The 60,948-nt window shown below is 39.1% G+C and overlaps 1 protein-coding gene and 1 long non-coding RNA gene across 3 annotated transcripts; one reads left to right on the top strand and one right to left on the bottom strand.

The window, feature by feature from the left end:
* Window positions 1-4,097: 4,097 nt before the first annotated feature.
* On the top strand, window positions 4,098-31,923 carry LOC135425838 (uncharacterized). Its single transcript, XR_010435778.1, has 5 exons — window positions 4,098-6,085; window positions 10,728-10,886; window positions 12,062-20,527; window positions 20,594-23,524; window positions 27,965-31,923. It is a non-coding gene; the product is annotated as an uncharacterized LOC135425838 (long non-coding RNA).
* Window positions 6,185-36,124, bottom strand: STEAP4 (STEAP4 metalloreductase). Of its 2 annotated transcripts, none has more exons than XM_064678371.1 (5): window positions 25,274-25,601; window positions 10,791-11,246; window positions 9,234-9,761; window positions 8,470-8,634; window positions 6,185-7,493 (listed from the first exon to the last, which is right to left on the bottom strand). In XM_064678371.1, the coding sequence occupies exons 2-5, from the start codon at window positions 11,244-11,246 to the stop codon at window positions 7,224-7,226; spliced, it is 1,419 nt and encodes a 472-aa protein (XP_064534441.1). In that variant the 5' UTR covers window positions 25,274-25,601; the 3' UTR covers window positions 6,185-7,223. The 2 variants fall into 2 exon arrangements, with proteins under 2 accessions (XP_064534441.1, XP_064534432.1); XM_064678362.1 differs by lacking the exon at window positions 25,274-25,601 and adding an exon at window positions 35,985-36,124 and having other exon boundaries at window positions 6,187-7,493.
* Between the last annotated feature and the right edge of the window lie 24,824 nt (window positions 36,125-60,948).

The raw sequence follows: 60,948 nt of genomic DNA, 5'->3' as shown, positions 1-60,948 counted from the left end.
AGACTTTTTATGTGTAATACTAGGTCTGCCACTAATTCCTGAGAAACTCCCTAGAAACTGACTTATGTGGTAGTTGTTCTCCATAAGAATTTACCTGAGTATGTTACAAAAACTGTAATCCTGCAGGTAACATCATTGTTTTCACAGTGTTATTAACAAACATTTATTAGCATTTGTTTGGGGGATGGGGTTGGTGAAATTATGGTCAAGTTTGAGATTGTTCATGGTGACTGTTAATATTTTTAGTTTTTTACTTTATTAGGTTTTTTTTAATTTTAAAATAAAAAAGTTGTAGTTGAAAATACCTCAAATTTTTCATTGTGATCACCAAGAAGTTTCAGTGTGTGGTTGAATTTCCACATATGTAGTAGGACCAGTTGAATTTATATTCCTCTATATCTATATTTGTATCTATATATTACACTTTTTCTTCTTTTACCTGGGCTTCTTCTCTGGAGTAATCTATATGTTCCATATTTTGCCACCATTCTGGACACTTCAGATAAGTCATGGAAATCATAAGTTATGTTGGCTGAATACTACAGTGAAAAAAATCCAGGCTACATATTGAAGTGAGGGTAATCAGCTGTCAAAATAATTTGCGAAAAGTTGTGGTGAGCTCTCTAACGTTTAAATCAAGTTCAGCAGTTCTTTCAGAATATCTCTAATGCAGCCTGTTTTAATGGATTACCTGCCAGCAATAACAAATGGTAGCTAGGATAAAACTACATGTTGTCAGGAAGCTTAAACTTTACAGCAATCTGTATTACTGTTGGAAAATTTGTAGCAGGTCTGTGAACCGAAAAATATGACAACTCCTGATAATTCAGAAAGGAATTAATTTAGGCAGTGTCTGCAGCTCATGTTCTGCAGGAAGAGAGAATAGCTAATCACAAGGTTGCCTTCTGGCTTTCTAATCTGTAAAGCTCCTCGTAATTAGAGAACTATCCTTAGCTCCAGGAAACCTGCATCCAATTCCTCTCCTTGCCTCTGACTTCCTGTGTGATGTTTTATGAGTTACTGACACAGGGATCATTAAAGAAACTTGGGATATGTCTGTGATGACAGTTAAGTGTGAATCTAAGTGTCAGCTTCTTTGTAAAAGACAGGGAAGACAGCTTTGCTGGGAAACATGGGTTTGTGTTTGAAGAAGAGATGTTAGAAGTTATTCAGTGATGTTTGTGTATGTGATATTGTTCCAAGTCAGCCTCTTCACCCTTCTCAGACTTTTGTAACTGGACAGGGGATATCCTTCAGGCCCTGTCAAGATTGGGTATCCTAAGGGTTTATTTATCTCAACAATGCCCAGGTAGGCTTAGTAGTAAAACGAGACTGGAGTTTCTATCATGTGATTTGAGACTTGACCTTTAGACCAATCCAATTAAAGATGGGATTTGATTTTCAATCTTTGCTTATGAGATTGGAAACCAGAAGCTACGAGCAAAACAAACAAACTGTAATCCTGTATGTATTTAACATATTTCCCTACGATTGCTTCTGCACCCATCTCCTGTGATTGCCTGGGTTGGTTCTCAGGGACAGGGACACTACATCTGTCCTGTTCCTGGGCTCCCAAAGCTCTGTTTCATCTCTGGACAAGTGGGAAGGGGGAAGGACTACACTTTCAGCCACCTCTTCAGGTTCTGCTCAGCCTGTCCAGCTCTCACTTGTCTTCTTCATTGAGTACTGTAGTCTTTCCTTTAGTTCAGATTTTCATGCTGCCTTAATGATTTACCCTTTCTTCAGTGATATCCTGAAGATTTTACTTCTTTAATTGTAAAATGAAGATGATGGTGTCCCACTTTGAAATAGAGCGGTCCATTAAGCAGTCTCCTTCCTGACTAGGGATAGTTGGACAATGGCATCTCTCCTAATTCTTTTACCCCAAGGAAACAATTTTTCCAACTATATTCAATTCTAAGACATGCAAATCCTGTGCCTGATGCACAACTGGGTTTGCTACTGCTGCTGCTCAACAGTGAGTGGTGTGGAGTGGAGTGGCAACTGTCTTTGGAAAGGTTGTTGTAAAGGATGAGAAGCAGATTTGTACGCATTTGACTGGGTAAAGAAGCTTATGGAGGGATCCTAAAGGGTAATTTGGACTCCAGGACTGCCAAGATCAAACGTGTTGTTTAATTCTTTATAAGGTGCTGAAATAATTGGTACCATGCAATCAAAAATATATGACATTTTCTGTCATGGAGCCAGCAGAAAAAAAGAAAACCAGCTTTGTCTTCCTCCTTTTTCTTTCCTTCTCTCTCACTTCCTCATTCTAATAAATTTTTTACTTTTGTTCCATATACTTTTCTCCAGAATATTTCATTAAAAATACCTTCCTGCTTTGATGCCAACACTCTATCATAGATAATATGTCCCAAAAATGCCTTTTTTGGGACATTCTCATTTGGTCTGGTGATGTTCAACCACTTGTGCCCTATAATGATTAGCGTATTACAATAACTTAAGTTTTTTCACTTTTCATTTATTTCTTTCTGAAATCTCTAAAGAAAGGATTATAAAGACTACTCTTTACCATCTTCCATAAAACTGGGGACCAAAAAATTAATGGGTAATAAAGTAGGAAAGGCCTATGCACTGATGTTTAATAGCTTGAGACTACTGACTGCAGTTAAGCTTTTCCTAGTTTAAATCTGAGCAAGTGTGAAGAAAAGCAAGCACAAGGAAGGGGCTGCATCTCAAATAATAAGCAAATCTGGATGTGGAAGCAAAACCAAAGACAGGAATAAAGGGTGCTGTGAAGCCACATGGACAAAATATTACCCCTTCTGGTTTGCAGCATTTGGAGGCATTAGCTAAGTTTTATGCAGTTCTCTGAGGTCTGTGAATGTTCTCTCAAGGTTCTGCAGTGTATTTTTCTTGTAGCACTGAGGTTCCTTATAAGAAAATAATATGTAGGGGTCCAGTCTTGTCAGAGCTACTATTTATGTCTCTTCTGTATTCGTAGATTCAAGAACATTCAATTAAAGCAATGTGCAAGAATAAGAGATGTGCAGTTTTTTGTGGTGATAGATAAAAAAATTATGTCTTGATGAATGTCAACTTCTTTGAGGGAGCGAACCTTTTATGTTAAGGTCAGGAATTCGTGATAGAAATGGAGATCCACACCAAAATGTATAATGCAGAGAAAAGAAAAGAATCTCTGTAGGAGAGAAAAGCTTCCATAGTGTGTGGAAGAAGCCATATTTAGACTATTATGGGAAAACTGGATGCTTATTAAATATATTAATTGCAGTATGAAAGAGCAGCTGAACATAAGTTACATAGCTACTACAAGAGTTCATACTATACACTAGTTCTTTATTTGGACTAGTGACTCCAACATGCTCACCAGTGTTTGAAATAAAAGATGCTCTTGTAAAATCTTGTGTCTGAGGAGGTTATAAGAGCAAAGCTACAAAAACCTGACATACGGCAAAAAAGGAGCTTCGTAGGCTGGATCATGAAGCCTCATGTCTTGGAGTGAGAGGTGACTGTTAGATAAGTTAGAGAAGCCTGACAGAAGGTCATGCTGCAGAACAAAACAAGCTGCAGATCTCAGGACTTGCAGTGCAGTGTGGTGGAACTAAAGGGAATTGCTCAGATCTCAGTGATTCAGGATCCAGCAGTGTCAGCTGTGCCAGTCAGATGGTGTCAGCTCCATCCCCTGAGGCCAGCGTGTGTCTGACATCCCATTCTGTTTCAAGCAAATCTAATTAATTCACTAATAAGTGAACATTTTGGTTGAAATAGATATTCCCTGGGTATAATAAAAAGGCAAAGAAAGTGAAGTTAGCTGTATCATGAAGGATGTAGAGGTCTACACACACTATGTTGTCTATCCCACTATGCTGTGTTGCATCAGAATAAAACTTTCTTATGCAATGAAATCCAAACTTAGTTTTTATCATGACAATACCCATGTGACCACTTATTTAAAAAGCTGTAATTTCTATTTTCCAAGTGTTGACTCTGATTTAGAAGTAGATCTGATAATCAATGCTGTATTCCTGCAGGAATTCTTAGAATGGCATTATATATATATATATATATATGCACATAAAAGCTCTTCATGGCTTCTGGGAACCATAGGTAAAAAACCTTTTCCAAAATTCCTTTCATGATCCTTCTGATCTTCTTTTTGACCAGGCTTTATCAGTACATGAATGAAAAAAAAATACCAAGAACTCAGCCACGAGAAGTGTATACAAGCTACCAACAGTTTTCGAGGCACTGGTTATATTTTTCAAAATACTGCCATTGAATACTTTAATTGTCATGTATGATTACTGAAGAAATTGATTTTCTCTACCATGTTCAAGAAGTAAATATGTAAATTTGTAAAGCAAATACTCCCCAGCTGCCCAAGAATAACAGGACATGAAATCCTTCACTCCATCTGGAAAAACAAGTGCTGATGAGCATCTGACCTATTATCTATGTAAGTCAACAAAGCACCTACTTCTGAGTTCAGATGCAAGGGCTCTGGATCTTCTCCTGAGAGCTGCTGCACACCCCCCATGTAAGCAAACAGTATTGCCTCCTTGGTTTGTACACAGCAGATATTGGCACTTTATCCTTGGAGCAAACAGCAAATTGCAAATTGTACCCAGCCACTTAGCATTTCCAGTACATCTTGGCCTATGTTTTCACTTAGCAAAACAATGAGATATCCATCTCCAAAGAAGTTCTCTTGTCTTTCCTGCAGGAGTGACAATCCTGTGGGTGTTTGAGACTGTGGTTTAGATGGCAGTGAGTGTACAAGGCAGTGTTCAGTCAGGCCACTGTTACTTTGCACTGGTTCTTGGTGAGGGTAAAGAAGACCTGGTTGGGCCTGTGATTCTCCTTAACACAAGGCAGTCAGAAACACGCAAGAGCCTGTTTGCTGGACATAAAGGATGCAGAGCATAGCTTGTAAATGAGTGGGACTTGCCATGGCTGTTGTAGTTTAAACTCCAACCCACTGACTGAGCTCTGAGAGAGGAAGGGTAGGTTTTAGATCAGGTTTAGATAGGCAGAACCCCCAAAAATATGTCCTTTAAAAACTGATATAAAACCCCAATATGTGTCAGTGCCTTGGAACTGATGTTACTTGTGATAATATAAATCTCAAGTAACTGTGTTACTGAGACTAGAATTTGCCCCCAAAATGGCAAATCTAGAGAATATTAACTGAAGCTGCTGCTACTTATTTTCTGCTCTGTCTGTCCCTTTCTCTTTTACCCATATACACACACAAACTCTCTCTTATTCTATCTTGTTTTCCTTCTCTCTTTCTGCTGCTTCCGCCCCTCTCTTCTCTGGGGAGCTGTAAAGGTGTTACAGGCATCCTCACAACAGTGTTGTCATTAGGACCTTCTGCAGGAAATGATTCTGTAAGATTGATGTGGAAAATCACTGAAGAAAACTTGAAATGTGGTACTACTCCATCATGGCACAGGTCAAGGAAGACTTCTGTAAAGACTTGTATCAATATATGCATATCAGTTTAGGACAAGTATAACATATGCACCAGTGGTGATTAGTGAGAGTACTTGGTGTCAGAATTATTTCTAAGAAATCTGGCTCCATCAATTGCTGATATCCTTTACCATTCTTTTGGGTATTAAGAACAGATTCTTTCTGGGCCAGAGGATCACATGAGAAGGGGATGTGTGTCTGGAATTAAAAAAGACTCCATCGTTGAGAAATGTTAGGAAAAGTATCATTCAGATAGGTTGGTTTGTTTGTTTGTGGTTTTTTTTTTATTATTAATTTTTTGAGCTGCTTGATAATGCTTGTTTTAAAGCGCAGTTATCTATACTAGTTAGCATGCTCATACTTTCACGTGTGAGTATTCTTTGTATGGACAGGGAGGAGGACAAAAGAAAATAAAAAACAGTAAACAATTCTCTTCCTATAAAAACAATCACATTTTGCATTTTCTTTATTCTCCAGTCCAAAGGACACTGTTGGATCCTCTGTTTGCAGTTTAAGAGGAGGTCACCATCCCAGCTGAATCCTGTTTTTCCACAACATCCTCAGCCAACTTGGTTGACTAAGCTAAGATCTGCTTATGTGAGCATCCGAGAAACAACGATCGGGGAAGGTGAGTCCAGGCAGCTGGCTGAAGGCAGGATCCCATTTTATTATGTGTCCTGAAGCTTTCCAAAATCTTTGTGCAACTGAGCACACCAGCAGCTGCATCATAGCAAAAGAGGTTCCGGAAGTGATAACAGAGCTCAACAGTGTAAAAAAAAAAAAATTTATTGTCTTTAAAATATGTGTATTTTCATAGAATATTTGTAATATAAAATCCAAAGATTTGTTTTTTTAAATACCAACAATATTATCTTCATGAGATACAACTATGACATATAATACAACCGCCTCATACAGAAAGGATTTTCCTTCAGTTTCTTTCCTTACAACTCACTGTTTACATAAAAGATCACAGATCATTTTTTGCCTATACTTGAGAAGCATGGGCTTGTGAGCACTTCTCACATCTCTCTGCCATTTTGATCTTTCCTCCTTCCCCTTGCCCCCAAATTTCTGGTAGAGCAGTACAAGCAAAGATTCAGCAGTCCTTGACCCATACCCTTTGAATATCATTGTACATAAACTAAACAAATCTTACTAAACTATCTCTAAGGTATGAACATAGATGTCTTTGGATCAGATGTTAATGGAGGATAAACTAATGCTAGGAGGAGGAGATAGCATCCATTGTGCATCTGTTCTTTTGGTGCTGGTGGATTCTGGGGGTGGAAACAGGGAAATGTGTGGAAATACCTGCAGGTGTGTATATGGATCTCTGTGGATGCGTGTAGGTGCATGTAGACCTGAGTCCCAAAGGGCAGGATAGGGAAGAGGAGCGGACGTTGTCTAACAGCAAAGGTTACGGTGGATCTGCCCAGCTCTGGAGGAGGTTTGAAACTACAGAGGAGGGACGTGGATCACCACTTACTTCTCACATACTCTTCTTAGAAATGGAGGGTAAACAGGCAAGGGGGAATATATAGAGCAGAAGAGAGGGCCTGCACCTGTGTGAAAGACTGCCTGGGGTGTAGAAAATCAATGGCCTCATTTGATTTTTATTTTAAGCTTGTCATTGGGATAACTTTGTTTCTCACAGGGTCTGGCCAAATTTTTCACTTTTTCTCTCCCTCTCCAGATGGAGCAGGCTCAAGATTTCATTTTTATGTGTCTTCACAATATTTTTTTGATGATACAGTTTAGTCTAATTATACAGCAGACTTGTTTATAATGTAATTTGATTGTTCCGAGGATTTGGGATTCCTCTCCCAGCCCTGTCGAATTCGTGTGAGAGGTTTGTCCACACAAGGAAATATCAGCACAAATTTGACTACCAGTACAGCACATGGCACAACGAGGGAGAGCATATAGATGTTTGGAAGATACCATTTGTATGCTGATGGGCTCAGGAACCATTTTCCACCGTAAACCAGTGTGTGCGCAGTACACAAAATCAGTGTCAGATATCCCAGTTTGGACTAGGAGAAAATGAAGGAAAGAAACAAAGAAAGAAAGAAAAAAGTGGAGGTTAAAACAGAATAAATGCAATTTTAAAAACACAGTAAGATTTGTGGCATGTGCCAATTTGGGGACTGGTGAAATGAAACTGTTTTATATAAAGGCTCTTATTGTTTTTAATAAAGATTAATTCAAATGGATATTGGGGAAACACAGTTGGTTTTTCTTCTCTGTCAATATCCATGATAATTTTTCCTGGCTCACGCATATTCCCTAGTAGCTGTCATATTTGTGAAAAAGCAGAGAAAGTGCTGACATTCAGGGGAGAGATCCAAGATTTTTTATGCTCTAGTGCTGTCCATCCAGAAGTACCATACTGTGCAAGTTTTTCGCCTTGGTAAAACATTCATTGACAGTAATTTCCTCTTCTCTTGCCCCCCTTCCCATCCAGCTCAGCTCCTGCAGAGGCATGGCAGCTTGCACCAAACTTCCTCTTAAAAGAGGGCTGAGATTATAGTGAGGGCAGCCTGTTTACAGGCACATCAGTTTTTACACTCTGCAGAAATTGCGGATTCTCTTTAGATGCTTGGCATTGAGAAGATTCGAGTTACAAAGTAACTTTTCAAATCCATTTTAACTGAATTATCTTATGAACCAACAAAATTATCCCAATAAATGGCTAAATTATTTTGCAACTTAGTGTAATTGTGGAATTTGACATCAAAGTCAGCTTCCTGTTTGTCATTTAGGAGCTCACATCTTCCCAACTTTCTCTTGTTTACGTAGTAATCCCAGTTGCACCATAAGCAGCCATCAGAACAGTTGTGGGTTTCTACAGTTAAGCTCTATTGCCATGTAGATTTTTTTTTCACTATCTAATCATGGAGAGTACACACATCACATTTGGAGATATTAATAGAGACATAAGTCTCTAGTAACCTGCCTGTGGCCATAGTTTATAAGGGAAGAAGTTTTTTCTAGAAGTCATTTTCTTACCTGTACAAATCGAAATTCTCGCCAGTTGACACTGTTGCTGACTGAAGGCAAGGAGGTTATTCCCACAAGAACAAAGAAAAAAAACCCTATAATTCCCAAAGCCAAGTAAGAGTCACTAAGCCAGGCATTAGTCGTGTCGAGTGGTTCTGTTTGATTGTTCAGTGCCTGAAGAAAAGAAGACCAGGTATATTTTCATGATAGCAGTTTTAGGATCAATAAGTAGAAAAAACCCATCCTTTAAGGTAACTAGGAGATAAATGTTATACATAAACTCTGAAAATCACTGGAGATTTACTTTGAATGCCTGCTCAAGAAGGAGGCATTATATTACGTGTGGTTTCCATGTACCTGTAATTGTGGTACCTGTTTTACATATCTGTTTACCTACCATTGAGGACAGATATGTGATCCTTTCTTGTTAAGTAGAATCAGAAAGTAAAAATATATTCTATTCTTAAAGGTATATGAAGAAATAGGGAAATATGCTTCTTTTAAGTACTCTTTATGTTTACATTTTCCCTGATTATTTTATTAATATGTCAACTATCTAGAAGGAAGACTGGGGCCAGAAATCCCCTCAGCTCAGCATAATGCCAACAAACTTTAGATATACCAATGATTAAAAGGAGAACAGAAATTAGGAATATGGCCCTATTGTAAAGATCATTAGGCTGTCCACATGGATTTCTGAAGCTCAAGATAGATGGTAGTATTTATAACAAGGCCAGAAGAAAGGGAGACCTAGCGCGGGGAACAAAACTCACCTGGGAGATGATTGGTTTGGCGTTTCTCCATTTTACGAAGGAGCGAAGTGGACTAGCAAGAGTGAACACAGCATGCAAAGAGGCAAATGCCAAGGCTATTAGTCCAAGTTGTTTCCTACACAGCATCCATTTGTCCAGCCAGTCTGGAAAACGGCGGTATTTGGTGCCTCTGTATAACTGAATAATTGCAGCAAGTACACCAGGAAGATAAACCAAGCCAAGAAGGATGAGTGCCACTACAGGGCAGATCCGATTTGGAATGGTCATTGCAATAAAAAATGAAAAGTTATTGTGTTCGTATATGTAAGTGTAAATTACATCAAGAGCCAAACAGTAGAAGAAGAAGAATACCGTTAGGCCAAGGGACAAAAAGATGGGAAACTTCCACATTGGAAAGAGCTGCAGAGGGTAATTTTCTATTTCCTGAGCAGCCAAGAGGGATCCCTGATCAAGTGGAGTGAGACCCAGTGCACGAACAATATTCATCACCATTTCTTTAGCTTCTGTGTCATCTCCACAGACAAACACCTGCAGCCAAAAACAAATAGAAGTTTTATTTTGACAGATTTTTGTGACATTCTCTGCTGCCATGCTGGTCCTGGATATAGACAATGAGCACAAGCTTCCTAGGCTGCTTGCTGACTTCCCTGCTGACCTTAATTAAAACAGGCAAAAAGTAGCCTATAGGTACATTTGGCCAACCGGTCCATGAACTTAGAATATGATTTTTTTCTTTGGGGAAGGAGATTGTTTCAAGTGGCAAAATTTTATATCTGGAAAGAATAATGTATAACATGCTTAGTATAAGCCTTTGCATAGAAGATTTGACCTTTGGTTTAGCCAAAACCATTTATCTGGCAGCAGAAAACAAAGCTAGTAATGGTTTGAGTAGCTGGGTGATTTCATGCATTGTACAAGAGCACTGTCCCTCAAAGTGGCAGAAAATAGGGTAATAATAAATGATTTTTCTTCAAATAAGCTGCCATGTTGCTTCCTATGCCCAGCTCTGTGCTTGCTGGTCTGTGGTTAAGGAGCAGGTTAAAATGGTTTGCACACTGATGTTGTGTTAAACTTAGGTGGTGATAGATTCTAATTTAGAAAATTTTAGTAATTTATTCATCTTCTAGCTCATTTCTATTGCTGGCCTATCATATCCCTTGCCTCCCTGGTTTTTCTTTCTTCATTTTGTTCTTGCTCCATTATATTCCTCCTATCTCCTTTCTGTTTAACTTTACAACCCCTATGAACAACTGATGCAACCCTCATGTCCTCCTGATTTGCTGTCTCTCTCTTTGTAGCTCTGCCATCTTTCTTTCCTTGCTTCTCTACCGTCTCTAAACACTGAGTTCAGAGGCAAGCTATTGATATTCCTTGTCATGCCATATTACAAACCCAAAGGAAATTTTAGCTCAAATTATTTTGAAATGAGGGATTATAGAGAAAATACCATTTCAACCCTATCTGATTTGTATGTCCCATGTGTGTTTTGTCTAGCTAATAAGAAGCCATACGATGAATAACTCCATGACAAAGGAAATCCCTGTAGCTCAGACTTACCTGCCGGCTTGCATCCAACGCTCCCGACTGCAAGGCCCAGGCTGACACGGTGTTAAAGGCTTTCACAACCCTGGCGCCTGGCAGCAGCTGAGCAAGGTACTCTGCATTGGATTCAGGATACTGGTTTAATTTTAAGTTGTTGCTTATGTCCACCACAACTTTTCCACGGAGAATTTCTGCTAGTGGTGTAAGGAAGTTGTAATGTTGCCTCTGGATTGCTATAATGATGATGGCAGCTTTCTGTGCTGCCTCTGCGTGGCTCAACACCTCTGCATCCTTGGGAATCAGGTTTGATATCTGGGTGCTCCGACTTCCATACACCACGTGGTAGCCACACTGAATCATTTTATGCCCCAGAGCTCGTCCAAAATCTCCAGTTCCAAATATGCACACTGTCTCTCTTTTCTTAGAAGTGTTAGGAGCCAAGGCCATCATGTTGGAAGAATTTGTATTCATCTGTTAAAAAAAAAAAAGTAATAGGAACAAACTAAGCAAAACATGAATCTCTTGAAAATGAAAGGCTAGTATCCACTCTGGAAGTACAGCTCTCAGGAATCTGAGAGTTTTCTTGCTGCTTAATATGGTTCCTGCACACTCTTCTGAATACACGCTCTCAGAAGATTTCTGTACAATTTTTAAAAGAACAGTCTGAATACTCACTTCTCCATCTCTCATATGGCACCCTCTTTTCCATTCATTTTATGGATTTTAACATTCAGCTGAACTGTTGCTGTGTTTCTCTCTCAAAGGGAAAACAGGAGGAAAAGACATTGGAGCACAGAGAGTAAGGGTAGCCCATATTTCAGAGTAATTTCTGCTTACTTATGCTATAGAAAAGCATTGAGGAGGAGTGCGTTTCTAATCAGATTAGAACCTGGAAGGTGTTTTTCAGAATACTTGAAGAAGAGATATTATGAAATGTAGCTACAAAACTGTCTGTTGTCCTCAATATTTCCTTAATTCAACTAGTCAGTACCAGTTTGTTTTATTGTTGTTCTGTGGTTTTCTGAAGAACGTTCCATGAAGCATTTAGACAGTGGACTTGGAATATTTCATGTTGAACATAGATTTATATATTACTCATAATAAAATTCTCTTGGAAATTTTTATATATCACAGTACCTGGTAGATTCCAAGTCTTTAATGTATCATCCATTCAATAGCAGTATGTATGTTCTGTACTTGCAGAGTGAGACCCATGATACAAACACACAATCAAAAATGTCGAAGGTCTTGCAGTAGATCCACATGCTGTTTTCCCTTTACAAAAGGTAAACTCAAACCAGACAACCTAAGACCTCCAAGAGGAGACCCTGAGAGACCCCTCTCTTGAACTGGCCATCAATCTGGTACTTAGAGCAGCAATTTAATTAGCAGGAGCCCTGATGGTAAGTCTTACACTGCATCACAGGTAACTGTCCTTATTAGAGCTGTGGGAATAACAGATCTTCTAATTTGCAGGAAAGAAATGTGTGAAATGATTAGCTAAACACAAAACAACTGCTTTGCTTCTGCTGTTTATGAACCTTTTGCATACATTATTCTGTGAAGCACCATTCAGAATGCTGAAATTTAAACATACTGCCATTTAAAAACACTGAGATTATGTTCTTCACTTTCTTTTGTAATTTTCTCTAGTCAGAACCGTTTTTGCTTTTTAAAAATCTGGCATGATTTTAAACTGTTTGACCCAAACCTTGCATATGTTTGGTGAATAAAAAATCAAGCCTGAACTTTCCCCTACCCTGCCATGACCTAGAGATAAGGGCCATAAGTCAAGGATTCAAACATCCATGGCCTATGCTGTAGGTTGTAAGCCTTGCTAGTGAGATGGACATATAAATGCTTACTCTGAGAATTGTATATGAAGATTTTGGCTTGGACTACCTCTGTGTGTAGCTATGTAGCCCTCAGTTGGCATCAGCGCCTGCTCAGCACCATTCTTGCAGTGAGCTGTGGGAATCCTGTAATTTAGAGAGCTGCCAACACAGTTGTTTTTGATCATTAGGGGAAGGTGTGGATTCAGGCAGAAAAGGGCCTGAGTGTCTGCATGCTGGAGGATCTGTGTGGCTTGAACAGGTCCTGTTGGAGGCTTTGCAGCGCAGCAAGGTGTTCACCCCGGCTCTGCTGAGCTGCAGTCCCAGCTGTGCATGTACATCATCAAGTAGCACACTGAAAATGAAAATAAATCCTCATAGATTCCCATCTGAATGTGTCTTGAATATCTGGGGACTCTGGCACATGCATAAAATTGCAAGTCCTTCGACATATTTAAAAATCATTCTCTGAGGACTTTATTAGTCCCATGAGGCTCTAATGTGACTAACACTATGAATTTCCTTTTTAGGGATGGTCTGTATTTCAAAAAATAGAGAAGAGTTGCATATGTAATATTAATAAATGGTCCAACTCAATACCTAATAAGGCTCAACTTTCCTTTCTTAATTTTTCTTTTTAACAAAGTAGGCTCCTATCTAAAATCAAAAGTAAAACTTATTTGTAACACACATCCTACTTTTCCTTTCTTTCAACATGTCTTTGTACCAGCTGGCTGTTATTGAACTAAAAGAAGGTTGTGGGCTTGGCAGTGAACTTCTGGAGGTTAACTCAGGCAGTAGGTTGCAAGCATATAGAGAGTGCATAGAAAAATTCTGGATTTGCTGTGTGTATTTGAAGAAAATGCAGCATCTAATGGCAACTGTGTGGTTGTAAAGTCAAAAGAATGGACTCCCAGATTCATGACAGCAATAGCTGCAATGCAAAAGGATAGTAATTTTCTATAGAACGTGTTTTATTGTCTCATGTCAGTGTGAAAGATGGGAAGCAGAAGTATATCACAAGGGACACAAGGCTTGTTTAGTAACTTGAAGTTCAGCCCAAAGGCTGGCACTGGGCTATCAATCAGCAGCTGGTGGCAGTGGGGCTCTGCTCCATGCCCATGGATTATGCTGGGCTCTCTCAAAGCACCAGAGGAAAGCAGAAATACCAGCAAAGAAACATGCAGTAACCATTGTCTGTTCTTTTACATAAGTAGCCAAAGATTAACTGAGAAAAAGCCATAGAGCTTTGTATCCACACATAATGTTTTTGCTTATATCCATTCCCTTAACATGAGAGCACTAGTGATGCCTTTTGTTATTTAAAAGGTAATCCACGTAAGCTTCTCCTCTGCATTGTTGCTGTATTCTTGTACACTGAATTATCCAGTTTTAAGGAAAATGGTGGCAATCTCTGAGTTTGTTTGGTCAGTAATAATAAAAGGAGGTGCTGAAAGAAAAAAAGAACCTAATTGCAACACTGTCATTTTTACCCATTGCATAAACACTTAGGGGAGGTGAATGAAGATACAATGGTTAGTTAAGCAGTTATAGGCAAATGCTTTGATTATGTAGGGAATTGAATTAAGACAGGCACATTGCTTTGCACTTGGGCAAAAGGAGGGATCCTAGCAGAAGCAACACCACAAATAAAGTACAGTGCCAAAATCAGAAAGGCAGAGATGGGATCAAGACATAGACTGGGATAGATAATGGAAAGATCAGAAAGATGTGACATGAAATGCAGATGGAAGATCAGTGGAATGATTCAAAAGTTAGAAAGACAAGATGAAAGGAGCAGGAAAGAGTAATTTTACTATTTACATTTAAAACAGAAGCAAAACAAGTGGCTCTGGTAGTGATCTCAAGGGATTGTCTAGTCCACCTCCCCTCCTAAGGCAGAATGAACTGTGTTAAAATCAAGTCTGACAGATGCTTGTCTAGCCTGTTTGTAAAGCCTTCCTGCATTGTGGATGCCGAAGTCTTCCTGGCTTACTGCTTTCTCAGCCCTTCTATTAGGCAGATTTTCCTATTAGCAATCTGTATTGCCTCCCCCACAGTAGACACAGCTGTCAATTTATCCCCCTTCTCTTTGCAGCAGCCTTTGTTGGACATGAAAGCTGTTACCATTTCACCCTTTTCTTCTCTAGATAAAACAGTCCCAAATCTTTCCCTGCAACTTGTGCTTCTGAGAGTGGCGATCTTTCTCATGGCTTTCTTCTGATCTTTCTAGGCTAAACTGCTCCAATTGTTAACTAAAAGTATGTTGCTGAAACTGAATGCAGTACTCTTGCAGACATCTTACCAGATACTAGAAGGATTGCTTCATTTGTGTCACAAATCACACGTAATCCTGCTGTCACATTTGTCTTATTCACAACACAGCTGATTCATAGTCAGCCTGTGATGCATTAAGATGATGAGTACTTTAACAAGTAGTGTGTGTGGCAACAGGAACCATGATGTGGAGTGCAACAGCTGATGCTGAGCTCATGATTTTCACACTATCCATGTGTCAGAGATTGCCACCTTGGACTAATTCTACTTAGCTAGCTAGCAGCTGCAGTGCATTTGAGTCCACCTAAAACATGTCTTCTGGCTGAGATTTTGTGGAAAGGAATCTAGTTTCATATGTTCCAAGAGCTCTCTGTGTATAAAGCAAAGCTAGAAAAGTGACGGTCTGCTTCTACATCTCATCAGAACAGAAATACTAATGCAATGGCATCCTGTTACACCCAATCCTTTAATTGGACTGCTCCCACGCCACTTATTCCATCCTTGATTTCTGCAGTGTTTTCCAACTCAGAGCTGCATTGTGCAGTCCCTGTTGCATAGCACCATATTTTTTCAAACTGTAGCTTCGATTTGCCAAGATCATTTTGATTTCCAAGCCTGTCCTCTAACGTGCTTGCAGCCCTTTTCAACTTTGTCAGATTGTCAGCTTTCATGAGTATAGTGTCTATTCCAGCATCTATTCCAGCCTTTTAATTAAATTCTGGAACAGGACTTTTGCCACGAGAGACTCCCTGTATATCTGCAGTAAATGCAGTCTTCTACTTTGATAATATTTAGTGGAGAGACTGAAAAATGTTTCTTTTGTTATTTCCACAAAACTTTACCTTATGTAAGGTTAATCTGAACTGCATTTTCCTAGTTTGCTTTTGAATTTTTTTCCTGACATGTATCATACTAAAAACTTTGCTCATGCCAAGTTGTATTCCCAGGACCTATTGTCCTTTTATGAGAGGAAACAAGGTTTATTTGAAATGATTTACTCTTGATTAATCCTTATGCCTATAACCCGTTTCTTTCTTATGTTCTTTTTGCTTCCTCTACTTGTTTGAGAATTGTATTTAAATTGATTGGGCCGTAATTCCGCACCTCCTCTTTCTTGGTACATTTAAAGATAGCTGTTATTCTTGCCTTTTCAGTCTTTTAAAACTTTACTTCTTCCACACAATTCTTAAAGATAGTTATTTACAACTGTGGAGATGCTTCAGTTTTCTCTTGAATAGTGTGAGGTGAATTCCATCAGCCTTGTTGATCTCAGGTCATTTAACTCACCTAAGCAAGGCCTAATCTCTTTCTTATGTCATTTAGCAACAATTTCCAGCTCTTTGCTACTGATATAAACCCTTTTATCATGGTTGACCCTTCTAGTGAACAAAGAGCAAAATAGACATTACAAAGTTGGCTTTCTTGGAGTTGTTAGTCAATAGCTTTCTCTCAGTTGAGTGGTGGATCAATTCTCTCCTTGATTTTTCTTCCACAGTTCATGTTTTTATAGGAAACTTCTTGTTATTCTGTATGTACCTTACTAATTATGTTCCTTTTTGTGCTGTGTCTTTTCAAATCTTACCAATATATCAGCACAATTCTGTGCTTGTCCATAGATTTTGGTTTCTGTATGCTATTAGATTTTGAAGTTTTGGAAGAACTGACAGCTCCAGCTGCCTGGCTTACTTCAACCCTTGCTCTGCGTTGCAATCTTTATGTCTCTACTTTTAACAGTCTCTATAAGCAGCTGCCAAATCTCCTGACCTTATTTTCTCATCAAATTATACTTCTCATGGAATATCACCTTCCCACCTTCAGAGTCTAGTATACTCTGCTTATTATTCTGCTAGGTGGACAAATCCATTTTTGAGCACTTGATGTTGCCTGGTGGCCTGTGCTGGCTCCCAGCTGTGACAGACCCTCTATATTTTTCCCTCTATCATTTTCCAAAATCTTCTACTGGGATTATATTCTTTTATCTTTTGACTCAGGGCAAAAATTTAGAAGACAAAGCAGGATATAAGGACTGTGAGAAGAGAAGTGGCCGAAGTATTGCCAGGAATTTGATCCGCTGCCACGTAAAAGAAAGGTTTATAAGTAGGTTATGGTATTGCCTACTGTAGGAACTAGTCCAAAGATTTACAATGCTGATCTGTTTATCTTTTTTTTTTCCCCTCCCTTTTTAAACTCATTGTCAGAATCATAATCCCAAAGGTGGACATAAGGATTAAAAGCAGAACAAATATTATGGGAGCATAACTTTAAAAAATGAAATTTCAAAGGCCTTCTTTCTAAGTAAACAAAATATTTTTACTGCTATTTCCTTGAAAATAACAGCAAGGATTCTGTTAAACTATGCAAATAATAAACAGTGAGAATGGCCCCTCTCTCGGGTAGCTTGCCATTGCTCTAGTACAGCATTCTGGAGGCAAATAAAGGTTCTGCCATAATTCATCTTGCTCATTATATAGAATTCTTGGGGTAGATTCAGCTGTGTGAATTCATACATAGTTATACAGAAGCCATGACATGTAGACTGCATATTCCAGCAATTCTGTGTAGCAGAATACGTGTATGAAGTCTGTTTTCTGGGTTCACCTTTCTAGATAAACCTTGTTTCTCCAGATTTCAAAAGGGTTATTTTTCTATAATGATGGAGACACACTTGGATTGACTTTGGAGCTTATTAAATTTAGTCCATTGCACAGATGAATTCTAATAGTGTCGTGCTGCATGAAGAAACTAGTTCTTCCCTCAGGTTTGCTTACCTTTGGTGTTTAACTCTGCTGGTACGACAGTGAAACAGGGACATCTGGAATAAGCAGTTTGGATTCAGACTATACCTTCATTTTAAACTGCTGACATGACTTCTTACATCTTACTGTAACTCTGCTGGTCTTTTAACACAAAAGATTTAGCTGTTTCTGATTATTTTTTTTGATCTTCTGTATCTCTTGTCACTACAGCAAGGATCAGCTGAACTTTCTCACCCACCATCCACATATATTAGTCCTCAAGTCTCTGCTGGAGGTTTCTTCCAGTCAAAGCTCTGTATCTCTCTGATCAGGAAAGCATGCAGTTCCTCGCATGGATTCAAGAACTTGCTTACGTATTTTGAAACACACAGGCAGGGCACATGGCAACTCATTTCAGTAAGAGGTTTACAGCATGTCTTTTACAAAGCACTTTTAAAACAGATTCTCACCACCACTACAGACAGAAAGCCCTGCATGCTGTTGGACTTAACATGATTACTCATCCTGAACTTGCTGGGCAACTGTGAGCTGATCTTGAGTTTGCATTTAAGGCTGAACTGGTGAAAATAAACTCTTGCCCCAAGTCCTGTAGACCTTCCTCATACCTCTTTGAACAGACCAAGCAGGTTTAATCAGGTTTGCTTCCCTGATGCCTCTGTGCACACCTAATCCCTCCCTACCAGATAAACATACATCCTTTTCAATCATGGCTGGGCTGCACTGCTGGTGACTATGGTGCTTTGACACCAGCCTATAGACACGTACATAAGCTGGTGGCAATGAAGAACAGTGCCTATGATTGAGAGTGACAAAGGCAGTGGAAACAGCCAGGGTCTGTATTTATGTATGTATGTATGTATGTATGTATTTATTCATTTATATCAACCCTCTTTTTTTCATTACTTCCTTTAAGTTCTATGTACCTGTGGATGGGCATGGTGAACTTGAACCAAAGGAGTAAATGCGTACATATTTTTGTTTGGATTTATAGTTTTTGCACTGATGATTTTTAGTTTCCCATGCTGTTGAGTTCTCCAAAGTTAAACGGTTTCTTTCAGGAATAGAGTTAATTGTCATTATTGTTTTAAATATTTTTTGCATGTACTGGCAAGTAGAAGTCATCCACAACTGCTGGTTTTTTTTTTCTAAATGAAACTTCTGCTTTGTCTTGTAATCTATGATCAAAAGGTGTATATTAGACAAAAATACCCTAATACACTAAAATTACATATAGTAATTCATTAAAATATATATTCTTATATTTTACAATAGAAAAAGAGAGAGACTGATGCTTAGTTTCTTACATATGTAATACTGCAGCTTTGGAATACTTTATGAAGTATTTCACACATGCATAATATACAGTAATTCTGGTGTAGCTTGGAAAACAGGTGAAATGCAATTTAAAATTTCTCCTTGGAAAGACATGTGCACTACTTGGAGGCAATCTCATATACTTAAAATTTCATTTTACTATTCCCACAGAAAGAGAAAGAACACACTCTATAACAAATACTGTTTCTCATAAGTTGACAGCTGCGGAACCAAATCTGCTCTAAATTATAAATTGCATTTTCTGTTTCTTGATACACCTAAAACTGAAAGGCACATGGCTAAACTACTCTCCCATGATTAATCCAGTACTTAAACACGTAAAGAAAACAGCAGAATAGCTCCAAACAAATGTATTACAACAAATTATTCATGAATTTTCTTTCAAGCAAATGAATATCTGCTGCTCTTCTCAGTAGAAAATCCTGGGCTCCAAGTTTTGACAAAGCTGATAAAAAATAATTGTTTGAGACAATAAATCCTCCTACGGAGGACATTGCATTTACCACATCTTCACTTTTTATCGGGAGTACACTAAAGCTGCCTGGAGGCTCTTCAAACAGATGAAGTATCGTCCTAAATAGATGTGCTTAATGTTGTCTAAATCATAGCAAAGTACTGAGAGGGCTGGAAATCTCACCACCTCCAGCTGCTCCCATAAACCAGCTATAACTTGAGTAATTTCCTCAGTCTCTTCAGGGTTGTTGTACTGTTCTGAGGTGTGTAGGTACTAAGCTTTAATCCAGCCTAGTCAACTGCAAGAGGAATGAAAATATTTCTTAAAACAGCTCAAGGTGAGCAAGTGTGAGAAGGAGAGACAGACCTGTCTACAGTGCAGGGTGCACTGGGTTTACCCCAATTGGTCCAAAAGATGTGCTGAGACCTTGAAAGACATGCTTGCAGATACACCATGCATGGAGAAGCACCCTTTGCTCTCCTGCCGAGTCCTCCCCTCCCCGTGAAGCTATTCTTTCGAGCATCTGCCATTTAGAGACATTAACAAATAGCTCTATCTCAGAGAGAAATAACACTAGAAATAATGAAGCCTGACCTCCTAGGGGTTTGTGTTTCTTGGCTGATTACAAACGCTGTTTGAGACTGTTTCCAATCACAGGAGATGACTCCTAGAACACTTCTTCTGGTGGATTTTAGGTATTTCAAATGTATATAGTCACAGTCTTTAATTTTTCAGAACTTTTCTATGGGGTCTTCAGCTGCCCTTTTTCATGCAACATATGGAAGGGAGAGCACTCTGCCCTCCTGGTACATTTAAAATCATCACTAAAAAAGTTATTGAGAAACACACAAACATGAGACACTCACATACCCCTGCATGAGCAGAGAAATCTCACTTCCTGCAGAAATGAAGCTAAAATAATGGACACCTTAAAAAATTTGTGATGTACGTAAACCCAAATGCATGTCTGTATCACCAAAAGAGAAGGAAGCGAGTGAGAAATGGCTTTCAACTGTGACCCTCTGTTGTTGTGGTCAAAAGTCATGGAGAACAAGTCAGGAGATGTTTTGCAGGAAACTTTTACTGACAGACCATCCAGTAGCATACACTGAGACTGGAATTAGCTGGCATTACACCAGCAACTCGCTAAAACAAGACCTTCAGAAAACTAAAAATGCAAGAGTTCATGCCACATATTTATTATGAGCTCTAGGAGTATATGACAAGCCTGACTCTCTTCCTGTTTACACTAATGAATTGTTGGTTTTCAGTTAGCTCATGTTTGGATGGAGTTGCACAAGTGAGAAAAAAAAATGAAGCCCAGTTGCTTCATAACACCTGTGATAAAAACAGAGGCAAGGTGGCTGCTGTGGTGCAGTGACAGTGTTCTTGGCTGTCCTATGCCCTTAGAAATCTGAGGAGTGAGAGTATGATGAAAGATTTAAGGAAATGGTGCATGAATATGAAGTTTTCATGCCAAAACAAATTAATGTGTGTTCACAACATGTCTTGAATGGGGCCAATCAGATTTTACAGAAAGTTCATTAACCTGTGTTCTTGCTTACACTAGCTTATATACTAAAATGCATTTAAAGACATACGATTGTACGACAATCCAAGACAGTAGATAACTTTGTCAGCTCCCTTACTCACTTAATGTGAAGTATATTAAATGTGTTTACTTGCTCCTTTTGGTTTCCTTTATGTGGGCTTGAACATTTTCCTCTCCCACTTGAGTAAAGGCAAGTGACATCTGCAAAGACATGCCTGCCTTCAGGGCAAAATGAATACTGATATTTTCAGATGAAATTATGTTCCTCACCAAAAAAAAAAAAAACCCAAGAAAAAAAAACCACAAGAGAAAAAACCAGTTTTAAGTGCTGTTGCATTTTTCAACAAGGTAAAATTCTTATCAGGCAATCTTTTACAAACTAATTTTTAACAAGATGGGAGAAGTTCTCCTTACTGAGCCAATGATTTCAAGATGCTTCAAGCAATAACCTTAACCTATAGGCTTTGAAAATTAATTGCTGAGAAGCCTGAAATTAGAAACATGTTTTTAAAATAGAAAACCCCCCAAAATAAAACAGTAATGGCATTAGTAAAAAAATTACAGAGCTGTTCAGGGCAGCATGAAAGATCTACTTTGGTTTTTTTATTCTAATCAAAGCTCCCTGTGAATTCAGCCCGGGTTTTGCAGATTCCTGAGCTGCTGCTGCTGATTTCCTCACCTGGTAAGCAGGGATGGATGTGCACAGCAGTGGGACATTACCTTGGCTCCCAGCCAAGATGGTGGTGATATAAATGACACCTGTCTGCCAGGGCACTGCCTGTGAGGCACTGCTCTTGGGGCACAGTTGCCACCGAATTGCTTGCAGTACAGCCCAGGGCAGCCAGTGTTATCCTGTGCCATGGCTCACTGCACAGGGGCACAGGAAACCTTACACAAGATCTCTTACAGATCCCTGCTACCTGCATGCTCTTATGCAGAGGGTGCCGTCTTCGGAGGGAAATCACCCTAGTTTTTGTCTTCTGCTTTCTCCTGGGTCTCAGTCACTGCCTCTCTCTTGTTCCTACCTCTGTGAAATACATGAGATCAAGGCAGAAGTCACCCTCTTGGTTCTGCACATTGAGACCATACAATAAGCAAGAAAGGAGTGAAGTAAAACGTGGGTATTTGGGACATGATGTAGAGCAGAGGCAAATGAAAACTAAACTTAGCTGAAGAGCAAAGAAGAGGGTGCCAGGAGGTACAAAACACAGTGTCATGCTGCTTTTGTAATTGCCTAATTGGACAAAATAATTCCCTCCTGCTGGGTGACCCTCTCTTGCATTTCTAGCAAGGAAATGCAATACAAGTGAGGAACTGAGTTTTCTGAATAAACCCATTGTCTTTTATTTGATTACCATTTTATGCTATTACTATTATTGCATAATTATCCACTTGTTCTGAGTGCTCGTGTTCTTTTTACACATTTCCTGCTCTCACAGTCATCATAGCATGGGACCACCCAGAGCAATCCTTTGTCAAACATTCCTGTGCTCTAATGATGCCAGAAAGTGTTTTGCTCTTTGGCAATCAACCTCTCCACTACATTTCTTAGTTCTTAAGGCTTGTTTATTTAGATGCCTCCAGAAAATTGCTCACATGGTGCTAACACTAAAGGATTGGTGACAGGCAGCAGTAAAACACTTTGATCCCAATCACCAGGTGCTCAGGTGTAACTCCTCAGGTGTAACTTCTCTGAATTGGGTGGTTGAGCCATTCCAGTATTGATCAAGTAGTTTGTAGGAGATTGTTATAATTAAACACCTTTGAACTGCCAAATTATATGAGGCTCTGGTGCAGTTTGAGTTGTAGGATTCAAATGAAATTTAGTAATGTTCTTATTTTTTAGGGATATCATGCCATTTATGAGAATGTTTTTTCTGCACATTCTGATTGGTCCTGATGAGGCTGTTCCACTTGAGAAAAGCACATGGAGGGAAATCATCCAGAACTAAGAACCTGTCCTCACTCCTGATTTAATCTTAACTTCATGTTTTCCTAAGCAAGTCATGGGAACTGCATCTCCCAGTGCAAGGTTAGACCTAGCCTTTCTCCTGACCCATGGTGATCTGCGTCGCTCTGCCAGCGCAACACGTGAGACAGCTCAGCCAAGCATGAGAAGAGCAGTTCCAAGCTGGGTGGCCTGAACCTGTGTCTCAGTATACTGCCACCACCAAAGTTAGAGCATTTCTCCTGTAACCCCACCAAAAGTCACCTCAGCAATTTAGTAAAGTTAAAAAACCCAAAAAGTCACCGTTGCAATTGTGTGTCCAGGGCTGTATTCAGTAGTCACTATGAAATTGGGAAGCAGCTTTGTCAGTCCTCTAATTAAAGTCTTTGCCAGCAACTGTTCCTACTCCTCCTCTCTCCAAGAAGCACCAATATAACCAGTGCTTACCTGACCTGCCACCCACTGCCCACCACATACTGAGCACCCTGCCCAAACTGCTGCAGCAGGTAGGAGAGCTGTCAGCAGCAGCCCGGGAAGAGCTCACAAGGACGTTCGAGAGTGCACCCCTTTGTCACAGCCCTGCCTACAACACCAAGTAAGTGAATTTACTGACTCTTACATTGTTCAGTGTTCTCATTAAAGGGAGTACATGTTGGAGAAATCTTGAAAAAGAAGAGAGTATGTGGTTCTAAACAGTGATGTCAAAAGAGGGAAAAAAACTCCGGGGTTTTTGCTTTAGAGCGTGCAGAGACAAAAAGACCCTACACGTTTGGATTGGAATAGGCATGTAAATGTGACATTTAAATATGTGTACCTACCTTTTCTTCACCAAAAAAACCCCAAGCTTTCAAACACCGAAGTCAATATACATTAAAATCTAAATAGAATAAAAATGAAGTCAAAATGCCAACATCTCTAAAATGTGCCACAGAAAATAAAATGTTGAAAAAGTTGCAGTTCCAGCAACTAAGATCAGAATGGGAGAAATGGTTAGCTTAAATATTGAAGTTGCCAAATAAACAGCTTTTAATAAAAATAGATGGGAAAGCAGTGAAAGAGGCTTTAAAATATGTAGATTTTAATTGCCCTCCCTGAAAGCCTTAGTTGCTGTCTGTGTTTTTGAGGGTCTGCGTTTATATGGAGGAACCTGAGCACTCAACACCCACGCTGATGGGGTTTTTACTTTGGACTAGCTCTTATGTGGTCATCATTTCTGCCTGTAACTAAAAGAAGTAAATTAAAAACATGTCATCTGCCTAAAAATGCACAAATATGAAAAGTGCCTAATATATTTGTATAAGAAAATTCCAATATGGAGGAAGAAAGTACAGGGATGCTTGATTTCTCAATGGCTGTTGCAATGTTTTGGTATGAAGTTCAGTGCTACTTCATGCTAGTCTAAATCATTGCTATTAACAAATCCGGGAGCTTCAGAAAGGCCACATCTAAAAAAAGATTTACATCTTCCACTAATTGCGTTATTTTATGAAGTCTCAACAGACTTGAAAAAATTGGCCTTTTGTCTGAGTGACAGTTTGTGTTGCAGATTTAGAGGGGATATGAAATTTTCCTATATCAAAGTTGAAGAACAGTTCTGACAGCTGCAAATGTTCTCTGAATTAATAATGTGGAGCTGATATAAGACAATATTTAAGAAAAATCCATTTCCTTCTGCAGCATTGAAGCCCCTTACTTATAAAATATTAAACAGGATTAAAATTGGTATGCTGCTTGAATGGGATGAGAAAACTTGAAATCCACATATAAATCCAGAAGTGAAAAGAATCATTAGTTCCAACTTTTATTAGTTATAACTTATAATTTGGGGAAAATCAACACCCTGCGATTCCTACTAAAATTCAAACCAATATTTTGGCTCTGGCTTAGGAAAAGAAATCCGCTTTCTAGATCCATCATTTAAAGCCCACTGACCAACCCTTATTTGCAGAAGCTTTCTTGACTTCTTTAACTATATAGCAAATGCCTCTGGAAGATTAAATAAACTTGTTATCTGATATGTAAGCTCTCTGAATACTAATTGAAAAATATGAAGCTCTGGTTTGTCCTAAATTTACAGATAAAAATACTTTCCTATGTCTCAGTGCTCCCATATATCAGCTCTTAGTTACAAATAGGTTGTATAATGTCAATAAAATACCAGCAGACATGGCCTAGATCTGTGGGGTTTTTGTCTACTAGGGAGAAACACTAGGGTAAAATTTCATCAGAAGACTTAAAAATTTAAGCCCACCTAAGCTTCCCAGGTCAACAGTATAGCTGTTTTGTTCCCAGTTCCCACCTGCAGAAATGAGAGAAACTTGTGTCTCATTTATGTAAAACTCACCTGTGCACTCAACCTGATGCAGTCCCCCTAAGCAAGCCAGTGCTTTCCGAGCTGCTGAGATGCTGTATGTGCTGGACCGAGAGAGACCTCAGGAGCTGCAGAGAAGAGTGCAGAAACCCTGGCAGCCCGTCTAGTGTTTATCTAGTGGAAGCCGGGGTGAGTGCACAGGGGAGAAACAGATGAGGGGATGTCGCAAGCCTTTTCTGTCTGCGCAACTTGAAAGAACTTCCCGTCAAAATCTCAGGGAAAGTCCCAGACCTTGTATTTACAGCTGAGGTGAAGCTGTGGTTGCTTTTGCCATGCTGGCACTGACTTGCCCCTTGGCTACTGGCCAAACCTAAGGTTTGGCTGCCTTTCTCAATTCTTGGAAGCCTAACCCGAGAATTGCAGAAGCCAAGAATGTTGTAGAAGCACAACTGCAAATGCTTGCCTGGAAGGAGAGCTGCTTTTTTGTGTCACGGCTCTCCTGTGCCATTTCACCTGTGAGTAGGGACAATAGGAATGTCACATTGGAATGAATGGAATTTGGCATGGGGATGCTTGAAAGTACCTGATCTCTGAGATTCTCTAGATATTCTTGGTAGGTACAGTCATCCTGTGGAGCCAGAGTCTACGATGGATATGCATTGAGAAATGAGTCTTTAAGGGATAAGCTGCTGTGAGGATGCAAATTTTTTGACATTACATATCTGTTCGGAATGGGACATAACTCCAAACAGATGACTTGAGCATCAAGAGATCATTGGATCATAGTCCAGATAAGAGAAAGGGTCTAATACAGTCCCACTAGCACTGATATTTTATAAGTTTGAAAAATGAATTGGAAGGGATTTAAATAATATAGGACTCTAGACTTGCAATCAATGTCTGCCATTAAAGAGGAAAACAAATTAAAAAAATGTTGTTACACAATCTTGCCTTTGGGAGACTTACTGGAAACTAATTAGGAAAACACACTAAGAAGGAAAAGTCATAGAAAACATAAAACATAGAGGTGATTTGTAAAAACAAAAAGAGAGGAGAAGAAGAAGTTTCTTTCAAAACAACTTTTAAATGCACTAGGACTGAAGAAAGTGTATTTGAGAGCTTGAGCCCTAGAGAAGGCATCAGGTCTTGTTTGAGACTTAGGAGAGGAACAGTCTGTATCACTTGTACACTGTGACAAAGTGTGACACCTGAACAACTGGAAAAGATCCAGGAACTGAAAAAGGTGATATCACTTTGGAAGGATATTTGGAAGTTTCAGCAAGGCACACATGGCATATGCACAGCATATGACCTGGCTCAGAATGTCTTACAGGAGCAAAGGACACTGAGGCAGTGGATCTGTCTGGGGACAAAGTGTAGTATTGATTTTCAGGTGACCCGTATACTAAGATGCTGCCAAAAGTTGTGTTATTACACTTAAATTAAAGGGAATGGAAAGGAAAATAGCTGAGTCACAGAGTTTAAAACCACTAGGCTAAGTCTACAGAAGATATATGAGAAATAAATGTACAAATTCATAATAGATGGAAGAAAGGGAAAGCGCAGTGAAATTCAGTGCATCAAGGTGATGTAAGCATTTAGATCCTGTGTAAGAACACAAACAAAAAAACCTGAAAATAATTTGAAGCCATTTTATAGTGGATCAATACCTTATGAATGCTAAAAAATTCAGGAAAGCATTGAATTGTCCAACAATTCCCACACCTCTGTGATCCCTTCACATTGAAAGGCCATGCTTTAAAGAGGAGCAGGATATGCGCATTGTTTTGGAATGACTGGAAAAATAGACAGAATAGTTCTTGCAATTATAGAAAAGATGACTGAAACTCCTTGTTTGTCCATTGATAGACCTGAAGAAACAGAACAGGTCTGTTACACTACCAAGGGGAGATATGGTCAGTGACAAATACCTCTGTCCCTCATACATCATGGGGCTCCTGGCAGGTATTCATAGTAGCAAAAATAAAAGGGTGGGGTTTTTTTGAACTTTCTGAAGTCTTTGTGAGCTGCACTGTTTTCTCAGATGCCTAGTTAGGCTGCATTTGGCACCCAAGGAAAAATGTGATAATTTTTCATGCCTTTCAAGTTAGTAAGATTTATACAGATGACATTTAGATTTGATGAAAAATACTGGCTGAGAGCAGCCACAGAAGAAAATGTCCTTCTGGGCTGAAGCTGGACAGACAACACTGTAAATACTATGTAACACAAATTATAACATACGTGAAAAAAAATTGGCACAAACCCAAGTAAATCACCAGAAAATATTCCTCAATATGTATTCTCCAACAGTATTTGGATGTTGAATTTTGAAGAGAAATATGTACCTAATGTAGCTCTTCTGGAGAGTGCTGTCATAATCATCTTACATGTAATTATTGAAAAAATTGAGAAAGAAGGAATTAATTAGACATTTCAGACCTTAAAGTAAATCATCCATGGAGGATTTCAGGGCATATGTTGATGTAGTCCTTCTAAGCAGTGTGGAAAATAATAAAAAAAAAAGATTATAGTAGTTTATGAGTTAACAAAAACTTAGGTATACTCACAGGGGAAAAAAAAAAAGATTTAATCTCAGTCATGGAAATAAACAAAACCATACATTTTTATTTACTGAAGGCCAGTGCTATTTGAAACTGATTGTAAATCATAAGGAATTACCAAACAGAACCTGGCCAACGGTTATTTTTCATTATTTTTCAGTTGTGGAGTGTGACTTGCAGCTTCAATATATCCTTGAAATTATAAACTGGATTTCTATAAAATTTGACAATGGAACCAAGTCCAGAGAGATATTTGTTTATCACTCTTAATACAACAATGGTTACTTAGGCTGAGATGCTTCAGAAAAAAATTCATATCATAAATGCAAGATTAAATTTATCCTGGAAACATGAGAGTGGTGAACTCGAAAGCACTACTGGGGAAGATCTTCCAAAGCATATATGCCAATAATTTCAAGATTCAAATGGGTAAGGAAAAGGTCAGGGACCTCTTGTACATGAGTCTCAGCTTAGCAACTGTGTTTAGAAGGAGAATAAGGTATATCCTATGTAATGTGGCCATGGTGATCATAGAATCATAGAATCAACTGGATTGGAAAAGACCACCGAAATCATCAAGTCCAACTCTTGATCCAACACTGCTGTGGTTACCAGACCATGGCACTAAGTGCCACATCTAGTCTCATCTTAAAAACCTCCAGGGATGGTGAATCCACCACCTCCCTGGGCAACCCATTCCAACGTCTAATTACTCTCTCTGTAAAACATTTCTTCCTAATATCCAACCTAAACTTCCCCTGGCACAGCTTAAGACCATGCCCTCTTGTCCTATTGCTGGTTGCCTGGGAGAAGAGACCAACCCCCACCTGGTTACAACCTCCTTTCAGGGAGTTGTAGAGAGTGATGAGGTCTCCCCTGAGCCTCCTCCTCTCCAGGCTGAACAATCCCAGTTCTCTCAGCTGCTTCTCATAGGACTTGTGTTCTAGTCCCTTCACCAGCCTTGTTGCTCTTCTCTGGACCTGTTCCAGCACCTCAATATCTTTCCTGAACTGAGGGGCCCAGAACTGGACACAGTACTCGAGGTGTGGCCTCACCAGCGCTGAGTACAGGGGAAGAATCACTTCCCTGGACCTGTTGGCCACACTGTTCCTGATACAGGCCAGGATGCCATTGTCCTTGGCCACCTGGGCACACTGCTGGCTCATGTTCAGCTTCCTGTCAGTCCAAACTCCCAGGTCCCTTTCTGCCTGGCTGCTCTCCAGCCACTCTGTGCCCGGCCTGTAACGCTGTGGGGGGTTGTTGTGGTCAAAGTGCGGGACCCGGTACTTGGCCTTGTGATGGTTGTACCTAGTCAAAGTGTTTACAGAAAAACAGAAAAAACCCTGGATCATGAGAGGATGTGATTATTAATGCTTTCTGAGTGTTTGTGATCCAAACCATTATTCTTCTTTTTCTGAGGCAGTCTTACTATCTACTACTATTGACCCCTGAGAAGAAGACTCCAGAAAACTGTAGTGTGTGTCAAGGTTTTCTCCTGCTCAGTCCAAAAAGCATGGAAAAAGGAATTAAAATACCATGTAGATGTATAGAGACAGGTGAATTGCACCCATGTAGATGTCATGTGGGGTTCTGGGAGCTGCTGGTGCTTCACAGGCCGTGCGATGCTGTGGCAGAAACACCAGCTCCAGCACAGAATGAACCCTGGGCCCAGGAACATAGGGCTGCTTCTGGCAGGGTTGCACAGGTGATGGGCTGGAGGGTCCTGCTGGCCCTGGAGGACAAAGGTTAGGGCTGCTGGTCTGCACACATAGGTGGTTCCAGACCTCTCTCCTCCAGGCCCTGGAGACACTCTCTCTGGAGCAGGCAGTCTGATGTGGGGAGTACCAATGTGCTCTTTCCTCCATCAGCACCAAGGATGTGACCACCCTCTACTGATCCCTGCAGTAATCTGCCTTTGGGAGACTTTTCTGGGCTGCTGGTCTTCTCCCAGGACCTTGTCCAGACCTGGGATGGGGAAGCAACCAGGACCCCTGAAGCCACAAAGAGGCAGGAGCTCCTTGGCACCCCTCCTGCAGAGCCTCCAGCTGCACGTGCAGGTGGCAGCTCCCTGCAGTCCCTCCTCTGACTCACCCAGTACTTCTCACAGCTTCTGAATCGTCTCCGTCTCTCAGCTCTCAGTTTTTGCCTCACCCATAAATCAGAAGACCCGTAAATCACAAGACCTGCTTGCTGATGTTCTCTTTACTCTGGCCACTCTGTCCATCACTGCCACCAGAAAGGCAGAGCACAAGAGGGGGGATGCTGAAACCACTGGGCTTGCCTACCACTCCTAGATGGCCAACAACCCTGACAACCCCCAGCAGCCTGCTGTGAGGGGTATGCTCTTCTTTGTGTCCATCTTTGGGGTCCTTGTCATACATTTTTGAGCTCTCATCTCTCACACTTCACCTTCTTTTTTTGTTTATTTCATTTGTTCTCATATCATACTTGCCTGTGCTCCTTTTTTTAGGGAAAAAAAAAAGAGCAATGATGTTACAAAGCTGCATGTTGTTTGTAGGAGGTTGTTTCCCCAGGCTCGTAGTTACTGTGGAAGAAGAGATGACAACCTTCTAAAAAAACCCAGAAGGGAAAGAGAAGAAGAGGCACAAAGCCTGTCACTTTGTGCTGCAAAATCTCCATCAGACAGCAAACTCACACTGAAACCGGGGAGACCCAGGACACACAGCTAGGCTATCTGCCCATGAGAGAAGCAGTCCTCGTGCCTTAGGGGAGGCAGCACACCCACAGGGACACCACAGGACACCTCAAAGGCTGATGGAAATTTACTGATAAATACAGCCTCGAGGCTACTGATAAATATCTGTACCCCTCAGCTGTATCAATTTTTGAAATATACTTATTATTATGTTTTCCTTAGCAGGGAAGGTATAGTCAGGGGAACGTACGTAGAAGTTTTAGCATCTGAAACAAAAGTTCTGACTATAGAATTTTAAAGCCTGTCTTTGTTGTGTGTAACCTTCACAGACAGACAACATAATAAACGAGATCTTGTGCTGGGGGCTTATTCTGAAGTCCAAGTTTGCATAGGTATTCAGGATGGAAATCAACACATCTTTGAGGATTTATGCATTAGAGATGACAAAACATCATCAAGTAGACTAGTTAATCCTAATGTCAGTGATGCCAGAGTAAGATGCATTTCTACCTGAAAGCAGGGCATGCAGTACCATGATTTAAATATAAGCTTTGTCCTGTATTCTTTGCCCCTATCATGGCATTTCTGCACAAAGCATAGTTTCTTGGGAGTGAAGCACTGGGTCCTTAGTGTTTAGGGGTGGCTGACGACGTCAGCTTTGCCAGAATCAGGAAACAATATCACCCTTCACAAAGTCACAGTTACAGGTGTCACTGTTAATTCCATGGTTTTCCCATACAATGGCACCATCGTTGGTTGGAAACAATTCAGAGTAACTTCAGTGAAACTTGATTAAAAAAAAAAAAAAGAGGTGTTCAGGAGACAGATCAAATAGTCAACAAACTTTCTTGAACTTTGCTTGGCTATTTCCTGTGATGTTTCTCTTGTTTCATGTGCTCAGACGGTGCTGCTGACAGTGTTTGCTATCAATTTCTACAGAGTGGGAGTATCCAGACCATTACTGTGCATAAGCTCCAGAACTTTTGACAGCTTTAGTTTTCTTTCCTGAAAAGTGATTTATCTGTAGACTGGGAGGGAAGCACTGGGCATGCAAGCTGGTGAGAAACACATATTGCTAGAAGTTGCTGACCAAGATAAAGAGCATTTCATAAGGTACTCAGTGAGTGAAGTCACAAGCCAAATATATACATACAGAGGTTCAAAGCTAAGGGAACGAGTGACTTTTTGGAGGAGACAGTCATTTCTACCTTCTTTCTTCCTATATAAATCACTAGGCTCATCCAGCTTGTCCATGCTTCATTGTGATCATCTTAGAAAGTGTTTGAGAAGTGAGGAACATGAGAAAGGGAATAATTTTTCTTGTCTTAAGTGAGACTGACACATGGGTGGCTGAAAGTCTGTAATGGCTGAAATATTTATCCGTTTGCTGCTCCCAGCTTGGCCAAAGTCAAATACTCTCTTGGATTCCTTCCTCTAGAGTTAATATTTTCAAAGGAACTGCACTCATAACTCATATATATATATATATATATATATGAGATGTCTCAGGTTTTCATTGTATCTCATTAGTTTTCAATGTACATGTGAAGATCAGTAAAGATGATCCTAGAGGGACCTCTTACTTGTAATAGTGTCAGTAGGAGATGGGAAAATGTAACTGTATAAGCTTTTACATTCTTGGTGTTATTTTCTATTTTTTTGGCTACCTGCCATTTTCGTTTTTAAGTGGGAATTAAAGGCGCTGAAGACACATGCAGCTAAAACATCATGATTTTTTATGCTAAATAAAGATAATTTTGTTCAGCTGGTGTTTATCATCTATTTACAGAGTGACACTTCCATTTTTGAGATGATAATACCGTTCAGCCTTCCTTGCTGTTTCAGCAGATAAAGTTACCCTGTGACCAGAGATAGCTCTTGTGCATGCATTTGTGAAGGCTGCTCTGGATTCCTGTTGCATTCAGGCTTGTTGCTTTGTTTCTAATTAGTCTTTTCTTAAATTACAACAAAAATGTAACACTATTGCTCACTTAGTTTCTGGGAACATACTCTGCTAATGACAGTGCCTACCAGGAGGCCAAAATATCCCCCAAGGCAGTTATTATCTGCTATAGAGAAATGTATAGGATTTTAATTTCCTAGCATTTCACAGATAAATTATACTGTGATTTTGTGTGAGATGGAAGACAAAATACTTGCTGCTGAATTATTCTGTGAAGAACATTTAGGTACAGTGAAAAAAAAGCATGAAGTAAAGCACACAGAAATATTTCAGTCAATGGCCCAAAGCAGAGCCTACATTCTGAGCTTCTGACTGATGTATTTTGTATTTGGATAAGTGTACTTTTCCTTGGGCTGTGGGGAGGTACAAACATTGCACAAAAGTAATGGTGTCTTAGTGGGAGTGCTTTATGTCTGTAGTGTGTCCTCAACAACTGGAAACATCATAGTCTGAAGCTCACAGGAATGGGTGCTGTATTTTAGATTGTGTGTTAATGCCCAATACAATTTCAAAATGAGGCTAGGAAAAAAAGGTAAATTTAAGAAATATTTATTTACAGACCATAATGCCTTTGAACTGAAATCTGCCTAGGCTGTGTTGAATACATCCTTATGGTCTACAAGCCCTGAATGTCATTCCCTTACATCCAGTGCTTTTTCTTAGAAGAATTTACAAACATCCATAAGTCAGGGAGGATGATATTTTTTGCTTTGTAATTCTAGCTGAAGTTGCTTCCCTTCCATGAAGCTAACCTGTCATATTTAGAGGAGGTTAACAAGAGGTGTTTGATGTATTCTGGAAAGATGAATATCTCTTTTGGAGGTTTATATACCTGAAAAATATTGTAGATCTTCCAAATGAAACTATTTTTTAAATTTCACTTAAAAAAAACCAAGACCACTGTATCCTTTTCCCACATTTGGGATGCAACCATATTTGGAAATTTAGAACTGCTTGTGAGAGAGAAAATAAGCTACAGAACTGCCCATAACTATACCAGACTATTGTTCCTATTTATGTGATGTCTTTACAGCTACTGTCTAGCTAATTAAAAAATAAGCAGCAAGGAGAAATATAAACCCTAATAATAGTGGAAAATATAGAAAGGTGAACCAGTCAATTTTATGGACTCAGAAAGACTACAAAAGCCCCAAATGCATTCTGAGTAACTCACTCCAACAGCTGAATAATCACACCACTGGCATAGCCAGACTTTTTATTGAGTTCAATAGCTGACAAAATCACCCCTACTGTGAAAATACTCAAACAGATGATCAAGTCACAGCAGCTGAAGGAATTACTACATATCAGTTGAGCCACAATACCTCTTTATGCCCATGCTCTCCACTTATTCCAGTGAATACTACCATATTAGTTTAAATCTCTTCCTCTGAGCTCTGCTCAGTCCCCGGTCTGACTAAGTCTGACTGAATGTGCACAGTATTTGTGTCCTGCTTTAATCCTTCCTTACCCATTGTAAACGTAAATTTTCTGGACACAGATCTCTTGGTAGATATTTCTTGGTATCATCCAGCACTGAAAGAGCTTGTAAAGCATCATTTTGCTTCTAGGCTAGTTGACATACAGAATGTATTTTTGTTTCCCATCTTTTTCTTTGTTTTCCTTTTGAAAACAGGAACTTCATTATAATGTGAGCAATAACTGGCAGACACAGGCAGAAATAAAAGTTAACATTTAGCCTAGGAGAAGTAATTTTTATATCTTTTTAGCTGTGCTCCCTTAAGAAGGGTAGAACTTCTTTTCTAGTGATACATTTATGATATTATAATTAATCACAGAAAAAGAATTTGTACTGCATTATGACAGAGTGCAATAAGTAGGGGACATGAAGATGAATAGGCTACTTAAGTGAGTAAATGACTTCTGGTGCCAGCCTGGCAATGATATAGAGGACTTTGTCTGTAGTGGTATCAGGCCTCTCAGGCTTCTCAGTAGTTTATTCAGGGCTTTTGAGTGCATATGATATTACTGGCCATCATTGCTATGCTTGGCCACCAACCAGAAGACAAAAGAGGAAGTTATTTGAACAATACAAGGTGCTGGTTTCACTGGGTAAGAAGAGTTTCACTGAAAGGATGAGTATGAGTTCTTCAGAAATGATTGTGACTGTTATTAACTGACATAATCATTCCAAAAGGTCTCGTTTTTGATCATTGAACAACAAATGGTCTAGTCTCAGTCTCTTCCCTTCACACTTTCCTCTTACTGATCTCAGAGCACTGACCCTGCTCTCTCTGCTCCTCTTCTCTTCTAGATTTCTTGTCCCTTCAACTTCTTTTAAAATATGCTTATTATGATCAGTGAACTTTTCTCTGGTTTCTTTGTCAGACACTACCCCAGCCACATAAGGATTACTTTTTGTGAAGGTAGTGGCTAACTCAGTGAAGTGGGAATGAGAGGTCTTACAGAACAAGTACAGATGTGGACTTCCAGGTTTCACAAGTAGCGTTTCACAGGCAGGTGAATATGGACTGGAAGATATGCCAACAGCAGCCCCAAGAGACTTTATACGAACAAGAGAAAAATTTCTACCTTGTTTTATTGGGCCTTCTGTTCTCCATTCCCCCTGTCCATTTTGTTATTTAGAAAAATCAAAATGCAAACAGGCAGAAGATTCAGGTGGACTGTATTAGATGCTAGAAATGGTACTGGAAACACGGGCATGTATTACAGTAAAGCTATTGTTATCTTGACCATTCTCATCTACACCCTGTTATTTCTGTGAGACGTTATTTAAATGTGTCATATACCTCAGAAAAATACTCTATTTTGCATTTTTTTAAAGAATGTCAAGAAATTTAATAAATATCTCCCTGAAATTTGCTTAATAAGAATTTTCAGAAGCATTTGTCATATTTCTGTTAGCAAAGTCAACTGAAAGACTAATTTTAGCAATGTAAAAAGCTGCTTCTATTGTGACAAAAATTATGGCCTAAGGGACAGAGCCACCCCCTCTAGAAATTAATACTTACAAAACCACATTTCTGTCAACAATCTGATGGCAATGCCTTGGGAAGCTACTAATGGGAAAACAGAGTTGTCAGAATAAAAAGTGTTCACCTTCTCTAAACCAAAGAGGCTTTATTTATTCTTCCAAGCAATAGGCACAACTGTCTCTCTGAAATCTCTGTCTCCTGTAGATAATATGCTTGGTTTAGTACTAACTCATACTTCAACTTCTGTCTCATGTACTCAGTATTTTTTGTCATCGTGTAGACCTGATGCTCCAGAGGATAACAATTTTGTTAATCTATTTTTGCATTGCATCCACAATTACAATTAAGAATTATGGGTGCAAAATACACAAAAAAACCCCATATCACAAAATTTATATGAGCTAAAAAACGAAACCTTGCATATCAATCCAAGAATTAATTAAGGTATTTGCAGTATAATCAAAGCATTATTGTTAATCCCATTTTGAGAAAACCAACACTTCAAATTTTGCAATTATTATAGCTCCGTCCAAGTCATGATGCAATTGATACTAGTACAAATCAATTTGCTCATGTCTACCCCTTTCTCCAGTGTTATGCTCACCCTTCTTAGTCCTCAAGAAGCAGGGGAGAGAGCTATGCTGAGTTGTTAGTGTCCCGAGTTCTTCCCTGGAAGAAGTATGGTGCCGCTGAGGATTTCTTTCACCTCACTCTAGGATCAGTGTGGGGCTATTTTTATATGTTTCTTAGCACGTACTGCACGTTACTCTTTCTTCATCGGTCCACAATTCCAATTTATATCTAAATATATATAGTATGTTTTAATTGCTCATGTTAAATATTTATTCCTTGCTCCCTTTGTTATCTCTAAAGCTAGTTTTATTGGCCTTCCAAAGGGCTTAATAACCAGTAACTGATCATTAGTGATTTGCTTATAGCCCAGGAGTGTCTGGTTTCATCCTATCTCCACACTTACAGAACCTTTTCTATAATCAGTTGCTTCTATAATCCTCTACACTAGTTTTATTCCACGTCATAGCTGCTCTACATAAAGTAGCTACTGCTCCTCTACTATCATATACAGAAATTGTAGAAGTGTTTTAACAATAGGCGTTACAATACACAAACCTACAAAGCTAAGCTAAAACTTAAACAAACTAGGTAACATTCACCTGGCAGCTAAACAATTTCTATTACAGCTCACCTAGCTAAAAGAAAGGTTCAGGCAGTCCAAGATAATACAAGCATGTCCTAGCTCCAAGGCTTTCCAGACATAATATAAAGTTTGTGGGCTCCTACTAGCAATGACAATGCCCTGCTTGTTAGGCTGTACAGCTCTGCCCTGTGGAACCAAGCAAAGAAGTCTTGGGCATGGATCTCATCAGCCTTATGAGGTGGGAACCCAAAATGAAGACTCCCGGAGGAGTTGGGTTCCTATGTTCTGGATTAATTTGTTTGTCTAAGAACTGACAGCTGTCATTTTTCAGCTATACAGCATATTGCAGTCAATCAAGCCACATTCAATGTAAAATCTGCTACGTGGAAAGAAAATGTTAAAAACAACTTGCATAAAATTAGCTTCATTTTCATGCCTGAGTCCTACTGAGATCTGCAGCTTATCTCTTCTGAGGAGCCTGGTCTGACTGATGCTTAAAAAAAGTGAATACGGATGTCACGGAAATGAGGACACAGGGAGGATTTCTAACCACCTGCTTTATAGAACAGAATTCCTTCCAGGCTGGAACTTTGTGTCCTAGTTTGACCTCAGGCTTGTTCAGTGCCTGTCCTGGGAGGGAGAAGATCAAGTTTGAAATGGGAAAGAGGGAACACCCTACTGTGGACCACAAAAAATTCTCTGTCAACACTGACTTTTCCCTGTCTCCTGTCCAAAAGTGTTGTTTAAATCAAACACGAAAGAAAGCAGAGTTAAGTACACTGGTGGTGTTTTCTTTAACTGCTTCCAAAAATTAATGTTCCTTCCCAGGGCTTGTGCTGTCTTATATGCAGCTTCCTTTTCAGAGGTCTGGGATAGAGCAGGGACAGACAAGACAGTGGCAGTAGTGTTGCCTGGACAGAGGTTTGTTTATCCTATAGTTGTCTGGAGGTGTGCTGGGTGAGAGAGTAGACTCCAAACTTTCCTCATAGCAGTGAAAACTCTGTTCTTTGCTACAGAACTGTGAGCTAAGAGCACCGTCAGGGAATCCTCAGGTGGATTTCTTTCCTCCAGATGAATATTGTGACCTTTTCTGCAGCATGCAATGGTGCCTCACAATAAAACTCTGGTGTACTAAATGATGTGACCCATAAAGCATCTGCCAGAAGGGAAAATAACTGTCCCATCTAAATGTTGCAGACACAGTAGAAACTCCTACTGGTTTATTATAGCCAGTTTATAGGATTTATTTCTGTTTGACACTAGGAATAATTCTCAAAACATCTCTAAGACAGAAGAAAATCATTAAATGTTAAATTACTTCTACCATGATAGTTACTGTAATCTTCTCACATCAAGAAGAGAGATTGTATTTAATTTGTTGCTTAAATTCCAGCTCAAATCATCAGAACTGCATATACTCAATATATTTTTTGTACTAAATAGAAGAATATGCAGTTCCCATGTAGATTTTTATGTTCTGTTTATCATATAAAATGAGCTTTTTAAATAAGATCCAGGATTATAAAATTACCAGAGAAAAAGGAATTAAAAAATTATCACAATACACACGCTTCTTTAAAAAAATACAAAGGGCTTGGTACTCCACTCCTTTATATGCCATGCGGTCACTAACCTCCTCGTTACTCTTTTTGTCTTGTAGAATGTAATTTCTATCCTATATTGACAAATCTGTGTTGTTCGAAATTAAATTTATAACAGCTTTTGAAATATCTTATTTATTGTTACATTATAATCCTGTACTCAGGTGTACACTCAACTAATGCCCACTTATGTAATGTTGATATAGAACTCGATTATGTGCATTTGTTTCAAAAATACCACAAGGAAATAATGTTGAAAGATCTTTTCCCTAAAGGATTTTTTTCTGCCTGTTTTAACAGTAATTGGGAAAAACAAAGGTGAAAAGTTAAATAACTTAAGCAGAAATTATCTAGTTACAACAGCAAAAGTTCAGTAGGGAGGTGGTGGTTGGATGTATGATCATCACAGAAAGCTGTTAACATTGATCATCACAAAAAATATTCATTTGAAATGTGCTCAGATGTAGGACACAGAAGAGACATACCTTTTAAGTGACAGTGATTGAACTGAGGATGAAAAACCTCATCCTGTTATATAATATTAAACAAATTTTTGCAATGATCTGTTATAAACTGAGAAGTGTGTATCTGAGTAATTGCAAATGGATGCACAAAAGGGTATGTTGGTCATTTTATTATAACTATGTTGTCTGAAGCCTATTTTATGATATATATTTAGATATATATAGCTAATGATCACAGAATAAAAATCTTAATAATCTACCTAAAAGTCTTTCACACTGGTCATAAAAACACACTTAGTTGGAGTGGAACTTTACATACAGATTATATTGCAAACTGGGAGAATGCATGTCAGATTGAGTGGGTCTCTCACTCTCCCCAGAATTAATGTTCTATTGTAAACAGGCAGAAGGCAAATATAGAAATATAGGTCAGCAGTGGAACTGCAGGTGTGTGAGATAGCAATGCCACTGAAGTAAAAACAATTCTTTCTTCAAAAAAACCACATTGTGAACATAAAGGCAAATATAAATACGAAGGAGGCAATGTGGATGGTCCGTGAAACTAGTATATGGTCCTGCAGGCTCACTGAAAAACATCTTGAGAGAGTTTGTGTAAGTAACACTGTGATAGATTTATAGTAGGAAAACCAAGAACTATCAGAAGTGATATTTTCTTTAAAGATAAAAATAATGCATCATATAGGAGAAGTTTCTTTACTTACAGAGGTTTTGTGCTGCTAATGTACAATTTCATGTTGTAGGCAACTCTACTATCAAACACTTCCTGGAAAACTCTTTGAAAGGAAGTCATCAATGATGGAACACTTAGCAAAACGGGATGAAGTACTTTGAAAATCATGTGTATAGACTGAAGAAATAGCTGAAAGAAAGCGATGTAGAACCCTGCTATGGTCTAAGTAGGGTAGCACACTGTTGTAAGAGCTCGTTCTTTTCCCAGGAACCAAGGCAGACCCCCTCCCCAGTGCTTTCAGGATGTGACAAATACTTGATCACAATTAAACCAAAGAGCTAAACTTAATATCAAAAATTATTTTTATAGCTATTTAGTTGCAAATGTTGATTATAGCCACCTTTTCTTTTCATCATCTATGCAATTAATTACAAAAAATGCTTAGTCACTGTTTTCTTGGTGTGATTTAACAACATACTTTCCCTTTGGCCTTACATTACTCCGGGACCCTGATGGTTCTTGTCAGCATAGCAGGGCAGAGGCACTTTCCTCTTAGAAAGGGGCCTTTTGAGAGGCCAGATGTGCAACCCAACACAATGTAAACTTCAGAATCAGGAAACACTCTAAATGAAAAAATTGTTCGCATTTTCCACATCAAATAGCAAGCAAAACCTTTTGGTTCCCCGTGTTTTAATTGCACCTGTTAACTCTGATGACTCAGTGATAGTGTCACTAGTACTTAAAACTTTGGTATACGTTGGTATAGTTAAAATTACATAAATCAGTAACCTGTCAGTCAAAATTGCTTCTCACCTTCATGTGTGCCTTGTAATACTCTAAAAATTGCAGTTTAAAGATTGTCTTTGATTTTAATTACATGAATATGATATATTAACATTAATAATGCCCTGGATGAGTACTTATCTTTCAATTTTGGCCAAGGATGCAGATTTTCTAGAGGCTTCCATAAAAGTTCCCATTGACTTCAGCTGTGTAATTTGGAAACACTAATATATGTATCCACTCATCACACTGGTTGGATTTTTTTTTCCCCTGTTCTCAATGTTTCCTGAATTTTTTTGTGTTCAGAGGTGTAAGTAGGGCTACAAGATCTAGCTCTAGGTAATTGTATTATCCCAGCTTTAAACTGGCAGGTTAATATTAATCAGGAGTCAGTTTTACACCAACAGATAAAATCCTACAGGATTTTACTGGGACTCTGTTAGCAATTCAGAAAAGGATAAAAGATATATTCTTAAGTCATACAGCTGTGTGAACAACTGAAATCGATTGGAGCTGTTGTTGAGCTCACTTAGATCCCTAGTCACACAGATATTTTTGGAAACGATTACACAGCTAAAGTAGAAAAGAAAGCATTAAGAAGGATTATGCTGATATTCTAGTTTCACTGTGAGGGGTGAAACCACATCTCTTATCTACTCATGAGCAATAAAACCTGCTCTTTTAGGAAAAAAATGTGATCAATATAGAAAAGATTTTATTGTATAATGTGTTTAAGTGTAAACCAGAGATTTGGCATGAAAAGATTCAATAGAAAGCCTCATGAATAATTAATTAGAAAGAAAAGACTCATTATTTACTTTAGGAGGTAAACCAATTGTTCACTCATTTTTAAACTGTAGATGATTTCCTATTTGTTTATGCTATTCCATTACTCCTCCTGGAACTCTTTGCTCAAAGGCTGCTGTTCATTCCCCTGTTTGTCCAGTCCCACAGCCTGCTGTATTTGATGCTGATATTGAGCCTTCTGTTTACTACTGACTTAGGTAGTGCTGCTTGTATTGATAATAAGCAGGTTTGGCAGTGCTTTTGCAAGTAGTGCAAAAATTAGAGAATATGCCGTGTCGGAAGATAAAGCCCACATCAAATAACTTTTAAAGTCTCAGTAATCTATTTAAAATGCCACTCTGATGGTTTAAGAGACTCTTATTACCTACTGATTCATTAACTTAATATGAAAGACTTGATATCTGTTTATTGCACGGTTATAGCTGGATATTATTAGGGCTGTCGTTATTGATTATCAGTGGTGCTGTCACTAATTAAGGTTGTTCGTGGAGAACACCCAGCGGCTCCAAAGAGCGCTTTATGGCCAGCAGGGCTGCCTGGGGAGCGAGGGCCAGGTGCATGGCCCTGCTGCGTGACAGGGCACAGGGACACAGGGTGGTGGCTGGACGTGCACAGGGGCATGGCAGCACTGGAGCTGCTTTGAAGGTGTGGGCTGCTTTTGATTTCTCCTGAAGTTTGCACTCAGAGAGACACGTCCACACCATCATCCTTTCTCCACGCAGGAGCACTGTGCAGGGGAGGCACAGCCTGGAGGATGAAGCTATGGAGGGCTGGATGATAGCCCTATGGAGCTATTACAACACCATATATAGCAATACATATAATGACTGTATAACTGGAGAAAGTCTTCTGCATGTCTGTGCCCCTCTGTGTGCTGTTGCAATCAGCAGTACTTTACCAAATCCTTCTGTAAACTTTTCAATCCCATCTCCACCTGGCTTTGGATTCGTGTTTGCAATTCTCTATTTAAGGAAGCTGCTACAGTACCTTATTTTCTGATGTCTGGGAAATCTGGCCATAATTTCTAGCTTAGACTGGCCAGAGTAGTTTCTAATATGTAACACTACCAGTTGTTAAGATATAAAATAGCAATTCCTGTATGTTAGAAGCATCTAAAGAGAAGAGAATAATAAAGGACATGTGTATATCTGTTTTGTTTTGAAAAGAAAAATGTGGATACCTCTGCTGTGATTGATAGGAATGCATAATACATAAATATCTGTGGTTCCAAAAGCTGACAACCTTGCCTGGACTGATAAATGTTCAGTTTCTGTAGAGATAATATAATAACATATTAGAAACATACTTTAAAAAAATAATGTCTGTCTCAATTTGAATGATCTGAAAGCCTTAAAGAGGAAACAAATTAGTACTGAAAACACTACAATGCTTCTGTGTTAGACAGTTATAAATATTTTTTAAAGATCTCAACTAGTTTCTTGACTGACAATTCAATTATTTAACCTTGTGCTGGAGAACATCATAACAAAATTTGTCTCTGTACTGACACTGTAGTAAATCTGAAATAAAAGATGGTTTTGGAATAAACAAAGAATCTACTTATTAATTTTATTTATGTGGTATCAAAGGAAAAAACAACCTACTCAATTCACCCACTCACGTGATATCTCTCATTCAGTGGTCTAGCACACAAAAATATAGGAATTTCATCCTTCCATGTTAAGAACTTCCTCTTTTTTGACTGCACAGTAGTTCTTTCATGAGGTTGTACTTGATAAATATAGTGAAATTAGCACTTAAAAAATAAGGAGCCCCAAGGAGGACCTGCATGAAGCTGCTGAAGACAGAGAGGTTACTGCAGTGCTCTGAGCTGATGCCTGCCCAGCCCAGCCAGGAGCTGCATGGCCACAGCATTTTGGATGTGGTCAGTGCAATCTCAGTCTTGGCTGGGTTTCCCCCTGTAGACAAACACCCACACCTTCTCCATGGACAAGGCAGTGAACCACTAGCAAAGCATCCACTTTTTATTATTTTCCTGCAGCAACCAGCTTAAAGAGGAGAACTGGTCCTTATCGCCATGTAGGATGGATGGGATGCATCCTGGTGGCGAGGGCACATTCCTACAATGAGTACCAAACCCCATAGATTTGGCAGAAAGTAACTGAATATCCTGATCAGATTTTCAGAATATCAGAATATCCTGATCAGATTTTTTTTACAGCAGTTGACCCTGGGAGTGTGACTGCTACAGGAGCAGGTGTGGCCCAGCCTGGAGGACATGTTGGAACATGGACAGAATCAGGTTGGGGTACACAGGTGCGTGCAAGACAGGTAGTACAGGTCTGATGGAATTTGGGAATTTTTCTGACCACAGTTACTGGGTTTGCCCAGGGCACATATATCAGAAACTGTGCTTCTGGAGTCTTGTAGATCGTGAGACAGCTCTAAGACCCTTTACAGTAAAACCCTACTGCCTGTTCACTCTACAGTAATTGCATTTGAGTCAGAAACTGTGCTGATCATATATCTTGAAATACCTTCTCAGTGGCTGAGATACATTTTCTGTCAGTATAATATGTAGCCATCATTCTGGGACCTCCATTAATTTTCCTAGCAGGAAGTATTGCACAGTCCTTAGTGATGGCCATCCCTTGATCTGGCTGCTGGTAGTCCACCTCTGTTCTCCAAGTACCTGTGGAAAAAACAAATTGACACACTCATTTTGAAATGCTTACCCTTTTGTGCTTTTCACTGTAAGGGTGGGAGGAACATCTGCACAGACCAGGGTGCAAAATGGTAACTGAAATAGGCTAAATTCTTAAAAAAGTTTAAACCCTGGACTTAAACTCATGGGTATGAATGGCTTCCTCTTGTTCCTGCACTTCCATCTACATGGGGGCATAAAAAAGAGAAAAAAAGGTAAAAATCACTCTTGTATAGATGCAGGAGTTTTGAGGGAAAGGCCATAAACCCTTGTGGACAAAATAAAAACCTCAGATGTTTATGTACCCTTGGTCAGTGCTCAGACATATGCACAAAGACCAAAAGGGGAAGAAGTCACAACAGTATGGACCAGTGTGAAAGGGAAAGCCAGAAGAGAGCAGTTACAGTGAAGTAACTAGATGGTGACTGCAAGGAATAGAGGATACATATGAAGCTCAGTGCCCTGTGTGTGCTGCTTATAGAAGAGCTTACTTTACAAGGGACAGCCTCTGCACTTCATAGGGGGACAGGTACGAGCATGTTTTCAAAGCAGAACAGACAAAATGAAAGGGTCTTTGGAAAAATCAGACAACTGTAGAGATAAGGCAGATGTTTCTGGAAAGTTCTGTCTTTTGACTTTGTATGCAAACACTCAGACCTCACATTTGACACACAGAACACAAAGCTGTTCTCTCTTTGTCTCAGTCATGGGTCAGTGTTGCAGGGAGTGATAGACCTGACACATTACAGGGGGAACAATTCATGAATTTAGCTACTCCCAGCAGGAACATTCTTGAGCACTTTTGCGCTACTTTGTGTTCTCTGGTATTACTGTTTCACTCATATCACTCTCCGCAAAGAGGTTTTGTTATTTTTATGGATATAACTCTTTTGGAAAGCATTGTGCTGGCAAAGATTAAAGGATTACAAAGTGGATGAGACAGAAGAAAGGAGCAAAAGGTGTGTTTTGAGAGAGTTCAGTGCAAGATGTTTTCAGGGACTACTCTACTTGCACAGATAATTTATATTTCTTGTATGCATAGCAACAGATAATACAAATATAGGCTTAGAATGGTGCTCTCAATGAATTAAAGTTGGATTTAAACATTTTACTGTATCACCAGTAAACAGAGAAGCCAAAGACTGTATTTATATTAATTCCTTCCTGAGTACTGATGAGAGACCTACTGGTGGTTAACTTTACACAGGCTATCAACTCTCCCTTTGCTGGAGGGTGGAGCTAGTGATAAAGGCTGAGGAGGAGGAGGGCAGTATGCAGAAGATCAGGACTGAGTCAGAAAAAATGCTCACATCTCAACAGAGGATATTGTGACGGCGTGTAGGTCTTAGTTCAGCTCAGGTGAACTTTGTGAGCATGGTAATTTGATGTGAGGCGAGGGCGGATGAAGGTGGGCTGAACACCCCTTAATGCTGCCGCTGTCCTGTCTGCAGTATGTGGGGTGCCACTGCTGCAGGGTAGAGTTCAGTGCAGTCACTTTAGCAAAATTGCGTAGGTACTGTGAGCCTTGTTAATGACCTGGTTTTTTTCACCTTGTGAGAAATAGAAGAACTTGCCTTTAATCAGTTCTGTACAACAGTGACCTCCTGTGCGGGGCAGCAAGTCAAGTCAGGACAAGCAGCAGGGAGTAGGGGTCACAAGCCTGGGAGTCTCTGGGCTTTTTTTCCATTGGACCTCTCTGTGCTTGTATCTCTCTTTGGGTGATAGCTAATGTGAATGACATGCACAAGGAGATGAATCACAAAGTATAAAAGATTCACACATTAGCTGGAAAGGGAATTTGGTGGTGCATGTGGAAACAGTCTGGGTTTTTCACTAGCCTCCTTGTTCTGTGATGCAAATTATTCTTTATAAATCCTTTCCTGCACCACATCAGGGCTAGGGTAATTGTTTTTTTCTTCAACTGATTGCTCATCATTATAGCAAAAAAGTGCAGGATTGCTTAGAAGGAAATCCAGTTCCACTAATTCTTTCCCTGATTGTATTAGTATGGTCTTTATTTAGACTTTTTTCAAAAATCCAGTTTTATTGTTTCAAATATTACTACACCTTCTCACCATTGCTGTTTTATGACATTATCTTTGTTTTGATGGTGGTTGTCATTATGTATCAATTCAAAGAGATCCTCAAGGAACATCATGCTCCGGTTGTTTTTGCTGATCACAGTGGGCATCTGCTTTTCTGTTTTCTGTTAAGGTGCCATTTCTTTCAGTCACAAGGGTATATTTTGCTGGTGTAGATAATGACTGCAAGATTAACTCACAAGACAGACACTTGCTGAGAAGCTTAACATTAACTCATGGAATAGGAAACCGAACACTATAACTGCCTATCCTGTAAAAGATGAAATTAAATGAGCTTCCATGGTTATGGAAACAAAAGGACCGTGAATTTTCTTGAGAAGTGTGCATTCACATTGTAATAAATTTCTCATTTATCTAATAAATATATCATATTTCATTATGCATATGAACAATCTCTTTCATTTATATATATATAAAAATATACCAAAGCCTTCTCAAATTTTACTGACAATTTTGAGGTCTCAGGACTTGTGACTTTTCAGCGTTGCTCAAAAAAAAAGTGGCTGATTTTCAGGAAACACGACAAGCTGAGCAACCTTGTACCAAATTTTTGGAAAATTTCACCTCTATATTGGGAGCCAAGCTTCTGATAATCTTGAATAAAATCGATAACCTTGAAGTAAATTAATAGTTCTAAAAGAAAATAGGAAGAGGTTAAAGTCTGGACTTCTCTTTTTAAAGCAGATAGCCTCAACCTACAACATTAACAGTAAACTTCCAGAGTTTTTAGAAACATTTATGAATAAGACCAGAATATTAATTATATGACTAGAGATAAAATTGTTATTGCTATTATTGCTCCAAAGCACCTGGTTTTACAGTCCTAAGAAACTTGAAGTTTCAGAGATTGGAAAAAAGGCAGATCTGTTATGGCATCGGATCTGGAGCTGTTTTTATTTGAGTCTTTTATCTTATTCTTTCTCTTTAGAGAAAAAAAAATCAGCAAAGAGGAAATTTTAAATTATCCTCATTGGCCAAAATTAACCGTATGCTGGCTCTGTGACACAAGTGCATGTGCCCATAGAGGAAAACCAAAATGGGATATGGATGCTAAGGCACTGTCTACCCCAGCAGACTGTGGCAGCCACGGACAGAGGAAGGGCAGCTGAGAACATGGTCACTCTGCCCTGCTGACAGATATCCTCCCAGTGCCACAGGAATGATTGATCTCTGTACTCCAGGTAAACCCAAATCAGAGTCTGTCTGCTCCCACTATGTTGGGCTGCAAACCGTGATGCTACAGTCATTGATTTCCATTAACACAGTTCTCTGCTGGGAAAGACTAATGTATCTCAAAGAGGTTGAGCCACAGATGGAGCTACTTCAGATAGTAGCTTCAACGGTTCAATTTTCTTCTGGCACAGCTTGTTGGTCGTGATGTGTACCATGGCATGGGCAGAGAGCCTCTTTGATACGGCCCGTGGTGGCTTTGCAATCACCCTGGTTCCCAGCATAGGAGACATGAGTGCTTAGTGTTCCAAGAACTCTGAATGCAGCACAAAGCACAGTGGAAATGATTGTTCTTATTTAGAGATATGACTGGAAATGGAGTAACTCCTGCTTCCAAAGCAGCTCATGAATTCTACATTGGAGGAATTGCTGGATAACACAGACAGATAGTATTGGGAGCTTGGTGAAAACATCCCATGTAACACTGTCTAAGTGAACGCAGATGTGGCTAACATGATATTTTTCTGAGTTCTGGTTGGTTCTTCCAATCTCATTGATTTGTAAGTGTCAACTGAAGTCATGTTGACCTGTTTTCTTGGGGCTTAAATGCTTATATAAGACAGATCCCAAGCCTGTAGGATAATTACAATACTAATTACTACTTTTGACATATATTTCTAGTGATTAGGGTTGTTTCCAGAATGCCTTTGATGCTATTTTGCAACGGCACTGAGCTAAGACTTTATTTTCTGAATTATTTTTCAATGCTGACGTTTGCTTGTTCTGTACTTTTAGATATAGGAATATAACAGTAAATAGTAAAGCAAATTCAGCCATAGGTTTTATATGTAACAGAAAGCATAAAGTAAACCAAGCAATAGATTTTTGCTACAGGGAAAAGATATTTCTGTTTTTCTCAGTAGTTTTACTATGCAATACCCTTATTTAATTTACTCTTCTTGTATCCTTAAAAACAGGACAAGAATCACCTGAAGGTAAAGAAGTTGAGAATCGTAACTAAACATAATCACGTATCTCTTGCCAGTTTCCAACAGCAACCTCCTGTCAGTAGTCCTTCCGTTTCTTCTTTATTTTTGCTCTCCTTATTAAGGAGAGACTTTGCGCACATGTTTGAAACACATACATCTCCTGCCCTTCACTGAGGCAGAAATCATGAGATAATAAAGGCAAATGTTGTACAAAGGGCTAAAAAATATAATCAGTTTATAACAAATGCTGAGCTTTGCTAATGAGCTAAACTCATTAGACAACACCTGGATTACTACAGCCAGTTTTGGGGCCTCAATAGAAGACAGACGACAATGAATTGGAACATGTTCAGCAGAGGGATCCCAGAGTGGTCAGGGCTGGAGCACTTCTCCTGCGGGAAGAGACTGAAGGACCCGCTTGTTCAGCCTGCAGACGATATGACTTCAGAAGGGACCAAATCCCTGCAGTACAGACAAGCAAGTTATGAAAACATGGAGCCAACCTCATCACAGAGATGCATGGTGGAGCAGTATAAGCTGAAAAATGGTGATCCAGACTGAATACAATGAGAAACTTGTTCCCTGCGGGAACAGTGGAGCTGTGGAACAGTTTGACCATATAGGCTGTGCTGTCTCTGTCCTTGCAGGTTTTCAAGACCTTACTAGACAATGTTATGAGAAAGCTGTTCTGATCTCACACTCATCCTTGCTTAAGCAGGAAGTTGGATGAGAGACCTTCTGAGGCCAGTTCTAGGGTGAATTATCTGGTGGTCCTTAAATTCTGTGAGAAATACTTGGTGCCTGTTCAGAGATCTGTTACTTCAGGGAAGTAGGAAAAGTATTGGGAAATCAAGGGATCAAGGCAGATGGGGAGCATCTGGTGAGTGCAAGGCTGGTGGTTTGTTTTAAATTTTCCTTTTTGAAATGGACTTGACTCATCTTACTGCTACAAGCAACATTGATCCTTACAGTGTTTATTCCTCTGTAGGACTTCATAGGCAGGTGAATATGGAGTGCCAGATGCAGCACAGTTTCTAGTGGAGCTGGGTAGAAAAGCAACAGATTGTCCATTGCTTATTTTTCTTTTGTGCATAAGCAGTGGGTTTTTGAATGCCTAACTTACTTCCTAATGAGTCCCAGCCAACAACATATCCTGTCCTTTACTAATAGTGCTGGAACCCATGGCCTAATTGAAACCAAATCTGTTGGAGCAGCCTCAGATATTACATTTCCATGTGTTTAATGAGAGGAAGAACTTATGTGATGGAGAAAGACTCTGTCAGTGTCTCTCTCATCAGTTTAGGCACTAACTGGGATGAAGGTCTGTGCAGGGGAGATCAAAGGTAAGCGCAGGGAGATAAGAGCCCTACGGGTCATCTCATGCAGAGTTCATGCCTCTCTCAGTACCAGACGCAAACGGGCCCACAGTTCTTCTGCAGCTGGTGACAAGGACTATTTGGACACAGAAAGTCCATGCTCCATGTCCCAGAGGGACAGTTTCTTGAAAACGGTATATTTCGTGTTGCTGGGCTTTCCATCTCTCCTGGCCTCTCTCTGCAATGGGAGCTGTAACTGAAGAGGTGTGTTAGTTCACTGAAATTAGGGACTTTCTGCAAGCTTATTTGCCATTTTTTAAATTATTAGTCTTGCCACTAAAGCACCTAACCAGAGGCATCTGGGCAGGCTGATTTCTGCTTAGCTGAGTGGCTTCGTATGGGATATGAAGAGTCAGAAAGAAGTCTGCATTATTGGGTTGGGATCAGAAGTTATGGATAACCAGAACCCCCAAAGGTACATCTTCTAAGAGGGTTACTTTCCACTGCTACCCCCCATGGGATCTGAATCACCAGATACACTGCCCACCATAGGGGCCATGCCATATGGCATTATCTCTATACTAGTGAAAAGTTACCTTTAAAGACCTCCATCCCACTATACCTCTAGTGATGTTGCTTTTTTCTGAGCATGAGGATAAGTGGGAGCCTCAGTGATTTGCCACCTCTAGGTGGCATGATGATACTATAAAATGCTAAAGGTATTTTTTATATATTAAGTAATCATTAAACTATTGCCATGGCAGAAACATGTTTCAAAGAGCAACGCTCAAGACCCATATTGGATGATACTGATTCCTAGCATGCCTGGAGTGGTGATGATTCTATTACTGCAATAGAGACTTAAAAAGCCAAAAGAAAATAACTGGAAGTGTACTGAAGATACATTTTCAAATATTACTTATTCATTCATTTTTGAAATGCTAAGAAGGCATATCTCATAATTTATGAAAGCAACAGTTCATGATTCAGTTTTTGTAGCAGTTGTGTTTGTGTTGCAAAAATGCAAAATAAGCCTGCTGTTGCTGAACTTGTGTAACAAGTTTTATTCTCTAAATCAACTTACGTTTGAAGGACAATAAAATGCAATAATGTCTGTGCATACTGGTCATATAGATTCTAACACATCTGCAAATAAACATTAAGAGGCTCACAGAAAATTATTTACCCTTCACTAAGCATATGAAACTCTTTGGAAACTTCAATGGGAAATGGGAGCTGTGCACATGTGTTTGACAGCGTTCCTAAGTTTTTCTGGTGGCTGTGGAAGAAGTTCAAATGATAATTAAAGAAAAAAAATGGTTTTGTGTGTTTTTGTTTGTTTGTTTGTTTGTTTTGTATTGAATTATTTTTCTGGTTGGTGCTTTCTCTGGGCTCTTCAGTTTGTTGATGTCAAAGAAAGCCCAAATGCCAAATCCAAAGTAGTCTTCACTTTTCAACCATCAATGAAATGAGTTCCATAATGAGATAAGAATTTACACCAGCTCAGGAGATCCCCTGTGGTTCTCTGCTCTAAAAACCAACAAAAATGGGACTGAGATAGGTAGATAAAGTATATAATTTGACAGCGCAAACCCCATGCTGGTGAGAAATTGCTTATAGAAGCAGTTGAAGAAATGAAAAGTAATTATAGGCTGCAGAAGAAGGAATGGTTCCAAAAATAACTTTCTGCTCTGCAGTCTCCTGTGACACTAGACAGCCTCTTTGGGTCCTGTCATGTTTTGCAGAAGCCACTCTATGTCTGACCCAGCATTTAATCTGGCACTTTTAAAACCAGACCTACCAGATGAGATGCCTGGTTTTGCAGATCACTCAGTTCTCATGTCTCTGGAGCCACTGCTCCTCACACAGTATGACGACTTTGCAGAAGAAGAGAAGCATTTCCCAGCAAATGCTTAAAGCTGGGGTACACTGACTCTGAAAATGAGCTTGCACTAGTTAAAAATCTTGGGCTACTTTGGTAAGAAAGGTGATGAGATGATCCCCATGGCCTCTGCACCACAGTTTGCATAATTCCTTCATTCCATTACCCTGTAAGGCAATACTAAAGTGCAAGTCAAACTTGGGAAAGTTGTGAAATTCTAGATTGAAGGTTTTCTTTGCAAAATAAATTCAACTGCTTTGGATTTATGCACCATGTTACTGCCTTGAATCACATACTCCTTTCTACAGTGTTCATTCCATGTACAGAAAACTACTGAGTATGTCTTTTAGCTTTCATGACACTAGTGTTATGTTTTTAATGCCTAACAAAAACAAAAGCCCCCACCAACCTGAATACACAGAAATTCAGTCATACAATATGTTTGGACTTCTTCCTAACGTCTGCCAACTTAAATGCATCCTCATTTGTCCTCTAGGCATTCTAAAATCCATTAATATTCTGAGTGCCTCAGTTATAGCAGACCCTCACAAAGCATAATCATGCAATGCAGCTCCCAGTCACTTGCTCAGCTCACACTTGTGTGACGGATTTTAGATGACTGGCCCTCAGGATAGGCCCATATGGTGTGGTATGACAGGCTTTCTGTTTTTTCCAGCCTGGCTGAGAAAAACAGTACAGAAGAGGAATAAAGAAATTCAGAACAACTGTCTCTGGTTCTGAGTTTCAGAGGAGCATTCTGCACTGCACGTCCTGCTCTGCTGTCTCCTCTCACCACTCTGCAGAATCCTGCCCTGGCCCCCACCACCACTCTGCTTCCAACCCATTCACTGCCATCCCACCTGGCCTGCAGTATCCAAGTTCCACACCTTTTCTATTTTGTTTGCTCTGTCTCAAACCCCAGCTATCTCTTTCTCTCTGCTAATAGATGACCTTTTATTTTTTTCCCCAACTACTTTCCCTGTTTTTCTCTATTCCCATACAGGTTTTTTTCTTTGTGCCCTGAGGTCTTGGCTATCTCTTCTCTGAAGTGCATGGAAGGTGTCTCAGAGACCACAGAGAGCAGCCCTTAACACCCTGAGTCCTTGCTGCTTCTTTCCCCAGATGGATCCTTCCTGAGATTGTCTTCTCTCTTTACCAAGGACCTTCATAATTTTATGGCAAATCAAATCTATTTAAAGCCTTGCAGTTTTGGTTAACCTTTGAGTTCTTACAGGAACAGTGTCATTTCCAACATCTCAATAGTACCTTTCATGCTAATTTTCAAACGCTTCATTCAAAGCTTAACAACAAAACAGATGACAATAATGTATGGCCCAAGCATGATATATTTTCCTTACACTCATGGCACTGGTGGGAATACTCTTGTGGTCAGCCCCACGAATCTGAAGGTTTAATTGTCATATCATTCCTGTGTGAGCCTTCCCAGCAGTAGCTGATGGTTGCAAGGCCTTTTTTGTTGCTGCAGTGGTAACTAGAACCTGTTGAAGAGGTGGCTTTTCAGACCACCTGAAGCCAAATGCACTCATCTCACCAGCAATGCCCTTGTTCTGGGAACAGAAGAAAAAAATTGATCTGAGATTTTAACTCAAGACAGCCTCTGGGACAGAAAACCTCTGGCTCAATGGTTAAATTAAAATTATAAGCAACTGAATCTGGAGCCTGATAAAGGACCTTAACTGCAGGCATTGGTCTCAGTTCAGTTTACAATATCTTAATTTATATTTTGTGTCCCTGACCCCCCACAGCTTCACTGGATATATTGTTCAGTGTTTGGTCCTTACAATTACCATATAGTGCTGCTGCGAGTGGCGAAAAGCTGCTCTGCTGAGCTGCAATGGTTGTAGAGATTCTGTAGTGTTCTGTATGGACCTGTGTGTATGAATAAAGAGTTTGTTGCAATTTTAAAGTGCTTTAGGTTCCTTAGCCTGGACAGAGCTCAGCAAAGGATGTCAAAATTCAGGTTTTGTATTAGCACCCAAGAAATGGCAAATCATTCATACTGTTTAATACATCCTTCTCTGCTGCTGGTGGGAATGTAAAAAATTACAAAAAGCAATAACAATACAGTGTTTCTCAATATGAATAACATAGATTGAAGTAGTGATTTTCTTGCTCATGTAGCATATTGTCAATAGTAATTTATTGGTCTGTGTGGTACTCTAAGCAGATTCAGCACTAATATTAGAGAAGACATAAAAGTGTGTGGAAGAAGAATGTGACTCTGTTGATTCCTTCTCCCTTATTTATAAGGGAATATAATGGGATTCCCTTTACATATCTGAGAATGTGCCTATTGCTTTAGTTTTCTAAAATAGCTGCAAGCCGATGCCTAAACAACATTGCTGTATGTATTTTTCCCATATTTATATTTTAAAAATCTTGATTTCTCTGGAAGTCTCAAATGGTTTGATATCTTTCATATTCAATAAGAATGGTTTGCAACTAGTCCTGTCTTATGAATGCATGGAGTCATACACCTTCCAGTGAAGTTGAGGTAGTGCAGAGCTAGTGATGGCTGTCCATCTGCCAAACACAGTCCAGAGTAGAGGCTGGGATTCCTTTTCTTGCAGACATTTCTTCATTATCCCATCTCTCAGAGAATTATAAGGTCGTGGTCTTGTGATATCTAATTCCATTAGACTACATTTTTTCAGGCATGAGGAAAAATTATAGGCTCTGGAATGGATTCCAACCCCCATTCACAATAATTAGTTAAAATAAATTATTTGCTTCAACATGGATTTTCACTAGTGTAAATTAGGTCTGACTGTGGCTATATTTCTTTTCAGCAGAGTCTACAGATTGCTAGAGCCTGAAAATAATGATATCTCTCTGTGCTGAGGCTGTACTTCTGTGATGATCTCCCTGTAATTTTCTTTAGTTGAGGGACATCTGTTATCTCTGCAGTGCATTAGTGATTCTTGTAGCAATGTTTAAATCAAGGGGAGTTTGAGTGGAGAATGTTGCTTTGAGAGCATTCACCACCTCCTTAATTCCTTAAAAAAAATTCCTATGTCCTCATCCATATTTGTTATTAAGGTCTTTACTATGGCAAATATAAACCTCTTTTCTTAATAAAATTTTCATCTCACATTAGTTATTTTCATTAATAAAAGAGAAACAGAAGGGGCACATGATATTGTTCTTCACTAATTTACTCACTAAATCCCTAAGGCAGCTATTTCACCCCATTTAGATACAACTACCCTGTCCTGATCTTTCAAACAAGCCTGCACCAAAATCATAATCTTAGTGCTTCCTCTTCCTTTCCTTCAACTAGAAATATCTGAAAGAGCTATAGGCTTGTTAATTTGGATGGGAATTTTATGCTTATTTTAATTTTTCCCCACTGCAGGTCAAGGCTTTAACTGGACATTCCACAATGCCATCTCATAAAATGTCAGAAAATTTACTGCAGCCGGTGGGAGTTGTGAAGTCTGTTTGCATTTTGTCTGTGCAGATTTCTCTAGCCCCCACAATTTTTCTCTGAATTGACTCCTGTTCTGCAGAACAGCCTGGTACTGTCACCCATGCCCTTTTTTGCTGCTTCTTTGTGTGGGGTTGAGTAAATTATTTAACCTGCCTGGGATTCAGCATCCTCTGCCAACATGCTACTCATATCAATACCATGTTCACAAAGAAAATCACCACTCTCGCTATTTATTATTCATACTTAATTTAAAAATGATCTGATATACTCAGTAATAACTTGAGAACTCTGAGATTTTTTTGATGTACGATAAGCAAAAGTGGTAAAAACTGAAATTACGATAAAGTTGAAAAATGTACAGCTTCAAATCTAGCTTTTGGTTTTATTTCTATGGTAATAAAATTGCACTACTTTTGCCCCTGTAGTGTTGATTGTTGTCTAGGACTTTAAATTTCTGTCATTAGGAAAATGCAGGAGGCAACATACTTGTGCATTTATGAGAAATATAAAAAGAAGGAATCCAACTGTGAGTGCATCTCCCACTGAGTCAAAATTTACTGTGTTCTTCCTTCTTTTCAAATTGGTCTTTTTGCAACATCAAGGAAAAGTGGCAAAGGAAATGAAAGCAGCTATATTTAATACAGTCTTCATTGAAATCCAAAGAACAAAAACTGTTCTTGCTTAAATTAATTCAGGACAGATAAATAATGTGTAACAGAGCAATTAACACAAACAAACCAACTTGCAATTTAGCTACTGTGTAGCATACTCAGTGTCAATGTTAATTAGTTGGGACAAAACTGCATCTTTGTCAGAGGATAGTAGACCTCAGTTTTCATATTTTTAAAATTCTATCCCTGCCTGTTAATTACATGATTCTCAGCAAGCCCATTGATGGCAGGATATTCAAATAATGTACTCAAGACTGGAGACTTCTGAAATATAGAACATCACTCGGATGGACAACTAGTAAAAGTAAGTGCAAGTGAGAAGAAATCTGAGGCTCTTATGAATTTTGTATTGGAGAAAAACTTCACATTAGGACATTGGATATTTTGCTGGATCTAGCTGGACCTTTGGTTCTCAGAGTGGCCAAAATTTCCTGCAGTGAGTACACACATGCTGTGATATCATTGGTTTTACGTTTATTGAAAAAACTGATCTACAGAATTAATGTATTTCACATTGCTTGACAAGAAGAAATAAGAGATTACAATGTTCTTTCCTAAAAGAGTACTGATTTGGGCACTAACATCAGTTCAGGAGGGACAATTATTAAAAAAGTGCAGAGAGTTATCACAATGTGAGTTCTTGTTGCTTGATTAAAAATGATTGAAGAAATTGCTTGTGATTGAAGTAATCCTTTTGGACTTTATATATTTCTGCAATTCTTTTTGTGCTACTCCCTCCCTTCCCCTTAAAACTAGGAAGGTTTCCTTAAGTAGGAAAGTTAAACATGAAGTATGTGGTGAGAGTAGGATGCAAAGGAACCTGAAACAAAGGGAGAAAAGGGAGAAAAAATGCAGTTATCAATAAGTTCAACTTAACTGTTGCATTTTCAGTGGGTGGTTTCAGCAAGACAATTTAACTCAACTGTCTTACAGCCCAAAGTGCTGCTTATCCTTAACTGGCCACAAAATAAGTAACCACACGTTTAAACAATTTGGCAGTTGCATACAGCTGCAGGTAAAAAGCAAAGATCATAGAAAACAATTAGAGACAAAAGGTTGGTGCAGCATAAAAAGAGTTTTTCAGCTGGTGTATGTCACGCAAGCAATGTACTCATCAACTCACCTTAACAAATATACTGACTTGCCCAATCCTTTCTGAAATATATCAGTTAAAATTTGTCTGTACGTACAGCAGTAGCAATAGCAAAGGAAAGGATGAAGCTGATGTACCATTTTAGAAGTACCATTCATAACTTCAGATCTTGCATAACATACTGAGCATGGGCTCCAGCTCTGCAGAAGATTCAGAGTCCTGTAATGTCTGATGTAACACTTGATTTCTCATAAAGTTGAAATCATAAGCTTGTGATAAATCTTGAAGTAACTAATTATTGTGTGTCACTTTGCCATTGTAGATCACAAGAAGTAAAATAGTTTGGTTGTATCTGGCATTTGTCACCTAGAAATATTGTACAGTCATCTTTGCTACGATTGTGGGATGTACCAAGGTTGCAAAGTTGATCGGGTCCCTGCAGATTTCTCAATACATTTGTTTGCAGGTCCTTCTCAAACAAACCTTGATTTTTCCAGCTACATCTGGAAATACAGTTGTTTCAGATCATTTATATACCAGTTCATCTGAGTAGAGTGTTTCAGTTCATAAGCTTTTCATTATTGCCTGTTTCAACTATTTTCTTTTTGCTAATCATGGGATCTATATACTCACTTAAGTAAGCTACAAAAATAGATCTGATCTTCGTTCTCCAATTAGAAACTTTATTTACTGTACGGAAAGCTCTGGTAGATGATAAGGATTGAATAAAGGTCTTCAAATACAATAAAATTTATGAATGCAATGTTTAAAATCCTAAAGATACAGAATGGTGAGACTCATGGATTAAATTATGATCCTTATTTAAATAATTCTACATCCCTTTGCCTGTCCCAACTGGCTGTAGGAAATGGTCCATTCTGAGCAGTGTCAGCACCGTGCGTTCTACCTTTCTGACTTCATCCACAGTTCAAAGTTAATTCCTTATTTTAAATCAGTTTCTGTAGATTTCTACTTGCTAAGCCTTAGGTTAGGATGGACACATTATGCAAAATTTACTCTACTTTTGCTTTTGCTTTTTTCAGGCTTTGTTTTGTATTTCACATAGGTGATTTCCTGGTTTCATAAAGACTGTGCTCAAATAATTTGGTTACACTTTTGTTGTCTTTTCCCTGTTATGTGTGTGAAGTGACTTTGCCTTTTCTACAGAGGTATGGCTTCCCTTTCTGTGCTTCCTTCTGTTTTAACTTTCTCTACTACATTCATTCTTCCTTGCCTAATATCACCCTTTCCAAAGTTGGACGGTTAAAGAAATGATATTTCCATAGCTAGAATCTATCAATAGGATCAAACTCATCATCCTAGAAAATCATATTTGCTAACCTTATGTGTTTAGGTGATAGGGGAGAGTAGGAATGATAGCTGCAATCTGTCTATATTTTATACTACTCCAGTCAGTTCAGACTTAGTGCTTGCTCTATGCTCTAAGCAGTACTAACTCCTAGTGCCCACCTATCTGCCTACAGTAGAAACACCCAGAACCCTGAATTCCATGTGGAGGAGGATTAAATAATGATGAAAAAGGACAAGAAGATGGTGGTGAAGTGTTAGATGCTGTGATGTATTGGTATCTGACAGAAGCTGCTGTGGTTGCATTTGGCAATTATTTTCTAATTAGACTTTGCTGAAGCCTTCTCCATCAATGAACGAGCAATGTGTGTGTCTATTGTCACCAGCTGAACCTTGGTCCATGTCACTCAGAGAAGCCCTCACACTTTGGTCCGTTTTGGAAAGGTCTTCTGCTAGGAAAGTCATGAACATCCCAAAACACTGTTATAGCAGACTCAGAAAGACTCAGTGGGAAGGGGATAGGAAGAGAGTGCTGCTGAAGGAAAGGTGTTGGTTGATTTGGCTCAGCAGGACTCTATGGACAGCAGGAGTGTACAGATTGGGAGCTCCTACACCAGGAGTGGCTGCAGAGAAACACATAGGCATCAGGAGAAAATATTCCTTGATGGGACATATACTTGTCCTTATACGCTTGAATTTTATTAAGTGATTTGCCACCTAAAGAGCAACAATTGGAAGCAACATGTAGGGCTTAGGGTACCATATGTTCAGAGCACTGATCTACCACACAGTTAGCACTGCAGTTCTTCCCTGGACAGGAAAAAAGAAGAATAAGGTATCTAAAAAGTGTAGTTGTAAAAACAGCTGGGAAGCTTACACAGTCTATGCTTTTGCTATGAAGGTTGGGCAATCCCTGTTGTCCGGTGATTTCATAAGCGCTGAATTGATAGCTCGTTCTGCAGCAAAACTTCCCAAGAGACAGCAAACTATAGTAAGAAAATCAATATTAAAGATAAGATGCTAATGCTATGTATAAATAGAATAATTAAGTTGAAAGGGATCCCTGGAGGCTATCTAGTCCAAGTTTCTGCTCAAGCTTAGTTAGATCAAGCTGCTGGTGGACCTATACAACTGACTTTCAAGTAACTTCAAGTATGGAGATTTTCTACACTTTCATTAATAACTGCAAGAGTATGTCTTTGCGTTGGGTCATGAGAAAAGTTCATTTTCTGCAAACATTTGCCTATAGATCAATAATAAATGTTAGTATATTTATTATAATGTTATATATAGATTAGCATATTTTGATCCAAACTCCAGGTCTGAATAAATATAAATGTGAAATAAATGAAATCAAGTTACCCTTAAAAGTGAATAACATACTGCAGTTTGAACCATATGAAGGCTGAAGACTGTTCTGCTGTTACAAGTATGACAGAGAATCAAAATAATAAAATAGACCCAGGACAGGAAGGCAGACTCAGTTTGAAGGTTGAGACTGCAAATACTCAGCACATCTATCAAACCACTCAACCCCAGGCAGCAACATGTGAGAACTAAATTGTGTTGATTTGCTTTGGTAGGGTTTTCATACACAATCTGCTAAGAGGATAGCAGCAACAATATTACCTCATAAAATATTTCTTAAGAATCATTGTCAATTTTGCAGCAAAAGTTTAGAGAACTGCCAGCATGAAAGGAAATGGTATATTTATTAATTTCAAGCTGGATAAGGATATAGTGCTAGCAGCTGAGATATTACTTCTGAAAGAAAATCCACAAAGAGTAGAAGGTGAAGAGGTAAAATTCGTGTTTGCTGAGGTTACCTAACATCCATAAGGTAATATATGAACTAAATTTACCAGTGAATAAGCTCAAGCAGATGCAATTTTTAATACTAACAAGAAATAAAATTTCCATTATTAGCTTAAGAATATACAAAATCCTTGCTTTCATCTGAGGGTCTGTTCACTGGGAATGGAGCTAAATAGGCACTAAAAAAACATCTTTCTTGAATACAAAAACTCTCAACAGAATGGGAAAGAATACACAGGAAATGTGTATTTTTCTTGATTTTTAAAATGTTTTTAGAAATTCACCTTAAGGTTAAGACAGAAAAAGCTTAGTAAGTTGTTTCCTCTGGAAATCATAGATCCAGAAGGGGAGTGAGGGAAATACATGGTGATGTTCTCATTGATCTCTATAGTGCCAGTGATGTTCTCATTGATCTCTGTAGTAGTAAAAGTTGATCCCTTCACTCGAGAATAAACCTCAATCTAAAAAAAGAGAGGAAAAAAACTGAGCTGCATATGCTCAGAGACTTGTCAATAGAAACCAAAAGCCTTTTTTTTTCTTTTTCTGCATTGAAGAACAAGTAGGCCTCTGACAGTTTTCACTAGGGCAATCAAATATATTTTAATGCACTGTCAATACTTTTTTGTAGGGGCACATCTTCTGCAGACATTGTTTTTTAAATGTATGTTTCCTGAGATGTACCACAAGATGATGTCAGAAGTGCAGAAAGCAGACATTAAAATTCTGCTCCAAAATATATTGGATAATTGCATAAAAAGGTGGAGAAATTCCAATAGGAGAAATGAAAATGTAATCTAACAATCAAGATATTCTTGCTGGAAGTCTGTGCTTGTACTTGAGGTTTCTTGTAAGGTGTAGGAGGAGGAAGGATTTGGATCTGGCACTTTTACATCAATGGCAAACAAGACAGCAAGCACCAACCTGCCTGCTGGGCATGAGGGGAAATTTACTCCCTCATATTATTATTTTTTTTAATGAAGCCCAAGATGGCTGGTGCCTTCTGAGAATCTGATGGGTTCATTTCCATAGGACCAGCAGGTGGAAGGGGTGGAAAAGGGAGATATGTGTGTGACAGTAAGTATGGGACACACGCTGGTAGCATGCACAACAGTACCCTGGGACCATGTTGCTCAAGACCTAGCAAGGAAGCATAGATGCCTCCATAATTAGCTGAACATTCAAGCTGGAGACAAAACTTTGGATGAAGTACCACAGCCTTTTTTCTCCATCTGAATCAGAATGTCACAAAATTTCCTCCAGATGGAAAGAACTTAGATGGGCAGAAGGAGGTTAATTTGAGATAGGTTATACAAGGAGTAAATACGTGCACTTCCTATCAGTATTGCAGGTTCACTGGAGGTTTTTCAGAATGGTCAAACCTAATTTAAACTCATGATGAAAAACTGCCACTCCTCTTATCTATAGAGCAGGTTTGTCAGCTCCAGGATTTGAGCTATTGGGAAATTCCTCTCTCAGCCAACAAACTGTAGCCATGAGCCGTGTCCACAGTTGCTCACAGGCTTGAGGAAATGAGAGGAAGAAGCTGAAGAACAAAGCTTAAAGCCATGAAAAGTACCTCTTTCTTAATACAAACTACAGCTTTT

The sequence above is a fragment of the Pseudopipra pipra genome, chromosome 1 (genome assembly GCF_036250125.1).
Source record: "Pseudopipra pipra isolate bDixPip1 chromosome 1, bDixPip1.hap1, whole genome shotgun sequence".
In the NCBI taxonomy this organism is placed as follows: Eukaryota; Metazoa; Chordata; class Aves; order Passeriformes; family Pipridae; genus Pseudopipra; species Pseudopipra pipra.
This window is presented reverse-complemented; position numbering and strand designations above follow the sequence as displayed.

Coding starts and splice junctions, on each gene's coding strand:
- STEAP4 (XM_064678362.1), bottom strand. CDS start 11,246: ATGAATACAAATTCTTCCAACATGATGGCCTTGGCTCCTAACACTTCT. Junction 8,635..9,233: donor CCAAACCAATCATCTCCCAG/GTGAGTTTTGTT, acceptor TCTTTTCTTCAG/GCACTGAACAATCAAACAGA. Junction 7,494..8,469: donor GAGAATTTCGATTTGTACAG/GTAAGAAAATGA, acceptor ATTTTCTCCTAG/TCCAAACTGGGATATCTGAC.